Below are 58,078 nucleotides of genomic sequence, written 5' to 3'. Positions count from 1 at the left end.
CAAGTTTGACTTTCATGGCAATTTACCCATTTAGTTTTACAGAGTTATGGCCCATTAACATAGGTAATACATAAACTGGTTGAGCCCGATAGGGACATGTATTGATTTAGCAGTACTCCCAGAATGCTTGTTTATAATATTATGATAACACACATCGGTAACACGTGTGCGATATCGACCTTTGATATACCAGTCGTGGTGCACTGGCTGGAACGAGAAACAGCCTAATGGGACCACCAACAGGGATTGATCTGTGGCAACAGTGTTTTTCATCTGATACAAAAAATATCGTAATAACTATGTCAGTGGAACGTTTACAAGGTCGTAGCTAGGATTTTTTGTTTGAGGGGGCAACTAAGTAGTTAATAGTCTAAAACTCCTTAAACAGTTAAGAAGAGAATTTTCTTTAAGTTTTTATAATGCTTTCCGGATTTTTTCGGGGGGGGGGGCAGCTGCCCCCCCCCCCCCCCCCCCCCGCTAGCTACGGCCCTGGTTTAGATGTACTGTACAATTACCAGGTTACTTATATAATACTTTATATATTGACAGTTATTTTTACTTGCCCACCCTCAAGTCAGCGCACTGTCTCAATTTGCTGTTATAGAAGTGAAAGCGTACCAATAGGGTACAATTGTTCTTAGTAATAAAAATCAGCAAAATGTAATTTAATGCAACATCGGCAATCCTATAAATAATCATTAAAGAAATATTTTGAAAGCCATTTCCATGTTTTATATTATTTCTTTAATTAAAGCACTATATATATTTCTTGAACCGGCTGCTGCAGGTAGTAACCATATGACAGTGTTCACGGCCGTAGCTAGCGGGGGGGGGGGGGGGGGGGGGGGGGGGGGGGGGGGGGTGGGTCGGGGAAAGCATTATAGAAACTTTTTAAAAAAATCTCTTCTTGACTGTTTAAGGAGTTTTAGACTATTAACTACTCAGTTGCCCCCCCCCCCCCCCAACAAAAAATCCTAGCTACGGCCCTGGTGTTCCCAAGAGAAACATTCATCCAACTTATGAAAATACAATATCATTACTATAGAAATTTTATCCTATAAAATGGGGAAGAGGGATTGCAGCTTTAATACAATAACAGGATGAAAATCCAGATAAAGATGCCCCTAAACATAGAGGTATTATTGGTATATTGAACATGCTATCTATCACAACTTTTGACAGCGTTTTGCTGCACGCTTTCAGTCGCGCTGTTGTTCAGGGCCGGTATTTATAAAGATTCTTAGAATTTTTAAAGAAAATTCTCAAAAAATTCTTAACATGTTAAAAATACTCTGAGTATAAAAATATTCTTAAAATTATTTTTAAAATTCATCTGAGACAAACTTTTAGTTTAGTCTTAAGTATAACACTAAGAAAATTCTCAGATGGAATTCCCTTCGTTGTTAGGGAATATTCCCGTTTATTTTTAATATCATGTGGCAAAACAGGCAGACGAACTATCAAACGTCAACGAGTAGAGCTGCAACATGACGGAAGCAAGCAAACCGAAGCGTAAACCGAACTGGACTGAAGATAAAACATTGAGTCTTGTTCGTTTGGTGGACGAGAGAAAATATTCATCTTCGTTGCCCTCCAATCTCTATTATGGCAGCCATTTTGTCCGAGATAAGAATTCTTAACCCAACTTAAAAGTCCTTCATATGACTCTTAACTTCTTCTCAATTCTAAGAGCAATCTGAGAGTAATTCCTACATTTAAGAGAAATTCTCAGGGATTCTAAGAATTATTTTAAAATTCTTACATTTAAGAGTAATTCTTAGGAATTCTGAGAATTTTCTTATATTTAAGAATTCTTAAGCATTTAAGAATCTTTATAAATACCGGCCCAGGCCGGCCCATGTTCACACGTTTTAAAAACGTGCCGTCCCGTCACTCATTCCACTGAGAGACAGCTATGAAGCTAGACGTGTTGACGTGCGCTCTGAACTTGCCCCCCACCCCCCCACCCCCACCCCCACCCACACAAACACACACACCTGGTGGGACTTATGGCAAGCTTTGGAATGTTGTTGGAGTTCCGCGTTGCGTATACCGGGTCGCGGGCGACCATGACTTTGGTGTACGGGGACGCGGACGCCAATAAGAAGAGGAGAGGAAGAGGAGGACGGAGGAAGGAACACGCTGCAGGGGCGGCTCAACCGCCAGTGGCAGTTCCGTCTGCGTCGCCGCCCCCCGCTTCACCACCGAAGAGGAAGAAGACGCCATCGGCGGAATCGACCGCGGAGGTGACGAGCGACCTGTTGGACACGCCGCCTCGATACACTTCCACTCCAGCGCCTCCGGTGAAGCGGTCGACTATACAGACCGCTCCCGTTGAGAAGCGCCCTGCTGTTGTTGAGGCGACGGCGGCCGTCAAGAGGAAAGCAACATCTCCTGCAAGCCAGCCTGTCCGACAGACGACACCCCCGGAGGAGGACGTAGATACCTGGCAACTGGTCTTGGGGAAACTTAAGGCTCAGTACCGGGACTACGTCCAGGGCGACACGACCGATACGGCGAAGCTGAGGGGCCGGTTTTGCAACCAGGACTGGAGACCGTTGCCAGACGGGAGCCACTTCGAGCTCCAAAGCTCAGCGACGGGACTCACCGTGACGCACCGGCGCCAGCAGACCTACCGACAAGCGATCCTCCTCTACGAGATGGACAGGTCAACAATCCACAGGATCGTCAAGACGATTTGCGGCGCCGGTTACCGCGTGGTCATCAGAGATCTGCTCTCTAAGAAGCAACTCGTCCCATCGCTGACTGCAACTCCGGACATCGGCTCGCCGTAGTCGCCAACCTCTCCCCTAACGGCCTTAACGAAGCCACTCGCGTGGACATATAGATCGCACTTTAAACTTTTAGACCTTCGTTCAAAATTTTATGTCGAAATTACCCTTTTTAAAAAATATATTATTAAATAGTCCGATCCTCTCTTCTTTCTCTTGTTTATTTTTGGACTGTCCTTCAAAAATGCTCCAAATTATATAAATATTCGGCCGAGCAGTCAATTCATTATATTTTTGGCTTGTAATTTTTTTTTTTTAATCCTATTTTACTAATTGCTAATTTCAAAATTCTGTCCATTCACCCCCCCCCCCCCCCCCCCCGTTAAACTAGTTATCTATCTATCTAATTTCTTTTTGACCGCCCAATCTAATCTAGCGACCAAATTTAATGAGTAGATTTTATTTTTTATTAATTATATTAATTAGAGATGCGCATCAAAATTTTAAAGGCCCACTATTTAATTTTTGGATGTAAATTTTAAAATTGTCCCCTTAATTTTTTCTGTCCCGGAGCAAATCACTGGCTATCCAGAGACAGGCCCCACGTGAAATATGTTAGAGGGCATCCCTGAGTAAAAACGAAAGAAATGTTTGCTGCATCGTAAGATGTTTCCGACTGATAAAACATTTCTACGATTAAACTTACATATTAAATATATTTTCTTGTTTAGAATATCAGTGTCTGTATATTCAATGTGTTTCTGGTCGTTTTAATATTTGTAAGAAGCCCAAACTGGATTTTGTCTTAAAATAGTTTCGTACGTACGAAAAAACAATAAAAAATTAAGCAATAAAATGAAATTTAACCTAGTACAAATATTAGAACGATCAGAAACACGTTTAATATACAGTCACTAATACTTTATGCAGAAAAATATATTTGATATGTAATTACAATCGTTAAAAAGTCTGTTAGTCGATAACATCTTAAAAATAGTAGCAAACTCAGGAATGTCCCTTTATAATTGGAGGTGGTATATAGTAATGGGAAGAAATAAGGAAACACAAACAGTAACAACACACACTGACCGCAAACAAAGGTATAGAGGCCAATTTTACAAAACATAAGTTTACGTCTGCGACTGGCAGTTTTACCTGGAATATAGTTACATGTGTTCGGCATCTATTTCACGAAGAAAATTACATCGTTACGGAAAATGGAGCATTTCAAAGGGACACACCCTAGTTTCAGCCCATGAAAATGCAAATTAAGTTTAGTTAATCTACAAACAACCTACACATTTGGATAAAGTTACAAATGATTGAAACACGAGTCTCTGACTTTGAAATGGTGAAATACCTTCTAAAAATAGACTAAAACTCAACTCCATAAATGTTACTTCTCAGAAGCACGTGCGTTTTTAAAAGTATGAGAAATGCATTTTGTGATATTAAAAACACCAGGATGACAAAAAACAATTCGAATGTATGGAAATGGGTAATCTAAACAATAAAATCTAAGTAAATTATGATTTTAGTTATCAAAAACGGCTCTAATAGTAAAAACATATGCCTTAGTGTTTAAAAACTAGGGCATGTCCGTTTAAGGACGAAATGAAATGAAATATGATGTACTATAACAGTAATAAAAATTGTGATTTAGTCACAGATTTGCGTTTACGTGCAGAACTAGGCTTACGATGTTTATAGTGAAATTGGGCACAGAATTCCCATCCATAGTAACAAGAGGTTAACCGTGTTACTGGCAGTCAATACCAGAGCATTGCCATTCAATCCCAATCCCACATTACATCTTTTGCTTACACACCCGTTGGTAAGAAAATAATTGGTTGTTTTTGATAACACATAACAGTTTACACACGTATGTGTGTTAACAATTTCAAGACATACGACTGGCTGCTCCTAGGGGATGTCCCAAGTTCAGCAAGCAAACGTTTTGCTAACATTTGCGAACTACTTAATTGGTTCCAGACGTGGCCATTTGGTTTAACGTGAAGCGCATAAACCAGTTTAGCGGATGTTTTTCTGCTCGGTCTCTCTGAACGTAGCCCAGGTCACCTATGCCATACATTCAATGAAAAAACTGCACGATCGAAATCGATTACACTGTGACAAGCATTTGTTTGTGACGCGTAAGTTAAAATTTGCTTAAAACCTGGTTTTTAAGGATATGCAAGAAATAGAATAATACATTTGTGTCCGTTAGATACCATTTATCTTACAACTCGTTTAAAAACGTATCAAACTCGCTTTCGCTCGTTAAGATACATTTTAAAACAACTCGCTGTAAGATAAATGGTATCTAACGGCCACTCATGTATTATTCTCTATGTATGTTTATACAGGCATAATTTCTCTAGTTGTGGATTAAAATGGGTCTAAAATACCACGTGTTCCCTTCATTAATTTAATCAGCAACAAGCTTTAAAGCAACAGACACTACGGCGTGTTTAAAATGGTTTGACTTTTGGAGCCATTTTTTACAACTAAAACCAAACATTACTTAGGTTTTATTGCTTAGATTATACATCTCCATACATCCGAAATGTTTCTGTTCATTCTGGTGTATCTAATAACATGAAATGATTTATTTTTTTCATATTTAAAAAACCCAACTCGCACGTACTTTCGAGAAATAACGTTTATGAAAACATTATTTAGATTTTATTGCTTAGATTGTACATCTCAATACATCCGAAGTGTTTCTGTTAATTTTTCTGTTTCTAATACCATGAAATGCATTTTTCAGATTTTTTAAAAACGCACGTACCTTCGAGAAATAACAGCTATGAAAACGAGCTCTAATCTTGTTTTTAAGGGTACATCCCCGTTTCAACGTCACAGACTCTTGTTTCATTGTTTCACTCTACTGAAATTTTATCCAAAATGTGTTATAGGTTTGTAAATAAACTTAGTGTTAATTTTTGCGGGTTGTCGGTGGTTGAAACTAGGATCTGTCACTTTAAGATACAAAATGTGTTCAGTGCGTCGTTAAGTAAAACATTTCCTTTCCTTTAAGATACAAGTCCAATCTCAGGTCAGTGCATGTATACACCACCTCCACTATTACCAGTGATTACCAAGTTTGTTTTAAGACCTCACGAACGATTAGAAACCATTAGTCCTTATTTGGCCTCAAAATGTCACCAAACGCTATGAATTAACCATGGTCTGAAAATACCAGCGAGATATCTACATTTTATCCAGTTTTCCGCCTTCAAACCCAAAATAGTCGTGCAGAATAATAAAAATGTCTCTAAATCAAAGAACACAAAGGAATTCTGTACCGAAAAGCTATGCTTTGGTTTAATCTGGGACCAAACGGTGACGATAATAACTTCGCTGTTGACTCAACCAATCGAACTCGGCTGTCGGCGGAAGGTAACGGAGACGTACGGAGATTGGCCCGGCTGTCGTCATCACTCAACGACCGCTCGTCTCTTAAAGAGGAAACGGACCAGTATAAAAAGTTCTTTCCAAACCACTTCTCGTCAGCAGGGATTAGAAACCGAATCTCTCATTCTGCTGTTACTGAAACAACTTACTGTGCAGGTTCAGACATATTTCTAAAAAGGTGAGTTTAACTGTTTTTAATATAATTTTATATGCGTCAATATTACTTTTATTGCATGTACAACATAGTTATACCTTAAACTATTTAATAATTCTCTTCCCCAACATTTTAAGTATTTTATTAACAATCTAAATTGTACCATCTATAGAGGTGCGTGTGCTCAAAGCGATTTTTTTGTAATGCATATATATATTAACCCATCCCCCAAGCCCCATTTTGTCCCGATGGCAAAGACCACCAATGTAAGTCAGAAGTAGCGATCTGGATGGACATGCCCGAACCTTCAATGAATACCCCCCCCCCCCCCCCCCAATCATAAATAGTGTTGGTTGGCTGAAAATCGTTTAGGTCATGTTGTTAATGAAGGTTTTTGCTTCAAATGATTTAATAAAGAACAATTTTGAAATATGTCTCCAACTTGTTTTTTTTTTTTTTTTTTAATGCTTTGATATGTTGTAAAATGTACAATATTATATAGATTGTAGTTATTACTGTAGGATTCTACTATTCATATACTTCTTAGAAACTCTCAACATTTTTTGCATTAATCCATTTTAATATAAGTAATTAAGATACCAGCAGTTTTTCAAATGTCAGTTAAATTAAATAGCGATTAGGAGAAATGTTCAAAATCACATATCATATCATTACAAATTGCAACTGAAGAGTGGTGTTCCAATTAAGCACTTGTCCGTTTGTCCCGACATGTGAACATTTTACCTGGGCCCCGTTCAACGAAGCGATCTTAACGCTACGATCACCTTATGTGCATAACTACCTCATGTGCTTAAGGTGATCTTTTGCGCTAAGATCGCTTCGTGGAATGGAGCCCCGGCAAGCAGGATTAACATCAGTGGCTTCCACGAAGCGATCTTAGCCCTAAGATCAACTTAAGTGCATAGGGTAGCTATGCGCCTACGGTAATCTTAGGACTAAGATCGCTTCGTGGAACGAGGCCCTGGTGGACAAGTAGAAATTTACAAAGCAGTTTCATTTTGAGCAGTCAAAAACATTGCAGTTACAGCCGAATAAAACAAAACATTTATAGAACAGGTGAAAATATTGGCAGATAAGTAGACTTCTATATGTACTTGTCTAGTGAACTACAGAAAAAAGCTTATTTTCATCATTGATATTATTTATAATTTAGATGTGTTAAAACTTGATTAATACTGTAACATAACTTGTAATCGAATCGGAGAATCCTGATTTTATGTACTTATGCACAACTATTTAAAATAAATATATTACACTGACTCATAGTTAACTTAACCACGCTAGTTTGATACTTTGAACAACTAGATCCTGTAGTCACCAGGGCCCCATTTCACAAAACATCTTAAGTTTACGTCTGCTACTAACAGTTATACCGGTCATGCGTTTATACGTGTTTGGTGTTCAATTCACGCAGAAAATTACATCATTACGAAAGCTGAAGTATTTTAAAGACAAAAGAAAATGAAATATGTGTTCTTCAAACTATATTTGTTGTACTATAATAGTAATAAGAATTATGGTTTAGTCGTAGATTTACGTTTACATGCAAAACTAGGCTTACGATGCTTTGTGAAAGTGGGCCCTGGCTAGGATGCAGGATTTTTTAAAAATAGAGTGGGATTAAAACCCACTGCTGTTTTTGAAAATAAATTTAAAGGTCCATGACAGGTGGACGGATAATGTGTATTCTGTAATATAATATACATGTATTATATTGTTTTCCCAAAAATAGCCTGAATCCGCGCCTGGTCATAATACAAAAATTAGCTGTAGGTTTGAATTTAAGAAAGAAAACAGAGACAGAAAAATGTAGAGGGAGAAACACAAAAAAAGAAAGAAAAAAGAAAAGATTAAGTTTCAAAACTTTTATTGGTAGCAACACAATCATAAACGGATTTTAAAATGACAAAATGTTCATGGTTTGTTAAGTGTAGATCGCCAATTAATGTTCTGAGATGTAAATATTCAGTAAATGGATATTGCAATGCACCCTATACAGCGAACAGTTGCATAGGAAATGCTCTGCGTAATCAAGTTGATGTCCACAAGTTTTTTTGTATTTAACGACACCATTAGAACACATTGATTAATTAATAATCGGCTATTGGATGTGAAACATTTGGTAATTATGACTCATAGTAATCAGAGAAAACCCGCTACTTTTTTCCATTAGCTGCAAGAGATCTTTTACATGTACTTGCCCACAGACAGGAAAGCACATACCACTGCCTTTGACCAGTTGTGGTGCACTGATTGGAATGAAAACAAGACCCAAATCAGTTGAATGGATCCATCGAGGTGGTTCGATCTTGCGATCTTGAGACGTTTGATTCTTTTTAATGACATAAAATTCCTACTGTTAGAACACACATTATTCCACAATTTTACTGAAGAAATAATCAACATTTCGTAAAGAGTATGGATAGGTTTCAACAACGAAGCAAGGTACTTGAACAATTAAGTAAGTGGGTACCATGTTAACAGTTTATATATCGTACATAATGTATGTCGTTTGCGCCTTTCTAGTAGTGATCATGATGTGAAACCAGTTTCTTTATTACTATGCTTCCTCTAACAGAAACCACAAACTGTTTTAAGAACATATGATTGGATTTGTTCAAGATTTTGTTTTTGTGCCAGATGAAAAACACTGTTGTCACAGATCGATCCCTGTCGGTGGGCCCATTGGGCTATTTCTCGTTTCACCCAGTGCACCAAAACTGGTATATCAAAGGCCGTGGTATGTGCTATTCTGTCTGTGGGATGGTGCATATAAAAGATCCTTTGCTACTAATGGAAAAATGTAGCGGGTTTTCTTTCTAAGACTATATATAGAGAATAATACATGAGTGGCCGTTAGATACCATATATCTTACAACGAGTTGTTTTAAAATGTATCTAACAAGCGAAAGCGAGTTTGATACATTTTTAAATAACGAGTTGTAAGATAAATGGTATCCAAGGGATACGAATGTATTATTCTATTTCTTACATATCCTCAAAAACCAGGTTTTAAGCAAATTTTAACATCTTTTTCGACTAAAAGCTATTTACAGCCCTTGTACTTAAGCATCACAGACAAATGAGTGTCAGGTTAACTATACGTCACAGTGCAATCGATTTCGATCGTGCTGTTCTTTTCACTGGGTGTGTGGCATTGGTGACCTGGTCATCGCCTAGGAGCAGCCAGTCGTGTGTCTTGCAATTGTTAACGCACGTACATGTGTAAACAAGTATGTGTTATCAAACATAACGAATGATGTTCTCACCAAAAGGTGTGTATGAAGTCAAAATTACCAAATGTTTGACATCCAATAGCCGATGATTAATAACTTAATGTGCCCTAGTGGTGTCGTTAAACAAAACAAACTTTAACTGTTGTCACAGATTCCATCTCCTGCAATTAGGAAAATGTCTACGGCAAAAAACAAAAAAAAACAAAAACAAAACCATGAAAAACCATGAATATAATCCAAGGCAAAAAAGTGCTGTGGAGAATTAAAAACTCCACGGCAATCTCCTCGGCATTGCCGATTGCCGTGGGCAATTGCAGGGGTTGCTGAGATTATATCAGCATTACTGAATAATTGAAGGACAAACTATTTAAATGTATGTTATTTCTACTGATTTTCTAGAGAGACGATATTTAAAATATCTGAGGGAATTTGTTATTTTTATTGCTTTATGAATAACACTGTTTATATGGAAATGCCAATTTCCCGATTTTGTCAATATTGAAATGTCAGGGCCAGATATGTTTGTGAAATTCAACTTGCGATATCGGTCCGTTATCTTAAAATAGGGTCGGCTTGTTAGTATCTGAATATTTGCGAATGAATATGACAGACTGTTTTTTCAGGACTAAATTTAACCAGTTACGTTTTAACCATATTATTGGTTCGCTCAGTAGTATAGTGCGTTTGACTACATTTGGAAGTTCAGGAAATTGGTGATGTTAAATGTTTTTAAAAAATATATATCAAACTTAGACTAAACGAGGAGGAAATATGGAGGAAATGTTTTATTTAACGACGCACTCAACACATTTTATTTACGGTTATATGGCGTCGGACACAATGGTTAAGGACCATTCAGATATTGACAAGAAGAAACTCGTAGTTGTCATTTCATGGGCTACTCTTTTCGATTAGAAGCAAGGGATCTTTTATATGCTATATGATAGTACATACCACGGCCTTTGTTACACGACTCGTGGAGCACTGGCTGGAACGAGAAATAGCCCAGTGGGCCCACCGACGGGAATCGATCCTAGATCGATCATGCATCATGCGAGCGCTGTACCACTGAGCGACGTCCCGCCCTAGACTAAACATTGCTTATTTGCAAGATTGAAGAGATAGATATTATTTTTTCAGATCTTGTAAGTCAACTATACTTTTAGAGAAAAAAAAAACCCACTCAAACATCTGGACTGGAATGTACATAATTTAGGAATGCCCTCATAAGATTTGGATTTGGCTTCAAGAATTGACCCTGTTAATGATCATAGCAACAGATAAAGGCACAACTTGCCACATAATTGTCCATATTAGCTTAATTATATTTGAAGATGAATTCCATTTTTTCTCTATATATCTGACCTTTATCTATATACTGACCTTTAAACCTTAACATACGAGAGGAACGTAGCCCAATGGTAAAGCGCTCGCTTGATGCACGGTAGGTTTAGGATCGATCCCTATTGGTGGGCCCATTGGGCTATTTTTCATTCCAGCCAGTGCTCCACGACTGATGTAACAAAGGCTGTGATATGTACTCTCGGCATACTAATCTTCCAAAACTATACGTAGCTCTCTATTTTCCTTTTCGGCGGACCGTTCAAAATTGCGCCTAATTTCCTTCACAAAAACTGCGCACCCTTTCTGTTTGGCTTCATCCTACGGGACAAATTCCATAGCACCATACCACCCCCGCTTGTTACCGGCCCCGGTCGCACTGCTGGTGATCCCATGCAACTGCCAGTGCAGGCGCCCCCCCCCCCCCTCCCCCTCCAACCCAACCCAACCCACCCTTTTCTGTCCTGGACGGAGGATCCGGCCGAGGCCGGCACCTGTGCCCAGGACAGGCATGAGCTACCACAGCTTGCTCTGAATGTACACGTTAAATACTCTGACCTGACCTGAACTAATCAAAAAGAATAGCCCATTGAGTGGCGGCAGCGGATTACCGCTCCATTATCTGTGTGATCCTTAAAATAACAGATCCTAGTTTTTAAACACTACGACGTATTTTTCACTATTAAAACCGTTTTCGATAATTTAAAATAAAAGTACTTACATTTTATTATTTAGAATATTCATTTTCGTACACCTGACGTGGTTCTGGTCATCCAGGTTTTTGTAATACCCCCAAATGCATTTTTCATAATTGTAAAAACGCACGTTCGTCTGAGATGTAATAGTTGCCCAGGCAAGCTCTAGTCTATTTTTGGACACAATTTCCCCCTTTAAGCATCACATGCTTTTTAGCTTCTATCTGTTATAAACTTATCCAAATGTGTTGCAGGTTTGTAGATTAATTAGTCTTAGTGTCCATTTTCACGGGCTGAAACTAGGATCTGCGCCTTTAACCATATTATGTCCGACGCCATATACCACAAGATCCACACTGGAACATATTTAGTTTTAGCCAGTTTTGATACACGTGGAGTATTTCCTTGATCATTATTGAAAATGGTTAATTTTTAAAGACCAACGTATTAGCCCAAGTCTAAATGTTGCAGCCACTTGGTATAAATTTAGCAATTTTCTAATTTAGCAATGTACAGAGTGAACCCTGTTTAAAGCCTTGGTGGCATTCATGGTTAAGCCATCGGACATAAGGCTGGTAGGTACAGGGTTCGCAGCCCGGTACCGGCTCCCACCCAGAGCGAGTTTTAACGACTCAATGAGTAGGTGTAAGGCCATTACACCCTATTCTCTCTCTCTCTCTCTCTCTCTCTCTCTCTCTCTCTCTCTCTCTCTCTCTCTCTCTCTCTCTCTCTCTCTCTCTCACTAACTAACCACTAACAATTCACAACTAACCCAGATAGCTGAGTGTTTGCCTAGGACAGCGTGTTTGAACCTTAATTGGATATAAGCACGAAAATAAGATGAAATTAATTAAATAAACCGTAATTAAAATGTGTTGTGCGCGTCGTGAACCCTCCCCCCCCCCCCCCCCCCCCCCCCCCATACAACAAAAAACAAATAAAAACGTTCTTCCTTTTTTCCAAAATGCGTGATCCCAGTAGATTTAATTACAAAAAGTCATACATACAAATGGATTTTTAATGAATTTATCTGTGAAGCACTGGCACTCTAGACGCAATCTGTAATGGCTAATCGTGTTATTATGCATACATGCATCATAATAAAAAGTTATTGGGTTTTATATGTCAACATGTCAGTGCCATTCTCATGGTCAAACCTAATAATAATAATAATAATAATAAAATGAATACAAGGGATCCACACTGGGGGATCGATCCTACGACACATCCTCTTAAGACAAGCGCTCTACCGGATAAACTAAATCCCCTCTCCCCCACGAACAGAATCCATAGATGTGTATTAGCACTCTTATGTCACGTGACATGCATGGTTCAGATACATTATTAGGCGTTTTGGTCCCAAATCATTTAGTGCAAGAGCATTTCCGCCGCAGACATTATGTGTCATAAAACATTTGCATTCTTTCCAGTATATTGTCAAAGTCACGTGAAAGCCGGAAGATAAAATATTTTATTGTGCCTATAACTTACTAAGTGGGGAGTGATGTAGCCCAGTGGTAAAGCGCTCGCCTGATGCATGGTCGGTCTAGGATCGATTCCCGTCGGTGGGCCTATTGGGCCATTTCTCGTTCCAACCAGTTTACCACGACTGGTAGGCCCTATATCAAAACTGTTATATCAAAGAAAGAAAGAAAGAAATGTTTTATTTAACGACGCACTCAACACATTTTATTTACGGTTATATGGCGTCAGACATATGGTTAAGGACCACACAGATTTTGAGAGGAAACCCGCTGTCGCCACTACATGGGCTACTCTTTACGATTAGCAGCAAGGAATCTTTTATTTGCGCTTCCCACAGGCAGGATAGCACAAACCATGGCCTTTGTTAACCAGTTATGGATCACTGGTCAGTGCAAGTGGTTTACACCTACCCATTGTCTTGCGGAGCACTCACTCGGGGTTTGGAGTCGATATCTGGATTAAAAATCCCATGTCTCGACTGGGATCCGAACCCAGTACCTACCAGCCTGTAGACCGATGGCCTAACCACGACGTCACCGAGGCCGGTCTGTTATATCAAAGGCCGAGGTATGTGCTGTCCTGTCTGTGGAATGGTGCATATAAAAGATGCCTCGTTACTAATGGGGGCGGGATGTAGCTCAGTGGTACGGCGCTCGCCATAGGATCGATTCGAGTCGGCGGCCCCACTGAGCTATTTCTCGTTCCAGCCAGTGCTCCACAACTGGTATAACAAAGGCCGTGGTATGTACTATCCTGTCTGTGGGATGGTTCATATAAAAAAAATCCCTTGCTGTTAATCGAAAAGAGTAGCCCATGAAGTGGCGACAGCGGGTTTCCTGGCTCAATGTCTGTGTGGTCCATAACCATATGTCTGACGCCATATAACCGTAAATAAAATGTGTGGTGTGCGTCGTTAAATAAAACATTTCCTTCCTTCCTTGCTACAAATTGAAAAATGTAGCGGGTTTCCTTTCTAAGACTATATGTCAAAATTACCAAATGTTTGACATTCAGTGTCTTCTAGTGGTGTCGTTAAACAAAACAAACCATAATACGTTCTGTACACAGGCGTATTATGTGTGTGGGGGGGGGGGGAGGAGAGGGGGGAGGGTAGGCATGGGGTGCATGCCATTCCTCCCAATCACATCTCTCTTTTACCCTGTTATATTTGCTTGTCGCCCCCATAACGACTGTAGCACAAAATTTAATAACAGCGGTTCCCCCTTCCAGGATATATATTGACATATATATATATATATAAACATGACATGGGGAAAATAAATGTACACATCATCGAGGGGGCCCCCTGAAGCGCAGAACCCGTAGCACGTGCTACATGTGCTACTAGCACGAAGTTCAGCCAGCAAACGTTTCGCTAACGTTCGCGAACTATTAGATTGGTTCCCCCAACGTGGGTATTTAGTTTAACGTGATGCGCATAAACCAGTGTGGCGGATGTTTTTTGTGCTCGATCTGACTGAACGTTGCCCACGATAAACCGGCTCTGATTCAACTGTGTCGGCGTCCCCATCTTCCCAATCCTAGCTACACGTGTACCCAAAATGTCTGTACACTATGACCACTGTACCAGTTGTTGTTTTACTATTTTATTGGTTCCCAACGTGGGCATTTGGTTGACCGTGAAGTGCATATACCTTTAGGGAATACAGTTCATAGTGTGGCAACTACTTGCGAGTGTCTGCACATGCGGTTGGCCTTGAGAGATCAAATTCTAGTTTCCCCGTCTATTGTTACGCATGGGTGAGCAGGCTAGCGTGTGCAGTACACATAAAGTGATGCGCAGTACATCGTGTTGGCTTTAAGTACCGGTTTATTAGTAATTAATTTTCTAATCGTATTATGTTGGGTAGTTGTACAAAATATCACATATTCTTTCTGTCTGACTGTAACCGTCTGTCTGTGTCTGTCTCTCATATTATTTTGAGATATTTTCTCTGTGTTGCTCTCTCCCTTCCTCCCTCCCCCCCCCCCCCCTCTCTCTCTCTCTCTCTTATTTTGAGATATTTTCTCTATGTTGCTGTCTCCCTCCACCGTCTCTCTCTCTCTCTCTCTCTCTCTCTCTCTCTCTCTCTCTCTCTCTCTCTCTCTCTCTCTCTCTCTCTCTCTCTCTCTCTCTCTCTCTCTCTCTCTCTCTGTATGTTAGAAATATCAGATGCTTGATATCCAACAGTCGATGATATAATTAATCAACGTACTTTATTAGCGTCGTTAACAAAACTAACTTCCTGGGTAACTTCCACCGGACCTCAGCTGTTGCATTTTGTTTTGTCAGATTATTTCCCATCCAGAACGGAAATCTAGAAAATAGCATTTAAAAGTTTACTGAAATAGTAGTTAATGCATGTCATGCCAAAGTATTTAATTTGTTTCCTGGCTTGTGGGTGGAAAATTGAACTGATTCCCATGTTAAACCCACACACACCAATGAACTTTATTTTGATTAAAAAGTATTTACTGCTGATCAATAAGCATTACACACACACATGCGCGCGCGCACACACACACACACACACACACAGACACACATAATACACACACACTAACACACACACACACACGCAGACACACATACACGTACACGCACGTACGCACACACACACACACACACAGTTCAATCCCGTTGGCTCGAACCCCGTCGGGTTCTGATGTAATAAAAGAATATATCTGTGTCGTGTTCGGGTGACCGTGCGCTCGTAAACAATTTGACTGGTATCCATTACTTCACATCTCATCTAACATTCGGCGCAAAAAACAGTCTAGCACACCCTCCGGAACATACTTCGGGTGATCAGTGCTCAAAATCAACCATTTTTCTCTTCTATATACATTGCATGTTCAGGTGTCCGAGCGCTCGCAGACAATTTGACTGGTACCATCGATCTTCTTCTATTATATCACAGTCTTCTCATGTTAGCTGTAAAACACCAGTCTAGCGATCGTTTACCCTCCCGAACATTCCTCGATCTGGTTTACATGGGTAGTTTTAAGAAACTAAAGTTAAAGCAAAAGTTTGTTTTGTTTAACGACACCACTAGAGCACATCGGCTATTGGATGTCAAACATTTGGTAATTTTGACATTATAGTCTTAGAGAAGAAACCCGCTACATTTTTCCATTAGGTCAGGTCAGGTCATAGGGTTTTACGTGCACATTCAGAACAAGCTGTTGTAGCGCACGCCTGTCGTGAGCACAACATCCGGCCTTGGTCGGCTCCTCCGTCCATGACAGGAAAGGGGGGGGGGGGGGGGGAGGAGGGACCGCCTGCACTGTCAGGTGCAAGGGAGCACCAGCAGCCCGATCAAATCGGTAGCAGGCGGGTGGGGGTGGTGGTGGTGCCATGGAATTTGAATGGAGCAGTTGAATGCCAAAGAGAAAAGGGTGCGCAATTTTGATTGAGGGAATTTGGCGCAATTTTGAACGGTTGGTCGAAAGGTAAATGGCCGAGCTAATATAGGTTTTGATATTAGTGAATCGAGAGTAGCTCGTTTTTTTTCCATTAATAGCAAGGGATCCGATATGCATCGGATAGACAGGATGGCACACACCATGGCCTTTGATATACAAGACGTGGTGCATTGGCTGGAACGAGAAATAACCCCATCGACGGGGATCGACCCCAAACCAACCGCGCATCAAGTGAGCGTTTTACCACTGGGCTACGTTAGGAGGCCGTGTTATAGTATTATGATTTATCCTATAATCATGATGATTAGAAAGACAAAAAGAAAGAAATGATTTATTGAACGACGCACTCAACACATTTTATTTACGGTTATATGGCGTCAGACATATGGTTAAGGACCACACAGATTTTGAGAGGAAACCCGCTGTCGCCACTACATGGGCTACCATGATGATTAGATGAATTTCTATATTTTCGGTCACTGACCGGGCGGTACGTAGCCCAGTGGTAAAGCGTACACTTGATGCGCTGTCGGTCTAGGATCGATCCCCGTCGGTGGACCCCTTGGGCTATTTCTCGTTCCAGCCAGTGCTCCACAACTGGGGTAAGTCAGAAGGCCGTGGTATGTACTATCCTGTCTGTGGGATGGTGCATATAAAAGATCCCTTGCTGCTAATCGAAAAGAGTAGCCCATGAAGTGGCGACAGCGGGTTTCCTCTCTCAATATCTGTGTGGTCCTTAACCTGACGCCATATAACCGTAGAAAAAATGTGTTGAGTGCGTCGTTAAATAAAAAAAACCCCACATTTCCTTTCATTTCCGGTCACTGACCAAATATATAGCTTTTTGGAACGGACATAGTTTCACTCTTGTTATGATCATCAAAATAATGTTGTATTGTTCTAAGTTACTTAGTTTATTTTTAGCTTATGATTTTTTTTATTTTTTAAAAATATAAAAATTTGAAGACAAGTTTTATTTAAAAAAAAAAAATAATAATAAAAAAATAAAAAAATAATAATAACTGCCCAGGACAGCGTGCTTGAACCTTAATTGGACATAAGCACGAAAATAAGTTAAAATTAAGAAACAAAGTGCTTTGGAAAACGTTAAAGTTATGATATAAAACGATTAATAAAAAAAATAAAATAATAATAATAAAAAAAAATAATAAAGAAAGAATGTGACTGACAATACATTAAACTATTGTCAGTCTATTGGACATATAGATCATACTTTAAACTTTTAGACCTGCGTTCAAAATTTTATGTCGAAATTACTTTCTTTTTTTAATATTATTAAATAGTCCGATCCTCTCATCTGTCTCTTATTTATTCTAAATAATTTTATTCTAAAATGCATCAAATTATATAAATATTCGGCCGAGCAGTCAATTCTTTTTATTTTTGGCTTGTAACTTTTTATTTAATTAAAAAAAAAAAATTATTAACTTTTTTACTATTTGCTATTTTTACCCCCCCCCCCCCCCCCCCGCCCGCCCCCCCCCCCCCCCCCCCCCCCATTACGAGTCAGGCCACCGATCTTATCGGAGGTCGGACTCTGGATGGGCGTGTTCGAAACCCTAGTAGTATATGAGCACGTTAAACTAGTTATCTATCTATCTATCTATCTATCTATCTATCTATCTATCTATCTATCAGTCTATGTAAACATACAGGCCTGCTGTAACAGTTCTCTGATGGCAACATGCCAAATGTTATCCATGTTGATTACCGGCCTCGGTGGCGTCGTGGTTAGGCCATCGGTCTACAGGCTGGTAGGTACTGGGTTTGGATCCCAGTCGAGGCATGGGATTTTTAATCCAGATACCGACTCCAAACCCCGAGTGAGTGCTCCGCAAGGCTCAATGGTCCTGTGATCCATAACTGGTTTAACAAAGGCCATGGTTTGTGCTATCCTGCCTGTGGGAAGGGCAAATAAAAGATCCCTTGCTACTAATTGGAAAGAGTGTAGTGGCGACAGCGGGTTTCCTCTCAAAATCTGTGTGGTCCATAACCATATGCTGACGCCATATAACCGTAAATAAAATGTGTTGAGTGCGTCGTTAAATAAAACATTTCTTTCTTTCTTTTCTTTACCATGTTGACATTTCCTTGTTTTAATATTAAGGTTACTGGAAGTAAAGATTAATTAGCGTCCCTAGCGCCATAATTACGCGACACTACAAAGAGACGCAATTAAGGTTAATCTTTAACCTGCCGTTGCCACCGTAAGCTAGAAAAATCAATATTGTATTATTATTATTATTATTATTAATAGTATGACTTCATCAGCTGTGCATCATTAGTATTTGTTTTATATATGCATAATATGCTACTGAACGAATTTGACAGTATGTTCCTTTTTACAGCCAGTTTTATCATGTTAATCTAATCATTTGTATAAACCTTTTTTGTGTGTGCAATGAACCTTTATTTTACAGCCAGTTTAACATTTTAATCTAATCATTTGTATAAATCTTTTCTAATGTTTGCAATGAACCTTATTATTATTTGAACCCCGTCTCATTGTGAGCAATTTCTGGCTCTGGTCAGCGTGCTTGGTCATTACATTGATATAAGCACGTCATTTGTATACACACTCACACACACACACACACACACACACACACACACACACACACACACAAACTAGCCAATGCCAGGTCCTGCCCACTGTGTCATGCACGTAAGCGGGATCGACCGCGTACATTATAGGCCCCATGCATGTTGTTGAGTTAAACAGCATCCTTTTTATGGATGTCTGGGTAGCTCAGAACACATCGTGGTTAGTCTGCAATTTGCGGGCGATTCGGTGTCATAGGTTCGAGTCCCGGCAACGGCATGGGACAATTTTTGAGGCCAGAAAGGATTTAATTATCCTCTGCGCCAGTGCGTTAATATCTGTGTATGTAACAGTCAAACTCGACATACATACAATATATAGATATTCATACATCAGTACATACATACACACACACATACATACATACATACGAACGGAGTGGAAGTTAGTTCACATATTAAAGGCATATTGTCACAGACTAATGACCTATTAAATAGCCTAACAAAGTATTACCTAAAAAATATATAAATTTGATTTGTCCCTAAATGTACTTTATTCAACCATCTACGTAGCCACCATACTCCACTTATTAGTGATATTTCGTAAAAATAATTGAATTATGGCAATGGTCTATAATTAAAAAACTATTATTGTCAACAGGGTTGACATGGATTTCACTCCATTGTGGTTCAGTTAAGGTGATGCGATAGCTAGATTTGGTTTCCAAATATTAATGTAATTTTCATTTATTATCCATTTTCAGAGAAATAAGGTTCTTAAATCTGTGACAGTATGCCTTTAATATAACTATTTCTACGTCTGTTACCATCCCGATATTTGTGCAGTAATGTCTCTAGCGCATTAAATTAAGTTTTACGGTATACCTATTTTTCTTACTCTATGTACCTGTAATTAGTAATAATAGCTGTATTTTGGTTTAGGTAATTTGATTGTATTTAGACAGTTGCACGAAACACGTGTCAGGTCAGGTCAGAGGGTTTTACGTGTACATTCAGAGCAAGCTGTTGTAGCGCACGCCTGTCATGGGCGCAGGAAAGGGTTGGGGTGGGTGGGAGAAGGGAGGCCAGTGGCAGGCGCAAGAGAGCACCAGCAGCCCGACCGGAGTCGGTAACAGGCGATGAGGGGGGTGATTGGTTTTGGTGCTATGGAATTTGGAATGTCCAGTTGCCAAAGGGAAAAAGAAGACACATGTGCTGTTTGCGTATTTAAATATACTTACGAACTTATAATAAGTATGAAATATGCCTTCCTTAAAGACATGCGTTAAAACTTGTAAATCTATTTGTAAATTCAGCGCATTGTCTCTCATAATGATACATCCAAAAGGAAAATCCTATGTACTGTTTTGTTTGTTTTTAGTTTGTGTGTATGTATGTGGTGTACATAAGGTGTATGTTGTTAGCGCTATTTCCGCTGGTTCCAATAGTGGAATTGTTAAAGGCGCAGACCCTAGTTTCAACCCGTAAAAATGGACACTAAGTTTGGTTAAGCTACAAATCTTAACACATTTGTATAACGTTACCAGAGAGTAAAACAAGAGTCTGTGGCGTTGAAACGGCGAAATGTCGTTAAACATAGACTAAAACTCGACTCCATAACGCGTTTTTAAAAATATGAAAAATGAATTTTGTGTTATTAGAAACACCAGGATGACCAGAAATACTTCGGTTGTACGGAAATGGGTAATCTAAACAATAAAATATAAGCAATGCTTGACTTCCGTGATCATAAACTGCTCTAACGGTGAAAAATATGGCTAAGTGTTTAAAAACTAGGGTCTGTCCCTTTAAGATACGAATCATATTGATGTATTTACCTTTTTACGACATCCAACAGCCGATCCGTATTTTGTGCTGAGGTGTCGTTAAACATTCATTCATCCATTCATGCATTCGGTTGAGGTCGGATCAGGATAACGGCTAAGTATAATGAATTATAAACCCATCTTTGATCCGATTTGGGATTAGCGTTCCTGAATTACAGGATCAACAATATCACTGGTGTCATTCACCCGAGGTTTCAAGATGTATTAAACAAGACTCAGACACATTACAATGTGTAACAAGAGGACATTTTGAAATACATAATTAACATACATGACAAGAACAGGCGTTAACATAGAAGTATATATAGTTAACATAGAACACAGGACATGCAAACAAAATAGCTAGAATGTGCGGAGAAACGTCAGTTCACAAGACAAGATAATTTTAAAATAAATATAGCTAGGTTTTTTAATAATGGTGCCTTACATAATGACAGCATACCTTTAATTTAAAAAAAAAGCTAGGATTAATTCTATAATATTGCTATATATATTTTTTCTTCTAATGTTTTCAATATTATAATTTTTACAATTGAATAAATAATGGTATTCATCTCCAATATCAGTATTACAAAGTTTGCATATTCTATTTTCTCTAGGAACATTAAACCATCTGCCAGTTTCAATTGGTAATCTTAAATTTGACGCACGCAATTTAGTTATCCAGCATCTGTTTTGGTACGATAATCTCGACAAATAGGTTTCGAAGTAAAATTCTGCTTTAAATAATTTATAAAATTGACCCCTAGAAGAGTTTGTAATGTCCGAGAAACACTGTTGTATAAACTGATCGCAGAGGTTTTGTTTTAATTCTTGTTTATACGATTTGAAATGATTATTTTGATTGATATAGATGTACCCCTATCCCGTGTTATCGAAAACGAATTTCAACCATTTAAATTGATTTCTTTCACCACCGTTTATAAAATACTACTAAGTTTAGTTTCGTCTTTAACCAGTTTACTCCAAAATGACACCATTCGTAACTTTACATAAATCCAACATTTGACCTCGACTTTCTTTTGCTAAAATTACAACTTTTGTTTTACTCACATTAATGGTAAGATTCCAAGCGTACAATAGTCATCAAATGTATGTAACGCATGTTGCATACATACATTTAGGAGTTTCGGAGAAAATTACAGTATCATCTGCATATAGTAGTACGAAAAGTTCAATAAATATATGTAATTTGTTTTGGCAATTTTCTTTAATTATTTCCAGAGGAGATCTTTGAAGCATTTTAAAAGAAATCTTCAAGATCATTTAGAAATATTGAAAATAAAAATGGTGATAAATTTCCCTCCTACCTCACGCCTGTTAGACAGGGAAAAAAGTCAAATTTCGTATTATTAATTTCATGGGACAGGTACATAAATAATCGATTGCTCTGATGGAGTTTGCCTGTCATAGACAGAACTCTCTGGCGAAGTCAGAGGTTGTGCCCACGACAGGCGTGCTTGAACAGTTCTTTCATGATAGCATACCAAAAAATACCTACCCCCACAATGGAGTTTGAGCGTGTGCGTGGGTGGTGGGGTAGGTGGAAAAGTTAAAGTTTGTTTAACGACACCGCTAGAGCACATTCATTCATTTATTAATCATCGATTATTGAATATCAAACATTTGGTAATTTTGACATATAGTCTCAGAGAAAACATATAGTCTCAGAGAGGAAACCTGCTACATGTTTCCGTTAGTAGCAAGGGATCTTTTTATATGCACTATCCTATAGACAGGATAGCACATACGACGACTTTATATATACCAGTCGTGATGCACTGGCTGGAACGAGAAATAGCCAATCGGGCCCATCGACGGCGATCGATCCGAGACCGACCGCGCATTAAGCGAGCGCTTTACCACTGGGCTACGTCCCGTCCCTCGGGTATGTAGAGGTTAAGGCTGAATGATGACGTCGATGGTTGTAAAGATACTGGCTTTAAAAAGCTTCGTTCAACAGTGGTCGGGACGTAGTCCAGTGGTAAAGCGCTCGCTCGATGCGCGGTCGGTCTGGGATCGATCCCCGTCGGTGGGCCGTTGGGCTATTTCTCGTTCCAGCCAGTGCTCCACAACTGGTGTGTCAAAGGCCGTGGTATGTACTATCCTGTCTGTGGGATGGTGCATATAAAAGATCCCTTGCTGCTGATCGAAAAGAGTAGCCCATGAAGTGGCGACAGCGGGTTTCCTCTGTGTGGTCCTCAACCATCTGTCTGACTCCAAATAACCGTAAATAAAATGTGTTGAGTGCGTCGTTAAATTAAACATTTCTTTCTTTTTTCGTTCAACAGGGATGTGTAAAACATTGCCTCTCTGTCAGTAACCTCTGGAACGATGGGCGGGACGTAAACCTGTGGTAAAGCGTCCGATTGATGCGCGGTCGGTCTGGGATCTATCCCCGTCGGTGGGCCCATTGGGATTATAAATGTACCCACCTCTCTTCTCCAACATTCATCCCACCCCACCCTACTCTCACACCAAACCTACTCCACCAATTCCTGGAGATGAAAGGAAAATACGAGCACGTGTCACATCGGCAGTCCGATCAAATGTTTCCGTTATCACTGTTATTAGCTTTTGATGTGGCGGGGTCGATATTTATTTCACATGAAAAGCTGATCATACCGTAAAGTAATGAAACGCCTTTTTTCTGAACTCTGAAACCATCTGCAAGCAATCTCGTTGTTGTGGGGGCGGGAAGTTGCTCAGTGGTACAGCGCTCGCTCGATGCGCGGTCGGTCTGTGATCGATCCCCGTCGGTGGACCCATGGGCTATTTCTCGTCACAGCCAGTGCACCACGACTGGTATATCAAAGGCCGTGGTATGTGCTATCCTGTCTGTGGGATGATGCATATAAAAGATCCCTTGCTGCTAATCGAAAAGAGTAGCCCATGAAGTGGCGACAGCGGGTTTCGTATCTCTATCTGTGTGATCCTTAACCATATGTCTGACGTCATATAACCGTAAATAAAATGTGTTGAGTGCGTCGTTAAATAAAACATTTCTTTCGTAGGCCTATATTCCCTCTTCCCCACCTTTCAGTAGATATACACATTGACAACGGGAGACAAAATTACTGTTATGAACTCTCAACTTAACCTATAGATCCGATGAAAAAAAAACCCTCTTTATTTAACCAGCTTTCACATTGTTCCGTTCAAATATGTTCCCATGTAACACGTTCCGTGTATAATTGTTCATCGGTTTACGAAATATCGTACTGAAAAATCGTTTGAGTAAACAAATTTGCAATACTAGTGTACTTGGTATCATTTACTCGAAAAACAGTGAATCAAGCGAATTAATTTTTGTGTAGGAAAGAAAGAAAGAAATGTTTTATTTAACGACGCACTCAACACATTTTATTTATGGTTATATGGCGTCAGACATATGGTTACGGACCACACAGATTTTGAGAGGAAACCCGCTGTCGCCACTACATGGGCTACTCTTACGATTAGCAGCAAGGGATCTTTTATTTGCGCTTCCCACAGGCAGGATAGCACAAACCATGGCCTTTGTTGAACCAGTTATGGATCACTGGTCGGTGCAAGTGGTTTACACCTACCCATTGAGCCTTGCGGAGCACTCACTCAGGGTTTGGAGTTGGTATCTGGATTAAAAATTTCATGCCTCGACTGGGATCCGAACCCAGTACCTACCAGCCTGTAGACCGATGGCCTAACCACGACGCAACAGAGGCCGGTTTTTGTGTACGGGGCAGGACGAGGCCCAGTGATAAACCGTTCATCTGAAACGCAGTCGGTCTGGGATCGATTCCCGTGGGTGGGCCGCCCCATTAGGTTATTTCTCGTTCCAGCCAGTGCATCACGACTGGTATATCAAAGACCGTGGTATGCGCACTCCTGTCTGTGGGATGGTGTATATAATAGATCCCTTGCTACTAATGGAAAAAATGTAGCGGGTGTTCATTCTTAGACTTTGTCAAAATTGCAAAGTGTTTGACATCCAATAGCCGATGATTAAGGACTCAATGTGCTCTAGTGGTGTCGGTAAACAAAACAAACTTTTCCATTTTTGTGTTATACAAAATATTTTTATGTAAGTACAAATGTATCTTTAAAAGGGATTAGACTGAGTTTGCTGCACTGTAAAATGTTTCCGACTAATAAAACAATTTAACGACTAAATTACATAACAAATATATTTATTTTCTTGTTTAGAATATCAGTGTCTGTATATTCAATGACTTTCTTATGGTCTTGATAGCCCAAACTGGATTTGGTCTACAAAATAATTTCGTTCGTACTAAAAATATATAATTATTGAGCAATAAAATTAAGTTTGACCTAATGCAAACACTAAGACGATCAGAAACACATTTAATATACAGACACTAATATTTGATTTAGAAAAATATGTTTAATATATAAACTAACAGTCGTTAAAAAGTATCTGTTAGTCGGCAACATCTTAACAACTGCAGCAAATCCAGGACAGGAGGGACGCAGTCCAGTGGTAGAGCGCTCGCTCGATGCGCGGTCGGTCTGGGATCGATCCCCGTCGGTAGGCCCATTGGGCTATTTCTCGTTTCAGCCAGTGCACCACGACTTGTATATCAAAGGCCGTGGTATGAACTACCCTGTCTGTGGAATAATGCATATAAAAGATCCTTTGCTACTAATCGAAAAGAGTAGCCCATGAAGTGGCGACAGCGGGTTTCCTGTGTGTGGTCCTCAACCATCTGTCTGACACCAAATAACCGTAAATAAAATGTGTTGAGTGCGTCGTTAAATTAAACATTTCTTTCTTTTTTCGTTCAACAGCTCTCAATATCTGTGTGGTCCTTAACCATATGTTTGACGCCATATAACCGTAAATAAAATGTGTTGAGTGCATCGTTAAATAAATCGTTAAATAAAACATTTCTTTCTATCTTTCTTTCTTTCAAATTCATGACAGTCCATTTAAAGAAAAAAAAAGAAAGAAGTGTTTTATTTAACGACGCACTCAACACATTTTATTTACGGTTATATGGCGTCAGACATATGGTTAAGGACCACACAGATTTTTTTTAGAGGAAACCCGCTGTCGCCACATAGAGTACTCTTTTTACGACAGGCAGCAAGGGATCTTTTATTTGCGCTTCCCACAGGCAGGATAGCACAAACCATGGCCTTTGTTGAACCAGTTATGGATCACTGGTCGGTGCAAGTGGTTTGCACCTACCCATTGAGCCTTGCGGAGCACTCACTCAGGGTTTGGAGTCGGTATCTAAATTAAAAAATCCCATGCCTCGACTGGGATCCAAACCCAGTACCTACCAGCCTGTAGACCGATGGCCTGCATAACTGGTTCAACAAAGGCCATGGTTTGTGCTATCCTGCCTGTTGGAAGCGCAAATAAAAGATGTGGCGACAGCCGGTTTCCTCTAAAAAGTGTCAGAATGACCATATTTTTGACGTCCAATAGCCGATGATAAGATAAAAAATCAATGTGCTCTAGTGGCATCGTTAAATAAAACAAACTTTACTCTTTTTTTTCACGAGTTGAAACTACAGTCTACGACTTTAAAACAACAAAAATAAAAACAAAAGAACTCTCTGTAGTAAATGTTGAGTAGGTTCTCAATTTGGTATATAGCATTTTTTTTTACATTACGTTTTGTGATACCCGCCATTTTGAACATAAACCATGTATCAAAATTAAATGGACAGACCCTAGTTTTTAAACACTAAGATATATTTTTCTCCTAGACCCTAGTTTCAACCCGTAAAAATTAACACTAAATTTGGTTAATTTACATACCTGTAACAAATTTGGATACAATAGAGTGAAACAAGAGTCAGTGACGTTGAAATACCCTTAAACATAGCCTAAAACGCAACTAAAGATCGTTACTTCTCAGACGCACGTGCGTTTTTAAATATATGAAAAATGCATTTTGTGGTATTAGAAACACCAGGATGACCGGAAACACTTCGGTTGTACGGAAATGGATAATCTAAACAATAAAATATAGGTAATGTTTGATTTCAATGATCATAAACGACTCTAATAGTGAGAAATATGCCTTAGTGTTTAAAAACCAGGGTTTGTCCCTTTAAAACTTTGTCACCAATACAAAACATATTTTTCAATGTTTTACATTCAGTTTCCAAAAGTGGGACATTTTTTGTTTTTGTTTTAAATCGCCTAAAAGTGCAATGTTTCGTTTAATCATGGAAATGAAGCGATATTAAATTTAAATGCACAAAATGACCTTCAGGCAAAAAATTTGAAGGTTTGTATGTGATTGGTGTGTATGCAAAACAGACTATGTCAATGCATTTATTATTACGCAGTTTTGAGTAATATTTGTAAAAACAAAAGCTCAAGTGAATAGTAATTATTGTCACCATTAACAGAAGAAACAGTTTTGGGCTGATTTTTCTATCTCAATGTTGTTAATTTGTCTTTTATCGGGGTTAACCAGAATGGCATGATATTTTTACAGAATGGATGCATACCAATGGGTGTTTTGGCCGGAGGGTGTTTTCACATGAATTGTTTGAAATTTCAAGGGATTGGACAACTGTCGAATTGCGACCTAGACTAGACTAAACTAGGGCCCCGCCGGTGAAGGTTTGCTAAATCGATGCCTAATAATATCAGTTACATGCACGAGATGAGACAAAGCCAGCGGGATTTGGCGTTAATACAGGTAGACGGATTCCACGTCAGGTTTCACAAACCAAGTTGTGAAAGACGAAACTGAACGCCTCCACGGACCATCGAAACCGCTGACCGCTCTGACGTAATACATAAATTCTAAGCTTGATTCATGAAGTCTGGGAGGCAGAGAAGCAAATGGACTAAACTAACAAACGACACTATTAAAGAGTTATTCTTTGAAGCAAACCGAACTTACTTCATGCAGACATTATTGGGGTTTCTGCGTGGCTTGGCGTTGAGCTTCGTTAGTCAAACTGAGCTAGTTTTAACCACTTAAAACAAATGTCGATAATTTCGCTGAAGTAGTGCAAATCGTGTGTGATGTTTTGGGAATAATTCTCCGATATATGACGTGTAAACTACACTACGCGACACGACAGCTGACACGTACGTTGATAGATCTACCTTTCCTTGGGAATGCAGTAGGACAAAATAGTAAACACTGCTGATACCGGAATAACAAAATATGGATATTGTAAATAAATTTTCTGAGAAACAATTAGACAAACAACTATATACTGGAAGGAAAGAAAGAAAGAAAGATAGAGAAACACACACAAAGAGACCGATATAGAGAGACCGACACACACACACACACACACACACACACACACACACACACACACACAGAGAGAGAGAGAGAGGGGGGGGGGGGGGGAGGTATATAGAGGTTATTACCGGGGTGTTTTTCGGTATTGTCAATATCATATATTAGGAATAAAAATTGTATTATGCGAGCCTCTGGCTTCCACATGATTGCACTGAAAATGTAAGATATTATATGATATATAAGACGAGATATACTGCGCACACGAGCAGTTTTCAAAACGCAACACAGAAGAACGCAACAGCGCTAAGTCAGTACATTTGGACACTGAAGGATAGATTCACCCCATACACCATTAAGTGGAAAATTTTATCCAAAGCAAAATCATACTCTCCAGCGAGCAAAAGATGTAACCTCTGCCTGAAGGAAAAACTGTTCATAATGTATAAACCTGAAACCAGCACACTAAACTCCAAGAATGAACTCGTATCAGCATGTCGACACAGACGCAAATACCTTCTGTGCGCATACCACACATCACCTATTATAGACCTGCATAGTGACGTAACCTCGACGTCACAGAGTCCATTACGTCATCAGCTTTCCGTTGACGGTGTAATTAAATCTACATCTGATGAGTGAGAGCAATAATTCAACTCTCTCACGAAACAAGCCTGTCATGTAGAGAAAAACATACACTTTTTAACGATATATATATATATATATATATATATATATATATATATATATATATATATATAGAGAGAGAGAGAGAGAGAGAGAGAGAGAGAGAGAGAGAGAGAGAGAGAGAGAGAGAGAGAGAGAGAGAGAATCATTTCAGGTCCTATTCTATAAAAATAAAGATACACATCTGGTTTTCCCCACTACAGATTGTAACCATCCACTTCAAACAGCGTTCCTACGGGCCTGCATTTTGTCAAGTTATGTATAAAGAATAAACATTTCAAGGCTAAAATCTACGGAACATGAAAAAGTCGCCTAAAGGAAATATTTGTTTGGAAACACAGATGACCAAAATATGTGTTCTGTTTTTTTAATGCAGAAGTAATGGTTACCAAGGTCGCAATTTCGACTGATTGAATTGAATTACCAAAAGCTTTCTGCTCTACGCTCGTGACAAATCGAGTGCAATCAGCTATTCAGCCGCCTTGGCATCCACATGCTTTAATTAATATTCAGCTTCAGAACCGTTAAGACCACTCGCGAGTGACTTTGTTTTAAGACAAGGATGGGACGTAGCCCAGTGGTAAGGCGCTCGCTCGATGCGCGGTCGGTGTGGGATCGATCCCCGTCGGTGGGCCCATTGGGCTATTTCTCGCTCTGGGACAGCCAGTGCACCACGACTGGTATATTAAAAGGCCGTGGTATGTACTACCATGTCTGTGGGATGGTGCATATAAAAGATCCCTTGCTGCTAATCGAAAAGAGTAGCCTATTAAGTGGCGATAGCGGGTTTCCTCTCTCAATGTCTGTGTGGTCCTTAACCATATGTCTGACGCCATATAACCGTAAATAAAATGTGTTGAGTGCGTCGTTAAATAAAACATTTCTTTCTTTCTTTTAAGAAAACCTTTAGATGAACCAGCTGGTTTGGGACCAATATGTTCTGTTCTTAAAAATTCACTGGCGCTTTCAAAGTCAAGCAAAATACATTTCTGGTCTCTGGTCAGCGCGCGCGTCGATTTCGGTCATATAGATCTGACCCCTCCCACCCCATCCCCCGTGCTATTGTGTAGGAACATATTTAGCGTACCAAGGCAAAGGAGGATGCACCTTGGCCACTGATAATGGACCAAGGCAGAATGAGGAGGACGAAAAAAAACCCACCTAAATAATATCCACTGTTTCTGTGCAAAGAATGTTTACAAAAAAAAAAAAAGCAAAAAAAAAGCCGGATCGCCGGATCAATTCTTGAACTATGGTCTGACCAGCGACATTTTTTTTTTCGTAAAATTTAATTCATGTTTTTACAGCATGTTTCATAGACAGCAGGGTTTTTTCTACGCATATCTAACAGATCATAGTGTGCACATCGTGCACATTAGGCATGTATAACGTGTATATATTAACGGTATTACAATGTGTAAACGCTTATCATATTTAGACATGTATAACGTGTATATATTAACGGTATTACAATGTGTAAACGCTTATCATAGTTAGGTATGTATAACGTGTATATATTAACGGTATTACAATGTGTAAACGCTTATCATATTTAGACAAGTACAACGTGTATATATTAACGGTATTACAATGTGTAAACGCTTATCATATTTAGGCGTGTATAACGTGTATATATTAACGGTATTACAATGTGTAAACGCTTATCATATTTAGACGTGTTTAACGTGTATATATTAACGGTATTACAATGTGTAAACGCTTATCATATTTAGACGTGTATAACGTGTATATATTAACGGTATTACAATGTGTAAACGCTTATCATATGACATATACAGACATGTTTAGTTTAATACACTGTGAAAACGCTACAATTAAAAGAAAATGAACCAAGGTACTCTGACCTTAGCATGGCCAAATGATTTGGGAATGAATGAATGAATGAATGAATGTTTAACGACACCCCAGCACGAAAAATACATCGGCTATTGGGTGTCAAACTATGGTAATGCAAACAAATAAGGTGATGATCAACATCAATATAAAAATTCAAGATTTAAAATCAAAACAGTGTTAAGAACTGTGCCAAAATACAAATATCACAGATAGATACTGACTTTTACTCAAAATTTCAATTTGTGCTGTATTGGCCATTCTCAAAGAGAATGTTACACCCCTGCACCACGGTGAGGTTACAGCACGCGCAGGGATAATAAATAGGGAATATATACTGCATGCATATATGTGGCTGTTAGATACCATTTATCCTTTAACGATGTCAAAAACGTATATTACATTTACTTGATAGGTAGGTAAAGTATTTACGTGCATATATGCCACGAAGGCTTTACGCACGCCTATCACGGGCTTAATCTCTGACTTTCGCCAGTGACTAAGTCCGGGACGGGGGGGGGGGGGGGGGGGGGGGGGGGGGTGTAAGTTTGAAGTGGGCGGAATTTGGAATAATAAAACAAAATAGTAAGGTCTAAAAAGCCTAAGTCGACGGAGAATAACCTGCACCCCAATCATGTCCGTACTAAGAAATTAAATCCAAAAATATATTTGACTGCTCGGCCTAAAAGGTTTTAAGGTGATTTGAGCAATTGAACGGGCGCCAAAGTAAAGTGCGTTGGACTATTTATAAAAAAATCAACAAAAATTTTAAAGTCCAACTAAGCCCAAAAAAAAGGAGGTTACCTGTCCTAGTTAAGGTTGGCGTCGCAGGACTCATGGCGAAGTGATGGTCTGCTCAGGCCTGAAGTTGGGGAGTCCTTCAGTCAACATCGCGATGTTTCTGTCGATGGCTTCTGGATAGATGTCCCGCAGTACCATTTTCAGGATGCGGTGAATGGTCGCGTTGGACATCGATGGCATCAAGAGTCCCTGCCTGTACAGTCCGTCCTGCTGTGCCGTCACATTTACTTGAAAAGATTTTAATCAACGAGTTGTAAGATAAATGTTATCTGACGAACGCGAGTGTATTTACAGTTTCTTACACATCCCCATGAATCAAGTTTAAAGGGATTTTAACGTCTTTTCCAACAAAAGTTAATAATAATTTACATCTCCCCAATTGGCCACAGACCACAGTTAATTACGCTCTATGTTACTATAAATTATTATAGCGTTAGTGGCTATAACATTTTTATTAATATCAGCAGGCCTATGGATTTTTGTATGTACCTTTGCCTGCCTGGGGAAAACATACCACATACCCTGAAAAGGACGACCCCAGTTGTCCAGCTCTTTCTCCCAGGATATTGCTTTAAACAAACACACCCACTAAACTTGGCATATTTGTGAATGTAATATTTAATGGCGGTATATTAAATGTATTTCTGATTGTGCTAGTGTTTGAACTACTTTCTTTCTTTAACTTATTTCCGTGCTTATATTCAATTAAGGTTCAAGCACGCTGTCCTGGGCACACACCTCAGCTATCTGGACTGTCTGTCCATGAAAGTGGGTTAGTTGTTAGTCGTTAGTGAGAGAGAAGAGGGTGTAGTGGTCTTACACCTACCCACTGCGAACCCCGTACCTACCAGCCTTATGTCCCGATGACTTAATCACAACACCACCGAGGCCGGTATTTGAACTACTACAAGGTCAAACTTCATTTTATTTCCTAATATATATTATCTTCGTACGTACAAATGTATTGTGAGACCAAATCCATATGTGAGGAATAGTAATGGATATTGTTATTAAACGCCCAGTCATTTTTTTTACGTTTGGGGGCGGGACGTAGCCAAATGGTAATGCGCTCGCTGGATGCGCGGTCGGTCTGAGATCGTTATCGCTGGTGGGCCTATTAGGCTATTTCTCCTTCCAACCTGGTATATCAAAGGCCGTGAAATGTGCTATCCTGTCTGTGGGATGTTGCATCTAAAATATCCCTTGCTATTAATGGAACAATGTAGCGGGTTTCCTCTCTAAGACCATATGTCAAAATTAACAAACGTTTGAAATCCAGTAGCCGATGATTAATAATCAATGTGTTCTAACTTTAACTTTTCTTTACGTTTGTCTTTTGCAGAAGAAAACAAAAGAAAGGAAGACAAATACCACTCGTCCTGCAGGAATGAAAATCAGTCTGGTCCAGACATGCTGCCTCATGGTCGTCTACCTGCCATTTGCCCTGTCCATGACCTTGAACTCAAATAGAGATTCCACTTCCGCCGGTGATTTGTTAGTTGACAGCGATGCAGATGTGTTCAAAAAATCATTTTCCGACAAATTCCAACGGCTGTTTTCTGGACCAGCTAACAAAGAAACAGAGAACATGATTCTGAGGATCTTGAAAATTGGGGAGGAAAAAAAGAACGGAGAAGAGGCTGAAGATGATGGAGGTTTTGACAAAGAGCTGCAAGTGAAACGGTTGAAGCCGAGCTTCAATCCGACCGGATGGCGTCGAAAGAGAGATGCGAACTGGACCGCAGCCTTGACGCAAGCGCTGAGAGACGCGTCGGGACATTTTAATAGCCCGGATGAGGATGACTCGAGCAACCAGCAATGGCGGAAGCGAACTACGAGTTACAGATCGTCCGGACGTTATGGTACATCTCGAAAGCGTTACACCGACCGTTCTTCAAAGCGAAAACCATTGCAGTTTAATCCTACAGGCTGGTAACGAGGAAGCATCCATAAAAACTTAATGGATCACACGAACAGCACGTGTGCTGGTAGCAAAATAAAATAAAAAATGAAATGAAAATAATCACCCCAAGCAAACAAGAACAAAATTATGTTTAAAGAAACACACGTGATTTGGCTACTTAACTGCTAACTAACGTAGCTAGCGGGAATTGCTGTTGGCTCAATTGGTATTGTGCTGGAATCTAATATAGAAAATCACTGGTTCGAATCCTCTCAGTGGAGGTTCATTTATCTGTTCCATTTAGTTTTATCACGTGACTATACTTTATCATGCGATGTGACTTTTTATCACGTGACTGAACAGTGCCATTAATCGAGAACGGCGTGGTACCAGACAGTGCTAGAAAGGATTTATAAAGATTCACTTCTCAAGTATAAAGTTATTTCCTTAGAATCCTATAGGTGAATGTTAATTTACATTTTTCTTTAGTTTTAACACATGACTTTACTTTATCGTGTGATTTAATTTTTATCACGTGATTGAACAGTGAACACTGGCATTAAACGATGAGAGCATGATACCAGACTATGCCACAAGGATTTTTATAAAGTTTTACTTCTCAAGTACAAAGGTATTTCCTTCGAATCCCATTAGTGGAGGTTAATAATTTTATTTCGTTTTAACACACGACATTACTTTATCGTGTGATTTAATTTTTATCAAGTTATTGAACAGTGAACACTGGCATTAAACGAAAACCGAATAATACCAGGCTGTGCGACAAATATTTGATAAAAATTTCACTTCTCAAGTAGATAGTTAACAACCCTGCAATTAAGAAAATGTCCTCGGCAAAAAAACCCCACCCAAACATGCCATTGAAAAAAATCCTGAATATAGTTCAAGACAAAGAAAAGTGCCGTGGAGAATTAAAAACTCCACGGCAATCGCCACGATATTGCCGATTGCCGCTGGCAATTGCAGGAGTTGCAGTTATTTCCTTCTAAGCCTATCAGTTTTAACACATGACTTTACTTTATCGTGTGCCACAATTTGTTTTTAAATAATAAAGTTTCACTTCTCAAGTAGAAAGTTTTTCCCCTATCAGTGCAGGTTAAGTTATCTGTTACGTAGTTTTATCACGTGACTTTAATTTATCACATGACTTTAGTTTTTATGACCTGATTGAACAGCGACATTAAACAAAGACATCGTGATCACATGCAGTGCCAGTTCTCAAGTAACAAGGTATTTCCTTCAGTTCGTGCCCTGCCAGTGACACAAGATTAATCACGACACAGCAGCGTAGACAAATACGAGCTCACCAAGTAATTGCATTCAAGATGGCGCTATTATACTTCCTGTTGGTGGAAAATCGCAGGTGCGTTCGGTTCAGCAAAACCCATTCAACCAGGTGTTGTGAGATCAACAAACTTAGCAAATTAGATTTTCTCTTCCTCGAATAGCCAAGACTCATGAGGATAATTAATAGGTGATGTGGGGAATGTCTTTTTGCAAACGATTTTCAAAGAAGAGAAAGAATCTGTCATCGTAAAACGGCCATGATAATAACTCCAGTACTGCGTTATATCAGAGAAATTCTTTCTTTTTTCTTTTTTTTTCTTTTTAAACAGTCGGATGAACTTTTGTTCTTCATTTTCATCAGTGGGTGTTTTAAATGAATGATTTCCTTCTTCGGGGTTTTCTTACACTATTAGCAGTTAATTATATCTCAAGATGGAACGACCACAACTCAAACCGATTTCTAGAAGTGTTGCGCTCTTAGACACTGAAGTTAGACTGGAATTGTGCAGGCTATTCTGGCTGGTAACGGAACTACCACACATATTGACATATCACTGTATTTGAAGAAAGCTGTCTACAATTCAAATGCATTATTTTATTTTTCTTTAAACTTTTATTCGACGATAGAATCCCTCTTACCCTTACACTACTGTAGAGAAAAAAAAACCCAACAACACTAAAATTGTTACGCTCTATAACATCACAGTTATGTTGATGTCTTGCAATGTGTTCGAACTATAGAATGACATGATATAATAATCTAAGGACCTCATAGCTTACTGTCCCTATAAACCATTTATTAGGTTTTCTTAAAACACATCTGGTCTTAAAGGCATACTGTCACGGATTTAAGGACCATATTTCCCTAAAAATTGATAATAAATAAAAATTACATTAATTGTTGGAAACCAAATCTAGCTATCGCATCACCTTAACTGAACCATGATGGAGTGAAATCCATGTCATCCCTCTCAGCAATTTTAGTTTTTGAATTATGGACCATTGTCATAATTCAATTATTTTTACAAAATGTCATCAATAAATGGAGTATGGTGGTTATGAAGATGGTTGAATATAGTACATTTAGGGACAAATCAAATTATTTTTGTTCAGGTAATACTTTGTTAGACCATTAAATAGGTCAGTGGTCTGTGACAATATGCCTTTAACAGACGATTTCTAGGTTCATTAAATTTTTCCATCAATATTTTGTACTGAGCCACAAATTATCTTTACGTATTTGCTACAAAGACCAATAAACGCATCATGGATTTCCTGGTATCATGTGTTTGTTTGTCAATGAAATGTTTGCCAACTGAAATAATGTTTTAAAGGGACATTCCTGAGTTTGCTGCAATTTTTAAGATGCTATCGACTAACAGGCTTTTTAACGATTGTAATTACATATCAAATATATTTTTCTGCATAAAATATTAGTGGCTGCATATTAAACGTGTTTCTGATCGTTCTAATATTTGTACTAGGTTAAATTTCATTTTATTTCCAAAAATAAAAAATGTTCGTACGTACGAAATTATTTGAAGACAAAATCCAGTTTGGGCTTCTTACAAATAATAAAACGACCAGAAACACATTGAATATACAGACACTGATATTCTAAACAATTAAATATATTTAATATATAAGTTTAATCGTAGAAATATTTCGTACGTACTAAAAAATATTTTAGGAAATAAAATTAAATTTAACCTAGTACAAATATTAGAACGATCAGAAACATGTTTAATATAGAGCCACTAATATTTTATGCAGAAAAATATATTTGATATGCAATTACAATCGTTAAAAAGTCTCCGTTATTTAAGAGGTTTTCGGCAAATTAAATATTATTACATTATTAAAATTAAAATTTCTTACATGTTCTTGCTTAGAAATGATATGTCCATAACCAATGCATTTTTTGACATATTCCAACGGCCAAACGAAATTTGAAATAATTCGGAAAAAGGTCATTTGAAATGTATTAAAGTAAAGTTTGTTTTATTTAACGACGCCACTAGAGCACATTGATTTTGTTATCTTATCATCGGCTATTGGACGTCAAACATATGGTCATTCTGACACTGGTTTTTTTAGAGGAAACCCGATGTCGCCACATAGGCTACTCTAACGACAGGCAGCAAGGTATAGCAGGATAGCACAAACCATGGTCTTTGTTGAACCAGTTACGGATCACTGGTCGATGCAAGTTATTTACACCTACCCATTGAGCCTTGCGGAGCACTCACTCAGGGTTTGGAGTCTGTATCTGGATTAAAAATCCCATGCCTCGACTGGGATCCGAACCCAGTACCTACTAGCCTGTAGACCCATGGCCTAACCACGACGTCACCGAGGACGGTCTTGAAATGTATTTATCCAGTGTATTTGCGGCCATGAGATAATGTTTGTAACACTTCTTTTGTCGTTTTACTTCGAAACATATTTGTTTTCGTACGTACAGAATTATTGAGAAATAAAATCCGGTTTGGGTTACCATACAAACATTAGGACGGCAACAAACATCTTGGGTATAAGAAGGAAGGAAATGGTTCATTTAACGACGCACTCAACACATTTTATTTAAGGTTATATGGCGTCGGACATATGGTTAAGGACGACACAGATATACCCGCTGTTGCCACTTCATGAACTACTCTTTTCGATTAGCAGTAAGGGATATTTTATATGCACCATCACATAGACAGGATAGAACATACCACGGCCTTTGATGTACCAGTCGTGGTGCACTGGCTGGAGCGACAAATAGCCCAATGGGCCCACTGATGGGGATAGATCCCAAACCGACCGCGCATTAAGCGAGCGCTTTACCACTGGACTACATCCCACCCCTCTTGAGTATAAAGACATTAATATTCTAAACAAGAAGATGTATTTAATGTGTAATTTTGAAAAAGTTTCTATTAGTGGAAAACAATTTTACAGTGGACAGTCCCTTTAAGGAATAAGTTTTGTTTAACGACACCACCAGAGCACATTGATTTATTAATCATCGGCTATTGGATGTCAAACATATTTCAGTAATTTGACATATAGTATCAGAAAGGAAACCTTCTACATTTGTTCATTAGTAGCAAGGGATCTTTTATATGCACCATCCCATAGCCAGATATAGCACATACCACGGCCTTTGATATTTAAGTAATAAATGAACAAGATATAGCGAGCAATATCTGGATTGTCCTATTAAAGAGCAAGCGCAGATTGCATGACGTGAGAAGACAACGTGTTAAAGTTTGGTACTATTTACATATTAACACAAAACCTTTGAAACATTCCAAATTGTATCTCTGCACGGGGCAGAGTTTAAAGGATGTTTTGACAAGGCCGAATTGGCTAAAAATTAATCTTGATGAGTGGGAAGCAATCCCATGCCTCTTCAATTTAAATCTGGAAGCCAGTACTATAAATTGAGAAGCACTTTAAAAATAATAATCTCAAAATTATACCAATACATTAATAGAGAATAACTAGTTAATGACGCTTGATATCGGCTTTATCCTGTGAAGGTAAGAATGGGAAATTTCCCATTCGTCCTGAACAGGATAAAGCATCTTCATAAATCAAGGCTAATATTCGTTCCTCGTATTCAGCCTTGATACATGTAGTCAAGATTACTGATATCCACTACTAGCGCCCTCTATTGGAAGAACATTTGTAACACCGATTATGTCCCTTACACGATGACATCGCTGACCAATCACAGCATCGGTAACATGTGACAATCTTGAAAGCAATATCAAAAATTAACTGCCGAAACCTTTTTTTTAAACATATCGTGACAAACACGACACGTTTCCACGGACGCTGACGCTGCCATCTTTGTTTACAATAACAAGGGAATCTATAAGGAGCGTTGCGATTCGTTGCAATCAGATCTCATCGCATCCAATGAAATTTAAGCATTTTGTGGCACGATTTCTTGACGACATGTATCAAGGCTGAATACGAGGAACGAATATTTGCCTTGATTTATGAAGATGAGGATAAAGCCGATATCAACCGTCATTAACTGGTTATTATCCTTATCCTGCAACCCAACAAATTTTGGAGTGGATAAGTATTTTATCACTGTTTTAACAAACTTGCATTCGAACACAAGCTGTCAGCCGAGTTGTGGCCTGAATCAAGGCTAGTTACTGTACTTGTACATTTCACTGTTTGAGACACAAGCTGACAGCCAGAATCACGTCGATTCGCGCCAGATATCACTTTTGAATATTCTTCCTGTTGTTGTTTAGTGATAGCGCTGTAATGATTTATTGACTATATATTCTTGTGTCCTGTTATTTGAATGATATCTGTGGGTGGAAAAGTAGTTCCCTTTGTACGTGACGTCAAAAGTCATAACATGCTAGTATACTGTTATGACTTTGCTTTAACAGGTCATCATAACAGGCCAGTAGGAACACTGGTTGCAGGATAAATTAATAATATATAGCGAACACTATATGAGAGACAGTTATATAGCATTTATCTTACAACTAAAACCTATTTACGGCCCTAGCGCTTGTTTTTAACTTATATGCGTCACAAACAAGTCAATTTCAGGTTAACTTGTACGTCACAGAATAACAGGAGCAGCCAGTCGTATGTCTTTAAACTGTTATCACACTGTTGTGTTAACAGTGCGTGTTATAAAAAAAAATAACGACTTATATTCTCACCAATAAATGTGTAAGAAAAATGTTCAATAGCAATGTAGAAGACTTGAGACAAATACATATAAAATATTGTGAGCGATTTGGATATAGCTGGAATACTGTGAAGTCTGAGATGGAATGCAGAAACTGCTTGTAAAGCTAATTATCAGAAAGCATATTGTGCGGTTTGAGTGCCATTTGCTGCCCGCCTCCTGTCAATTCCGAGCCATGGCCGGGAGTGGTCACATGGATTACAACCAGACGCTTTGATTATAAGAGGACTGCCACTCCTCACGACGATACATCCAACCTTGTATGATGGGGCGAGATCTAGCTCTGTTGGTTGAACCATCGCCTGAGGTGCTTGGGTCGAACCACCTAGGTGGACCTATTCTCTGAATATATATATATATATATATATATATATATATATATATATATATATATATATATATAGAGAGAGAGAGAGAGAGAGAGAGAGAGAGAGAGAGAGAGAGAGAGAGAGAGAGAGAGAGAGACACGGGGTAATCGTAATCATGTAATCGCAATCGTAATCGATTACATTGTTTGAGAATATCATGTAATCGCAATCGTAATCGATTATATTGCTAATGTAATCGTAATCAGCGATTACTTTCACGATTACTCATAATTATTTACTAAACTTAGATGTGTTTAGCATCAACTCCAGTAACAGTGCTTATAGTTAGGGGTGTCCTCCCATTTTGCTTACAAACCCACTTTGCCTACACCCATTTTGCCTACAACCCAGTTTGCCTACACTCAGTATGAAAAGATGATATCCCCAGTTAAAAGTGGAACATTCCATGTATGGTCCCTATGTATAAAATAACATGACAAAATAATATGACAAACACATATTTTATTATAAAAACGATTAACATTACACAACAAAAACGATTAAACTATTAAAATGACCCAGAAATGTTAAATAAATATTTTGTACAAAGTTCAAAGTCATATTTACAACTGCAATTTTAGCAAGTGGCTGGCAGCGTCTAAAAACTCTAAAGGAGTTTTGCGGCCTTGTTGAAGTTGATTCTTCAGCCTCATAAGACGTGTATCAATATCACGATACACCCGCTTTCGTGGTACTGGAGCTGCCCCATGGTCAAGTTGGATCAGTGTCCTTCTGGTTTTCTCTTCAACGTCCTTCAGTTTATTTATGAACTCATAAATGTTAGGGTGAGCTTATGTAAGAGAACGGTTCAGCTTGGAATGCCACCCTTCAAGGTGGTTATTGGTTCTAGGACCAATGTTGCCATGCTGGGTCCACATAGCTACCTTGAACAAGGAGTCATCATCAACCCACGTTGTTGTCACATAGTCTGTAAATTCAGTTACATGGGGCAGGTGATCAGGTCGCTCATTCATAATGTCTATCCACACATCTTGAACATGATCGATAGGCAGCAAAGGCAAACGTCTAACTAGAGTTTGTACCCCTTGATCAGCACGATACAGTCTCATAAGTCCAAGCCCCTGAACTTTTTGCAGCATGCACTGATTGAAATGAAACAAACAACCACGTGTGTCGGCATCTGGGAAAATCTCCTCGATTGCTTGGATTGCTACAATCTCAAAGTCAGTCAGTACAACTTCAGGTGACAAGTCAAACCCGGTCTTTTCCTCAACCACAGAGCTCAGCTGGTTAAACAATCTCACATATGTTGCCCTTGTTCTGTTCGGCATTAGGGCAAATGCAACAGGAACCATCGTAGCACCAGATAAACAGTGAATCGAATACAGCTGATCCCACAAACCAGGACACGTATAAAACGTACCATCCACGAATAGGGTTTCAGCATCCTGCATTCTAACAAGCATTTCATCGGTTGTAAATACAAGTAATTTGTCGTCATCGCCATCATTTATTGCCAGGAAACGTTTGTTATTTTTCGTTTCGACCCAATAATCACGTAGATCTACCTCCGACCGACTTATTGGAAGTTTGGGCAACATCTTACGTCTGTGACGGTATAGACCGAAGTCAAGACTACTGAATGACGGTACGATAGCTGCCTGTTCATCGGTTAACATACTAACCTCCTCATTGTATATCTCTTGTACTGGGAGCAACTCATTCCGAACACGAGTCCTGGGTGTGCTCAATAATCGTACAGCATCCGGATCTTCGATCTGAGGATGACTGTGTACAGACACAGACTTCATATAGTCGTCTACTGTACTGAGCCTACCATTGCACCCAGATACTACACATTTCCAATGTGTAGAAGACTGGCGACGGACATTCAATCGGTATCGGAAACCTGCATATAAGACTTGTTGGCCACCTTTTTGTGACGTTATAAATTCAACTCTCTGTAACCCAGCCATAGTGCAACGATATAGCAACCTATTCTGCAAATACAGCTCAATATATATACATATATATGTTTTGGAAGCCATTTCTGATAATCCTTGTTTATATAAACATTTAACTTTAATCCTATATCAAAGAATCATGGATGCCATTTAACACTTTGATCACATATTAAGGATCGCAGTATGGGATCATTGGACTAATACTAATCACAATAAAGAGCGTAAAATCACCTTTGCGCCACTAAGCCCCAATTACATTACTTCTGTTAATTGTAATCTTAATTGTTTATATAATACAATGTTACCCAATGTTTTTATGTTGGTTTGAGACAAAACGTAATAGGGATTGTCCCACTATTAACTGGGGATGTCACGTTGTCATACTGTAGGCAAACTGAGTGTAGGCATACTGGGTTGTAGGCAAAATGGGTGTAGGCAAAGTGGGTTGTAGGCAGAATGGTTAGGAGTACTGGTCAGTCAGTAGAACTGATCTCCCATTGTCTACTATTCTCATCGGAGAACTGTTGTTTGCCTTGAGAAACGGGGGATCATAACGTCTGGATTATCAAATGAATGTTACCCAGGGGATGAAGACACACATTCACACAATGGCATCTATCGTGTTTACGTTTACTATAAAACCACTTGAATGAATACAGTGTTCTAGCTAGCAATATATAAAAGGGCGCTGCACCATTCCCCAGTTTTGTGTCCTAATTCATTACCGTAATAAAACACTTGCGTTCCTCTGAATGCATATACAGCGTTATCACGGGTCTGAATTCAACTAAGAAACGTTTGACAATATCTCGTTTTGTCACAGGTGTAAAAGTCCACCAGTGGTACCGTGGAAAACTTTCTTTTCTTTTGTTAGTGGTTACGACTGCAGACGGGCAGCCAGCCAGTCGTATCAAGCTTGGTTTCATGGGCAGTCATCCTCACTCTGTCGCAGACATAACCACAAAAAACGTAACTAATTAAGCAAACACCCAGTTGAAAGTAGTCTATCACGATAAACCTTGGTTTATTTTCCTTTAAAATAGCTTAAAATATTAATATGTCTGATAAAAATTCCCGAAAGCTGATTTTAATAGATGTTCTACGAAACGCGGCGCTTCTAATGATACCAAAATAAACACACCCAGACCAAGATACTTGTAATTTTCACCGATACAATTGGATCCTTATAATATGGCACAAAGCAAGCATGACTGCAAATCGATTCATTAATAATAGTAATTTTTAGAATGTCAACAATTAAATGCAATGAGCAACTTGTGCACATGTATATGTATGCAGATATCAATTTAATTATTTATTTACTTGTTTGTTCTTTTCTTTCGTTCTTTATTTCTTCATTTATAGATTTAAAAAAAAGTATAATTTATTTTAATTTGTGGATGGTATTAAATGGTATACGTTCTACAAACAATAAAAACAAAACAAGTAATAATGATCAGACAGTTTGCAATTATGGCTTATTTTAATAATATAACAAAATATATATGCTATGCATTGATACAATAATTTTACCTATAGTTATGGGTACCTTTTCGTCAATAATCCAAATTTAAGAATAATAAATCTGGTTTTGGAAACTGATTCCCTCCCTGCAGTATACATACGTTTATAAATGTTTGAAATAATTTAATAAATAATCCAAAATTATCTATTATGTCTTTCAATGAATGAAATCGGTATGGTTGTAAAATAAAGTGCATAACTTTATGGTGGTAACATCATTTCATTATTTGTGTAGATTTGTGGAAATGTAATCATGATTGCTAGACAATGTATCCGCAATCTAATCGATTACTTTCAATTATCTTGTAATCGTAATCGTAATCGTAATCGATTACTTTTGTCAAGTAATCGCCCCATCTCTGATATATATATATATATATATATATATATATATATGATTGCATACGTCAATTATGGAGTGTCATACTAATACGTTTGCTTAAATGTCAATAAACCTAGTGCCGTGATCTCGATTAATTTACATCTAATTTGCAAAGTTATCAAATTCTTAAAGTATGTGATCTGAAAATCTAAGATATAGCCTATGATAATGATATATATATATATATATATATATATATATATCAATCAATCTATATATATACATACATGTTAGGGTATCAACGTACATTCGTGCAGATACAGATAGAAATATGAAATTAAAAGGTATATTAATGCCGTAATAAACTAATTGACAATCTGTTGATAAGACCAAATATCTACTGATGTCTGCTACAAGGTAGAGTAATTTTGTTACAGTACCAGGGGGCGGGATCTAGCTCAGTCGGAAGAGCGTTCGCCTAAGGTGCTTACGTCGTAGCATCGATGCACCTCAGTGGACACATTCTCAGATTGTTTTATTCCCCGTGCCATACAGTGCAATCTGATTACAATTAGCTATTCTGGGTCTACCTGTAGATCTAACAGCATTGCGTGGACTGCCATGTCCAGGTGACATTTCATCTATAAATAATTTAAATTATGACTAATTACACTTCGCCTTTTATAGTGTTATTCGGGAGCATACAAATTATAAAAATATCCGGCGAGACTGTTTATACAATAGGCGAACTTGTTGGTCAGTTTCAACATTGAAAAAAACGGGGTAGGGGTGCAGTAATAAACTCTGGATTGTATACTAGTATAAACAGATTTTATGGCTATTCCATAATGGTTTTTTTTTTTCGTCTTGAAACTAATTTTACATGAAATTTTATATTGCAATTAGTTTCCGGCATACTTCGTAATTCACCCGAATCATTTCGTATACCCTCGGCATAATCCCGAATGTTTTCAAACTATTTTCAAATCACTGGCATGATTTTGCAAGTAAGGTTTTCATTGGTCGAATAAAAGGTCAGCTGGACATGAGCTCCAACGGGCTGCTGTTATGTCATGTCACAGGGTTTTACGTGCACATTCAGAACAAGCTGTTGTAGCGCACGCCTGTCGTGGGCACAAGAGCCGGCTCCTCCGTCCACGACAGGAAAGGTGGGGGGAGGGGAGAGGAGGGACCGCCTGCACTGGCAGGTGCAAGGGAGCACCAGCAGCCCGATCAAATCGGTAGCAGGCGGGTGGGGGTGGTGGTGGTGCTGCTATGGAATTTGAATGGAGCAGTTAAATGCCAAAGAGAAAAGGGTGCGCAATTTTGATTGAGGGAATTTGGCGCAATTTTGAACGGTCGGTTGAAAGGTAATTGGCCGAGCTAATATAGGTTTTGATATTAGTGAATCGAGAGTAGCTCGTTAATTTTAGACCTTTACGATGCTGTGGTGTCTCCCTAGGTTGCCCATAGGGCCCTTATAAAGGGCCTGACCGCTTCTGGTCGAGGCATCTCCAAGTACCAAGTTATTACCAGCAGCAAGTATTAGGGGTTTGGGTGGGGGAGGCCGATATGCTGTTAGATCCACATGTAATAGTGGAGCTGATTTTAATTAGATTGCATACAGTGTACCACGACAGGTATATCAAAGGGTGTGACATGCACTCTCCTGTCGTCGTATAAAATGTATTTGCTGTTGACAGAATAATATAGAAAGAAAGAAATGTTTTATTTAACGACGCACTCAACACATTTTATTTACGGTTATAAGGCGTCAGACATATGGTTAAGGACCACACAGATTTTGAGAGGAAACCCGCTGTCGCCACTTCATGGGCTACTCTTTCCGATTAGCAGCAAGGGATCTTTTATTTGCACTTCCCACAGGCAGAAGAGCACAAACCATGGCCTTTGTTGAACCAGTCATGGATGACTGGTCGGTGCAAGTCGTTTACACCTACCCATTGAGCCTTGCGGAGCACTCACGCAGGGTTTGGAGTCGGTATCTGGATTAAAAAACCCATGCCTCGACTGGGATCCGAACTCAGTACTTACCAGCCTGTAGACCGATAGCCTAACCACGACGCCACCGTGGCCAAATAACAAGACGCCGAGGATGATTACCACCGTTACCAATATGTATTTACATGCTCATATACCACTAGAGTTTCGAGCATGTCTGTCCCGGGCCCGATCTCTGGATGGCCAGTGATTTGGTCCGGGACAGACGCCGAGGATGATATCAATGGTAAAAAGCAAAGCGATTAGCGTGATGGTAGTTTTTGTTGTTGTAAAAAACGACAGTACTTAATAACATGTTTGTATTAAAGACGATAGCAGTGTGATTACGTCATCGGACTACAGGCTGGTAGGTACACGGTTCGCAGCCCGGTACTGACTCCAACTCAGAGAGAGTTCTTAAGGGCTTAGTGGGTAGGTGTAAGGCCACTACACCCTCTTTCCTCTCACTAACCTCTAAAAATTAACCCACTGTCCTGGACAGAGGTGTGTGCTCAGGACAGCGTGCATGAACCTCAATTGGATATAAGCACGAAAATAAGTTGAAATGGTGAAAAAAAGATTATAAAAAGTATCAACATATACAACGTACTTGTACATATACAGCTAAGTATATGATAAACATGTATATTAATGATGCAATGATCTAACTGACAAGCTAATTAAAAAAGGATGTTGATAAGACAAGATCACCTTGATGTCTGTTATAAGGTAGACTATTTTGGATACAGAACAAGGGGACGGCATCTACCTGAGTCGGTAGAGCTTTCGTCTAAGGTGCCTACGTCATAGCATCGAATCACCTCAGCGGACACATCCTTTGATTGTTTTTCCCGTACTAACTAGTGCACCAAAACTGGTATCAAAAAGGCTATGCTTTTCTGTATGTGGGAACCAGCCTCAATGGTGTCGTGGTTAAGCCATCGAATATAAGGCTGGTAGGTACTGGGTTCGCAGCCCGGTACCGGCTCCCACCCAGATCAGCGAGTTTTAACGACTCAATGGGTAGGTATAAGGCCACTACACCCTCTTTTCTCTCTCACTAACCACCAATAACTAACCCACTGTCCTGGACAGACAGCCCAGATAGCTGAGCAGTGTGTCCAAGACAGCGTGTTTGAACTTTAAGTGGATATAAGCACGAAAAGGGAAAGCGCATATAAAAGATCCTTTGCTACTAATGGGAAAATGTATATGTCAGAATTACCACGTTTGACATTCGATAGCCGATCATTAATAAATCAATGTACTATAGTGGTGTCGTTAAACAAAACAAACTTGAATTTTAACAGAACAAGGTGCCCTTGTATGACCTTGTATCTGCGTATGCGCGTGTCGGTGTTGGTAGCTGCTGACTGTGTTTGGTGCAAAAGGTGATTTCCATTTTAATAATCAAAAATAGATTCAACATGCTTTTAAATTCTTAAAACGAGATGACTAATATATGATACTTATCTTAATATTCATCAACAATAATAGACATTTTCGGAATAACATGGCGGCCATTTTGAAAAATGGTCACCATATTAAAATTCAAGTAGCTCATTGATTAGATTTGTTGAACCCCCTAAACAGTTCATTTGTACCACGTTTCAAATGTTTTAAAAGGTTTTCTCTATTATCTAATCTGCCAATAATGCTTCTATTTATCCTGTTCAATTATTTAGACCCAAAGTTTTTTGCAAATGTTACGTTTATTTCCTATTCGATATTTGTTTTCTTTGCATTTACATGAAAACAAACCCAAACCCCGACAGGTTTTATATACAAATCATCATATAAAATGCACGAAGTTGACTTAATTCCACTTTTTAAAAATCTCTGTGTGTTCGGAATGCGCGTTATTTCTCCTATAAATAACTAAGGTCATTTGCATATCAAAAGCATCATTCTATAGTGCGTTTCAAACTAATGTTCGGTTCTATCGTCCTATCCGCACAAATCGTAGTATGACCTTTATTTAAGAAAATATCTGTAAACATGAAGCAGGCGCGGATTCAGGTGGGGAGTTCAAGTGACAAAACTTCAGTTTGAAAAAAAAATATGTATCAAATATTATAATTATATTGTGGAATACACAAGCGCGCGCGCTGAAGGGAGAGACATACATACAGAGAGAGAGAGAGAGAGAGAGAGAGAGAGAGAGAGAGAGAGAGAGAGAGAGAGAGAGAGAGAGAGAGAGAGAGAGAGAGACGTCATTTATGTAACGACGCACTCAACATATTTTAATCTATGGTTATATGGTTATAGGGAGAGAGAGAATATGGTATGCATGCGATTGGTGGAGGTGTGACCCTCTGCACAACCCCAACCCCACTTAAGGCTTCTTTTGTATATGGAGCGCCACGTAGCTCAGAGGTAAAGCGTTCGCTCATGGTAGGTCGACTGATCGATCCCACATGGTGGACCCATTGGGTTGTGTCTAGTTCCAGCCTGTGCACCACAACTGATGTATAAAGGCTGTGGTATGTGCTATCCTGTATATGGGATGGTGCATATAAAACGTCCCTTATTGCTTATCAAAATTGCTTATCGGAAACAGTGGCCCATGTGGCGGTAGCGAGTTTCTTTCTCACTGTCATAATGCTCCTTAACCGTTTTGTCTGACGCCACATAAACGTATATCAAATGCGTAGAGTATGTCGTTAAATAAACATTTCTCTCGTATGTATGTGTAGTCTATATGCATTTCTAGTCGATTAGTTTATAGGTTGTTAGGTGTTTTATAGTGAATGATATGGAAATAAATAGTTTTTGGTGTTAAAGAGTTCATGCATACATTAAAGTAATACTCCTGATGGGTATGGAGAAATAACTTGATCAGTCGACAAACTCATTTCTTCATCACTATCTTCGTTAAGGGGGACTATCACAGGGGGTATTTTATTTCTTATAAAACTATTTGTTTTCTAAAATCTTCTTCGATCTTTATTACATGTTTAACTGCGTCAGAGAAGTGTGTAGGTGTGACAGAGTTCAATGCATGTGCAAGTTCTCTCCGCACCGTGGTCATTTTACCATCATTATGACGAGCTATGTGCCTTTTGACTTGACTCCAGATCAGTTCTATCGGATTGAGTTCAGAATTTCTTGGCGGCAGTCTTAGACACAAGTGCCCATGGCGTTCAGCAATATCATCAGTAACAAATTGCTGTACACATTTGTTACTTTTCACAATTTCATAAAGAACTGGCTTTGTCATGTTACTCTCAAAAGGTATATTTTTGTTTCGTAGCCACGACTGAATTTCTTCCTTTTTAGCGTTTAGTGCAGGACATCGTGTAATCTCAGTTAATTTGTTGTGGTAGCTTGCGTTATCCATGACGATGACAGAAGGTTCTGGTAGAGAAGGCATAAGTTGTTCTTCAAACCATTTGATGAAATTGACATGATTCATCTCACCATGATAGTCTCCGTCTGTGTTTTTTAGCCTCAAAGATCAATTCACAGCCATCTATCAATCCATATTTATCACAGCCAACATGACAAATAATAAGTCTTTTTCCCTTCCCAGTCACCGAACAGAGTTTAGGAACTCTATCAGCAGCGTCTGATTTCGGCAGGTGATTGGCGGTACTTGTGCCCGGGTGGATATCTGTCCAGTGGTGGGATGTTGTGTGGTTGACATTCACCCAGGTCTCATCTTGATACACTATTAAACCCCTGTTCTCGTAAACTGGATATTTCATGGAGATAAGACAGTCTCCTGTCTGATATATTGGCGTCCTCAAAAATCACTTTTCCGGTTGTAGACATATGTTGGTATTTAAAATCGAGGTCACGGAGTGTTCTTCGTAAAGTTGATATGGATATGTTGATTCCACATTCCTCCCTTAAAGCCACGTTAATCTTACGTAATGTAGGTAATTCGCCCTCTCTATAAAATCTGTATACTCGTCGTCTAATAACATCTTTATCAAATTAATCGATGAGTTTTCGGTCGCGTTTTTTAACAGTGATTTCTGTGCTCGGATTCGTAGAGCTTAGATTTTTCACAGTTCTTTTTACTGTTGAAACCGAAACTTTAAGTGCAGCGGCAACTCGATCGACAATTCGATAAGAAGCATACCTAGGTCTACCGCGCTGATATTCATCTTCACAAGAATCGAAAACGTTCTTAATACACGATTTTACATCAACTGAAGTGTTTTTCGATTTACCCATATTTTTCCTCAAATAACAATAACAAGAATGTCGACTAATACATTTTCAATGAATTTATATACCCTACCTAACTTGTATTTTACGTGGTTTGCACATTGCTACAATAGCACGTGCAGTCATAGATCGAAATAATGATGTTATTGACCAAGCAATGCTATCGTATTTTGGACATTCAGGGCTGTGTCTGCGGGATGAAAAAGTGGTTGAACCCATACGAGTCCGAACAATAGCCCTTTGGTTTTTCGCATTACAAACGTAACACCCCACCCCCAAACCCCAGCCCCTAGCACCACCATAAATACTATATATACGTATGAGTTCCCAATTTAGAGGCAAATTAAATAACATTTTTATTATTATTTGATGTTGGTGGCCTTTGACATTTTATCCCCCCCCACTGGTCTTCTGGGTCCGGCCCTGCATTAAATTTATTTATAAATTTGGAAAGCACATTCCTGCGGTGTGTGAGGTGATTTGTGTTTATTACTGTGCTACACCTCAGTTGTGTTAGGTTAGGTATGGTATCTATGTTTAACGGAAAGATTAGACAATGCTGTTACACACTGCAAAACAATAATAACCGTGATTTAGTGAAACAAGCTATAATGGCCTTCACGTAGCCTCAGATCCCAATCTTTTGATATGCAAATGACCTTAGTTATTTATAGGAGAAATAACGTGTATTCCGAACACACAGAGATTTTTAAAAAGTGGAATTAAGTCAACTTCGTGCATTTTATATGATGATTTGTATATAAAACCTGTCGGGGTTTGGGTTTGTTTTCATGTAAATGCAAAGAAAACAAATATCGAATAGGAAATAAACGTAACATTTGCAAAAAACTTTGGGTCTAAATAATTGAACAGGATAATAGTAGTTGTCCATTTGGGTTGTGTTTTTTTTTTTTTTTTTTTTTTTTTGGGGGGGGGGGGGGGGGGGGTGGGTTTGGGAGGGGAGAGTGGGTGCTTACTTTGGCTTCTCCCATACTGGCCACACCCACCACCTGAGGCGCGTTTATCACAACTAAAATATTTACAGAATATAACATAAGGAATACAAAAATGCATAAAGTCTACATAATGTCCTTATTTTGAAGCCGGTCTATTAAACAAATATTCATTTTCCTATTTAATAATCATAGACACAGGTAGGTAGAACTTGGTTTTTATGTGTGTGGGGTTTTGTTTTTGAGGGGGGGGGGGGGGGGGGGGGGGGGGGGGGTCTTAAACACCGAATAAATTAAATTAAAAATACATATGATCTAAATTTAAAAGAATTACACCATAAATATGTACTACCAAAAAGAAAAAAAGAACAGATTTCTCAGTACGTGAAGAAAAAATAAAAGGTCAACATTGATTTTAATGTCTGTCTGGTTGGGTTTTTTTTTTAATTTTTTAATTATTTTTTTTTAATGTGTTTGTTTTAGCTTTTTGTGTATTTCAATTGACATATTCCAAAACCTGCCTTTGGCATAATACATGCCCACTTTATTTCGCAAAGAGAAACGTGTGTAGTCTCTTCAACATTTTAAATTAAGGTCACACTTTTAAACACTACCAATTTTGAATACTTTAAGTCGTGTTTTGCCGATAATAATTATACTGGAAAAAAAAAATTCCAACACATTTTTTAACAAAATCTATGACTTTACAGCTTCACGACCACATAAACTATACTACTCGAGTTCGGAAATGCCATGTATATTTATGGAACGTTTGTTCATGCAACTGTTAAAACTTCTCATTTGAATACGGCAGTAAGGTCAAGCTATTCAGCTTTCCTACTAAAATAGCTGATTTGAACAGTATCTGAGTCAGTGGCGCCAGAAATTAACCTCATTAAGCGTCATTAATATTACAACCAATTATTTGTATATGCCTCATACATTCGGGGGCGGAATTATTTAGCCCATTGGTAGCTCGCTGGCGTCATATACACGTGTTATATCGCCGTCGACAGACATACGTTCATCAAAGACCGTATGTACTGTCCTGGCTATGAGAAAGTATATGTAAAATGGTTCTTACTGCTTTATCAGAAGGAATTCTCTCTCTCTCTCTCTCTCTCTCTCTCTCTCTCTCTCTCTCTCTCTCTCTCTCTCTCTCTCTCTCTCTCTCTCTCTCTCTCTCTCTCTCTCTCTCTTCCTCTCTCTCTCTCTCTGTATGTGTGTCTGTCTGTCTAGGGGCGAGACGTAGCCCAGTGGTAAAGCGCCCGCTCGATGCGCGGTCGGTCTGGGATCGATCCCCACCGGTGGGCCCATTGGGCTATTTCTCGTCCCAGCCAGCGCACCACGACAGGTATATCAAAGGCCGTGGTATGTACTACCCTGTCTGTGGAATGGTACATATAAAAGATTCCTTGCTGCTGATCAAAAAGAGTAGTCCACGAAGTGGCGACAGCGGGTTTCCTCTCTCAATATCTGTGTGATAAACACAAATACATGCGTACACACTCTACCATATACACACGCGCACACATCCATAAAAAGGCCCACTGAAAAACGGCTTCCGTAAAACAGTTAGCGAAGCCAACACTCTTGTTGGAACGGGAAGAACTTAGTTCACTGTCCCCTGTCTTCATTACAAATAGGGGCGGGATTTAGCTCAGTCATTTGAGCGCTCAACTAAGGTGGATCCATTCAATTGATTATTATTTTTCTCGTTCCAACCAGTGCAACGCAACTGGTCAAAGGCCGTGGTATGTGCTTTCCTATCTATAGAAAAGTGCATATAAAAGATCCTTTGCTGCATTAGGAAAAATGTAGCGGGTTTCCTCTGATGACTACGAGTCAGAATGACCAAACGGTTGACATCCAATAGCCGATGATTAATGAATCAATGTGCTCTAGTGGGGTCGTCAAACAAAAAACTTTTCTGTTTGTTTTTCATTACAAATCAGGCGCGTGCGCGCGGGATAATATCCATTACAAAACAAAAATCACAAATACACAATCAGGGGGGGGGGGGGGGGGGGGTTGGGGTCAAAGCGAAAAAAAAGTACTGGATATGGAAGTACTGAGATGTTATCGGGCTTCGCCAGACACCTCGACCCCCCCCCCCCCCTGCAAAATTTGACACCTCGACCCCCCCCCCCCTGCAAAATTTCCTGCGCACGCCCCTGCAAATATCATCCATAACTCTGAATGTCCCAAGTTTTACAAATTAAGTTCTGATATCTTTATAATAACTCCATCACATGACAAGCCGTATCAAGAAAGTCAAAGTAGTTTTTCTAACGACGCCATTACTGATTAGAGCACATTTATTTTTTAATCATCTGCTAATGGATGTCAAACATTTGATAATTCTGACGTATAGTCTTAGAGAAGAAACCCGCTACATTTTCCATTAGTAGCAAGGGATCTTTTATATGCACCATTCCACAGACATAATAGCACATACCACGGCCTTTGATATACCAGAATTTATGAACTGGCCATACCAACAACAACAATCGAAAATATCCATTTTAATTGGTCGTATGACCAAGCATCCCTCCTCTGCCCACTCAAAAACATTTGTTTACAGGTCTAGGTCTAGACTAGTTTGTAATGTTATCACTTGCACGCGTTGACAAATGTATGAAATATCCCCAAATTTATTCCCATAATTCCTCAGTGCAGTTATCGCGCCTCTTCTCTTTACCGTACATTGGCGCTTTTTATTTCCAACTTAACGTTAACAGACGATCATTAGATGCTATGTCGCGTTTACACAGGGATGATTTAAACTCTTCTGAAGAACCACGAAAAGCCCATGAAAATCGGTGATATCAGGATCAGCTTATTTCTCCCTATGATGGACAATCAGCGAATTGCCTTTGTAAACCAAAACCACGCTCTTCAAACAAGGGTTAATAAATCAAACGACGGCTGATGAGATCTAAGGAAAGGAGTTTTTGCCCGAAACAATGTGCCTGGCACAGGACAGCTTTAAATGAACGTAGAAATCATTCCCGTATCTCCGTTGTTTGCCCATGGTCGCGTAATTATGATGGATTAAGACGCCATATTGATTTGACTCGTTCTCGTTTGAATAACGACAGATAACGAGCCAGCTTCCGGTTTTCTGTGTTATGGACATAACCAAGCAAAATCTGTTTTATATATTTTTATATACATACGCATAAATAAAAGTAGGGGCGGGGTTTAGATCAGTCAGCTGAGTGCTCGCTTGAGGTGCTTGCGTCGCAAGATCGAACCACCTCGGTGGATCCATTCAACTGATTCTTTTTTTTCTCTCTTGTTCCAACCAGCGCACTACAACTGGTCAAAATCCGTAGTATGTGTTTTCCTGTCTGTGGGAAAGTGCATGTAAAAGATCCCTTGCTGCATTAGGAAAAATGTAGGAGGTTTCCTCTGTACGTGTCAGAATTACCAAATGTTTGACATTCAATAGCCGATGATTAATTAATAAATGTGCTCTAGTGGTGTCGTTAAACAAAAACATATTTTAACTTTATAAATAAAAGTATTCATATACTTTTCGTAAAAAACCCAAAATGAAATGTCATACGCCATGTTTGCACATAAGTACATTTAGTTCAAGATGTAGAGCTATATTATATTCATGAGTGGTCGATAGATACCGGTTTATTCTACAAGGTGTTTCAAAACAGAATGGCATATTTGAAACGGATTTTAAGATAAATAGTTATTTAAATGACAACGAGTGCAATATTCTAAAAAGCCAGAGTTTAAAATAGTTAAATGCATTTTTGTTACATTTTATACTTCATATGATAGATAGCAATCGGTTTTTATTGTATCAATGTCAATGAGATGTTTGACTTTATCATTGCGTAGCACCATTGAACAGCCAAGCAGCTCACTGGAAACTTTATCCAACATATGTCGGATATCGACGTGTGATACCACAGAACCAATGCAGTGTGCCCTCTAACGGCTGTGTGAGAAATATATTGTCTTCAGAAAACCATTTAATTTATCTATAATTTAATACGCAAGACCTTTTTAAAGGGACAGACGCTAGTTTCAACCCGTGAAAATTAACACTACGTTTAATTAATCTACAAACCTGTAACACATTTGGATAAAGTTACAATTAAGTGAAACATGAGTCCGTGACTTTGAAATGGTGAAATACCCTAAAAAAATAAAACTCGACTCCATAACTGTTACTTCTCAGACGCACGTGCGTTTTTAAAATGATGAGAAATGCATTTTGTGATATTAAAAACATCAGGATGACCAAAAACACTTAGTGTTTAAAAACTGGGGTATGTCCCTTTAACAGTTTTCGATCGTTCCGACCGCTCGTGCTCTTTTCATTTGTACTGCCGACAGCATTCTTTGTGCTGAATTTCATAAGGATCTTTTTTGCGCGCTCAGGTCCAGTCGACTACGGTACACACAGCTAAATTTTGCATACAAAGGTGAATTCCATAAATACAACAGTAATGGAAGGAAGGAAATATTTTATTTAACGACGCACTCAACACATTTTATTTACGGTTATATGGCGTCAGACATATGGTTACGGACCACACAGATATTGAAAGAGGAAACCCGCTGTCGCCACTTCATGGGCTACTCTCTTCGATTAGCAGCAAGGGATCTTTTATACGCGCCATCCCATAGACAGGATAGCACATACCATGGCCTTTGATGTACCAGTCGTGGTGCACTAACTGGAGCGAGTAATAGCCCAATGGGCCCACTGACGGGGATCGATCCCAAACTCAACAGTAATGGAGGCAATCATACAACGGCTGCCGTGTATAAAATCCTCGGCTAATGAGGATTGGCTATCTACACGGCAGTCATTTATGTTTTGGAAAAAGCCCACTGTAAGGCAATGACACCCGATCTAAACTTTCCCATGCATAGCATGGGTTACTTTATATAATGGTGTAAATCGCATAGTATAAGACTAAGTGAATGAAAAAAAAAATCAGTATTGTTCTACCCTTTGCATTTTCGCTTGACGTTAGTTATAACCATAGACTATTGTACACTTCGACCCCTTCATAATTTTTCTACTTGGAAAGAAGCCACAGCTATTTTTTTTTTTAAGTTATTTTCGGGCTTATATCCAATTAAAGTTCAAGCATGCTGTCCTGAACACACACCTTAGGTATCTGGGTTGTCTGTCCAGTATAGTGGGTTAGTGGTTTAAGTGTGTGTGTGTGTGTGAGAGAAAGAGAGAGAGAGAGAGAGAGAGAGAGAGAGAGAGAGAGAGAGAGAGAGAGAGAGAGAGAGAGAGAGAGAGAGAGAGAGAGAGAGAGAGAGAGAGATGTAAATCGCATAGTATAACACTAGCTGAATGAAAAAAGTGTGTGTGTGAGAGAGAGAGAGAGAGAGAAGAGAAGAGAGAGAGAGAGAGAAGAGAGAGAGAGAGAGAGAGAGAGAGAGAGAGGAGAGAGAGAGAGAGAGAGAGAGAGAGATCAGCTAGATAACCTAGATAATGGTGTAAATCGCATAGTATAAACACTAGCTGAATGAAAAAAAGTGTGTGTGTGAGAGAGAGAGAGAGAGAGAGAGAGAGAGAGAGAGAGAGAGAGCGAGAGAGAGAGAGAGAGAGAGAGAATGGTGTAAATCGCATAGTATAACACTAGCTGAATGAAAAAAGTGTGTGTGTGAGAGAGAGAGAGAGAGAGAGAGAGAGAGAGAGAGAGAGAGAGAGAGAGAGAGAGAGAGAGAGAGAGAGAGAGAGAGAGAGAGAGAGAGAGAGAGAGAGAGAATGGTGTAAAATCGCATAGTATAACACCCTAGCTGAATGAAAAAAGTGTGTGTGTGTGAGAGAGAGAGAGAGAGAGAGAGAGAGAGAGAGAGAGAGAGAGAGAGAGAGAGAGAGAGAGAGAGAGAGAGAGAGAGGAGAGAGAGAGAGAGAGAGATGAGAGAGCGAGCGAGAGAGAGAGAGAGCAGAGATAATGGTGTAAATCGTATAGTATAACACTAGCTGAATGAAAAAAGTGTGTGTGAGAGAGAGAGAGAGAGAGAGAGAGAGAGAGAGAGAGAGAGAGAGAGAGAGAGAGAGAGAGAGAGAGAGAGAGAATGGTGTAAATCGCATAGTATAACACTAGCTGAATGAAAAAAGTGTGTGTGAGAGAGAGAGAGAGAGAGAGAGAGAGAGAGAGAGAGAGAGAGAGAGAGAGAGAGAGAGAGAGAGAGAGCGAGAGAGAGAGAGAGCAGAGATAATGGTGTAAATCGTATAGTATAACACTTGCTGAATGAAAAAAGTATTGTTCTACCCTTTGCATTTTCGCTTGACTTTAACTATAACCAAACACTAGCAGGGAAGCCTCACTGTCATGGCGACTGATTACACGAAATTATGCATGGCAATTATTGAACCTAAATTTGTGCCCCTTCGCTGATTTCGGAATATCGTGCAATTAATTGTCTCTACTCATTCATTCATTTTTCTACCAAATTAAGGGAATAACCATCGTTTCAGTTACATTTCATTAAACCTATGAAACGCTGAAACTGAAGAATGTACGCGAGTGCAGCACGTTTCACTGACGTTTATTTTTACCTTTAAAAGACGAGCGGAAGCAACATGTAATTGCTTCGTTTTTTTGTGCATTCGGCTATTTCTGTGATAGAGTAGTACCATATAACGGTAATAGCTATGCAAAAGATATTCATGAGTCGAATTTACAAAGTCAGTTTTTGTCTAACATGAGTGTTACAACATCTAATTTACAATACTTAAACACCTACGTTTAAGAAAAACTAAAGAACAGAGAAAAAAAAGAAAAAAAGAAAAAAAAGAAAAAAGAAAAGCAAAACAAAAAACCAACAGGTTTCTGATCATTATTTCTACTGACTGAATTTTTAAAAATCACAGAATATACACAGTGTGAAAATATGCATTATTTTTTAAAAGTAAAACCAGTCAATCAAAGGTGAGACCCAGTATATGTTTTAGGTAGGTGACCAAGGGCAAAAGGTCACATGTATATGTATAGTAACTTAAACATCCTGCATTAAATAAATAAAACTGCCACCCATATATATATATATATATATATATATATATATATATATATATATATATATATATATATATATATATATATATATATATACTGTAATCTGATTATTATCAGCTCCACTGGTTAATATAAGTTACCTGTGATTAAAATAAATTGTGTTTGATTAGTATTACTACATGTTATGTATTACTATTATACCTGATTAAAACAGAGTGACCTCCCTTGATATAGCTTGCACAATACCAGGAAACGTAAACAGAGTTATTTTGTTCAGGGTTTTCTTTTGTGGTGCAATAATTGTATTGTAGCTGTTTTGTATATAAACATGCCGGTTAATGTTCTATGCCATTTGAAGACGACAAATGTAAAAGGACATTTTTATTT

The 58,078-nt window shown here is 38.9% G+C and overlaps 3 protein-coding genes across 3 annotated transcripts in view; 2 read left to right on the top strand and 1 right to left on the bottom strand.

Moving 5' to 3' along the window:
* The first annotated feature begins 6,217 nt into the window (after positions 1-6,217).
* On the top strand, positions 6,218-35,639 carry LOC121367672. Its single transcript, XM_041491986.1, has 2 exons — positions 6,218-6,327; positions 32,824-35,639. Exon 2 carries the CDS (start codon positions 32,869-32,871, stop codon positions 33,415-33,417), a length of 549 nt encoding a protein of 182 aa, XP_041347920.1. The 5' UTR covers positions 6,218-6,327; positions 32,824-32,868; the 3' UTR covers positions 33,418-35,639.
* A 4,926-nt stretch (positions 35,640-40,565) lies between these two features.
* On the bottom strand, positions 40,566-41,546 carry LOC121375235. The gene has a single exon (XM_041502608.1). It carries the CDS (start codon positions 41,544-41,546, stop codon positions 40,566-40,568), a length of 981 nt encoding a protein of 326 aa, XP_041358542.1.
* A 16,375-nt stretch (positions 41,547-57,921) lies between these two features.
* LOC121367664 overlaps positions 57,922-58,078 on the top strand; it is a 2,900-nt gene continuing 2,743 nt past the window's right edge. The window contains exon 1 of the mRNA XM_041491975.1: positions 57,922-58,078. This exon is cut by the window's right edge and continues 11 nt beyond it. The gene's annotated coding sequence lies outside the window, so the exon portion shown is untranslated.

Source organism: Gigantopelta aegis, chromosome 1 (assembly GCF_016097555.1).
Source record: "Gigantopelta aegis isolate Gae_Host chromosome 1, Gae_host_genome, whole genome shotgun sequence".
Classification (NCBI taxonomy): Eukaryota; Metazoa; Mollusca; class Gastropoda; order Neomphalida; family Peltospiridae; genus Gigantopelta; species Gigantopelta aegis.
This window is presented reverse-complemented; position numbering and strand designations above follow the sequence as displayed.

What these genes read in the sequence shown, in the direction of transcription:
- LOC121367672 (XM_041491986.1), top strand. Translation starts at nt 32,869, where the DNA reads ATGAAAATCAGTCTGGTCCAGACATGCTGCCTCATGGTCGTCTACCTG.
- LOC121375235 (XM_041502608.1), bottom strand. Translation starts at nt 41,546, where the DNA reads ATGAAGTCTGTGTCTGTACACAGTCATCCTCAGATCGAAGATCCGGAT.